General features: G+C 39.3%; 1 protein-coding gene across 4 annotated transcripts; it reads right to left on the bottom strand.

Moving 5' to 3' along the window:
* Window positions 1–18753: 18753 nt before the first annotated feature.
* Mc2r (melanocortin 2 receptor) lies at window positions 18754–37980 on the bottom strand. Of its 4 annotated transcripts, none has more exons than XM_076912512.1 (3): window positions 37914–37980; window positions 33745–33890; window positions 18754–22627 (listed from the first exon to the last, which is right to left on the bottom strand). In XM_076912512.1, the coding sequence occupies exon 3, from the start codon at window positions 22528–22530 to the stop codon at window positions 21640–21642; it is 891 nt and encodes a 296-aa protein (XP_076768627.1). In that variant the 5' UTR covers window positions 22531–22627; window positions 33745–33890; window positions 37914–37980; the 3' UTR covers window positions 18754–21639. The 4 variants fall into 4 exon arrangements, with proteins under 4 accessions (XP_076768627.1, XP_076768628.1, XP_076768630.1 ...); XM_076912513.1 differs by having other exon boundaries at window positions 33816–33890; window positions 37914–37970; XM_076912515.1 differs by lacking the exon at window positions 37914–37980 and adding an exon at window positions 36887–37041.
* Between the last annotated feature and the right edge of the window lie 34109 nt (window positions 37981–72089).

Here is a 72089-nt window from a genome sequence, read left to right as displayed (position 1 = left end):
ATAATCAATTGACTATTCCACAAGTGTGTTCTTTTCTGGACAGTAATTTGTCTGTAGATGAAAAGAGGCAATTCTTGCCTAGTGGCTGACTTACCACAATTGGAGTAACTCCAAAGATGCTCAATTTCTTCTTAGAATCCAAGACAGGAAACTGTCAGGAGCAGACAGGTCTTTAATCAAAATGGACATTAATACAGAAATGTTTGTAACGTCAATTCTGTGGACTTCCGATGTTTTGAAAACCAACTATCCATGTAAGGCAATCTGGACTATTGTTTGTTAACTCCTCTCAGATAAATAAAATACAGAAAACACCCTAATAATAAACTCAGAGCTATGAATTTGCTATAGGCCCTTAACTCACAGGCTAACCATCTCATATCAGTTTAAAAAGTTAAAAAAGGACTGGGTCTAAGCCTTGTATTCCTAAATGTGTTATATAGGCACAATGCCTATGAGAGTAACGATATTAATCTCACTTTTATATCAATAAGAAGCTCATACCATCTCCCCTCCTCCAATTACTAAGAGTGTGTGCTCCCACCATCCTCTCATTCCCACCTCCCTGCTCTTGAAATTCCCCAACCCTAGGGAATCCAAATTTTCAGGTACCAAGGCTGTCCACTTCCATTGATGCCTGGCAAGGCTACCCTCAATGACCTATACAGGTGGAGCCATGAGTCCCTCCCTTTGTGTTCTCAGGCTGGAGATTTTAGAATAGCTACTCCAGCTTGTTTCTTAGGGCCATTTGCTTGAAAAATTGTTTTCCAGCCTTTTACTCTAAGGTAGAGTCTGTCTTTGTCACTGAGGTGGGTTTCCTGTATGCAGCAAAATGCTAGGCCCTGTTTATGTATCCAGTCCATTAGCCTATGTCTTTTAATTGGGGGATTGAGTCCATTGATGTTAGGAGATGTTAAGGAACAGTGATTATTGCTTCTTGTTATTTTTGTTATTAGAGGTGAAATTATCTTTGTGTGGCTATCTTCTTTTAGATTTGTTGGAAGAGGATTACTTTCTTGCTCTTTCTATGGTATAATTTCCCTCCTTTTATTGAAGCTTTCCTGCTATTATCCTTTGTAATGCTGGGTTTGTAGAATAATATTGTGTAAATTTGGTTTTGCCGTGGAATATCTTGGTTTCTCCATCTATGGTAATTGAGAGTTTTGCTGGGTATAGTAGCCTGGGCTGGCATTTGTGTTCTCTTAGGGTCTGTATGACATCTCTCCAGCATCTTCTAGCTTTTATAGTATCTGGTGAGAAGTCTGGTGTAATTCTGATAGGTCTGCCTTTATATGTTACTTGGCCTTGTTCTCTTACTGCATTTAATATTCTTTCTTTGTTTTGTGCACTTGGTGTTTTGATTATTATGTGATGGGAGGTATTTCTTTTCTGGTATAGTCTATTTGGCGTTCTATAGGCTTCTTGTATGTTTATGGGCATCTCATTCTTTAGATTAGGGATGTTTTCTTCTATAATTTTGTTGAAGATATTTATTGGCCCTTTAAGTTGAGAATCTTCACTCTCTTCTATACCTATTGTCCTTAGGTTTGGTCTCCTTATTGTGTCCTGGATTTCCTGGATATTTTGTGTTAAGAACTTTTTGCATTTTGCACTTTCTTTGACAGTTGTGTCAATATTTTCTATGCTATCTTCTGCACCTGAGATTCTCTCTTCTATCTCTTGTATTCTGTTGGTGATGCTTGTGTCTGTGACTCCTGATTTCTTTACTAGGTTTTCTATCTCCAGGGTAGTCTCCCTTTGTGATTTCTTTATTGTTTCTACTTCCATTTTTATGTCCTGGATGGCTTTGTTCATTCCTTCACTTGTTTGGTTGTGTTTTCTTGTAATTCTTTAAGGGATTTTTGTGTTTCCACTTTAAGAGATTCTACCTGTCTACCTATGTTCTCCTCAAATTCTTTGAAAGTGTTATTTATGTCCTTCTTAAAGTCCTCTATCATCATCATTAGAAGTGATTTTAAATCTGAATCTTGCTTTGCTGGTGATATGGGGAATTCAGGACTTTCTAGTGTGGGAGAACTAGGTTCTAATGATGCCAAGTAACCTGGGTTGCTGATGCTTATATTCTTGCACTTGCCTTTTGCCATCTGGATCTCCTTAGTGCTACCTGCCCTGTCTCTGACTGGAACCTGGCTTTTCTATTGTCTTGGTTTTATAAGAACCATGTGGGGTGGGTGTTACTACTGGGGTAAGAGCTGGGGCCCAAAATCTGCTTAGTGCTCTAGGCCAGGAGTGACTGCCTGGGTCCTAGTGGGTCCCAGTTACTCCCTGTTTGGGGAGAGCATTTCTGTTTGCTTACCTAAGATACTGCCCAGGTTAGAATACCTGGGAGCCCTGCTTCCTCTGGCTTCTTAGAGATTGGGGGCAGAGCTGCTGCCCAGGATCTGCTCAGTGCTCAGGCCCAGAATGGAAGAAACCAGTGCCCTGGGCCAGGAGTGATCTAATAGTATTTCTTTTGTGAAAATATGGTGCCCTGTGAAATATCCTGTTGATAGATTTTTTTAAATGAGTATGAAATATTCTTCTTTATCTCTTATGACTAGTTTTTAAGTTCATTTTGTCAGATACTATAACAGCTATGCCTGCTTGTTTCTTTGTTCTGTTTTCTTAAAATACTTTTTTAAAAATCCCTTTGCCACATGATGGTCGGTATCAATCATTAATGATGAAGTATGTTTCTGGGAAGCAGCAAAAATATAAATCCTGTTTTCTGATCCTATCTGCTAGTTTTTATCTCTTTATTGGAGAATTGAGGCCATTAAAATTTAGAATTAATATTGAAAGACTTGTATTAATTCTTATCACTTTGTTGGTTTGTGGTGTTTTCTCGAACACCATTGTATACCTATCCTGACATTATTGGTTTCTTCCTTGTAACCTCTTGGGTGTGTTGATCATTCTCTTCAGGTTGAAGTATTCCTTCTAATATGCTTTGCAGTGTTGGCTTAGTACTAATGAATTCACTGAATCATTTTTTATGATGGAAAGCTTCTATTTCTCCTCCAATTTAAATAAATTTGCTGGGTACAATAGTCTAGGTTGATGGTTAAGTTCTTCCAGAACTTGGAGTACTTTCTGGGCATGCTTTCCTGGCTTTCAAGGAAGGGTTCTGTCACACAATCAGGTATTGTTCTAGAGTAACTGTCTCTATAAGTAATGATCTTTTTCTCTTGAAACTTTTAATACTTTTTTATTCTGTATTTTTAATGTTTTAATTATATATATTGTGGCTATTTGTTTGGTATTGTCCATTTGGTGTTCTAAAGGTTTTTGTAACTAGATGGGGATTTCTTTCTTTAGCTTTTGAAGATTTTCTTCTATGATTTTCTTGGTAATATTTTCTATGCCATTGCTAGGCAGTTTTTTTTTTTTTTTTTGTGCCCATAATACTATAGTTAGATCTTATTATGCCCTAAACCTGTCAGATGTTCCATTTTTCTTTTTGTAAGTTTCTCATTCTCTCTTTTTTTCTTTTTGTGTCTTCTATTTCTAACTCTCTGCTTTCAGCATGGTCTATTTTTTGTGAACCTTTTCATTGAGGTATTGAGGTTTTTAAATTGGCTTATTGAGATTTTCATGTATAGCAACATTTCAGTTTGGGATTTCTTTAGAAATTCAAACTGTTTTTTTTTATTGATTTCCTTAATTTATTCATTTTTGCCTTCTTCAAGATGTTTGACCAAAGTTAAAATCATTCTTCTGAGTTATTTTTTTCCTGGACATTCTTTTAGATCATTTCCTGAGGGGCCATTACTATGGGATCTGTGTTTTTTGGAATTATACTTGTTATTTTGGTTTTGTGTGTGTGTGTTGTTTTTTTATTTCTGCAACAGAATGTGCACATCTGAGATTAGTTCTTTTTGGTCCAAGTCACTTTTTTTTTCTTTCAGCAGGAATTTTTACAATGTTCAGTAGGAGACTAATTCATAGCAGGCTGAGGGTGTCAATTTCCTTTATTTAGTATTTAAGGCTAAATCCTTTGCTTGTCAGTTATTGTCTGGTGCATGCAGCTGTTTGCTCAAGGAGCTTGGAAAAGTTTTCTCCTGGCAGTGTGCCTTAGTTTTAAGGCCAAATGGGGAAGCTGGATAGCCCCAGTGAGGCAGCAAGGAGGCTTTGGTGAACTGAGAAGGGAGGGAGGGGCCTGGGTCTTCGGGCCATGTCAGAGGAGGTGGCAGTCCCTAGCAAGCAGCTGTGGAGTTCTTGGGGTACTTTAATGAAGGGATTCCAGGAAGGAGGATGCAGCTAGTAAATGTGGGTATCCATACAGTGTGGGATGCCTGGAGAGTTACTGGTGGAGAGTGGGCTGAAATATGGTACACTCCAAAGGAAGAAGATGGCTAAGAGAAGGTGATGGTTCCCTGGAAAGCACTTGAGGAACTTCGGGTTGAGGAATATGAAGGAGGCTCAGGGAGTCACTTGTGGTGGCTGTAAAGTCCCTGGTGGTGAATAAACTGGGATTTTTGTGAGCATCGGAGGAAATATGGGTTAGAAGAAATGGTGGAGCCTGGCAAGAAGCCATAGAGTTTTGAGGTAACCTTCACCTTAATCTCTTAATCACTTTTGGACTCAATGTGAAAAGGCAAAGAAATTCACTAGTTATTGTGGTTTACAAACTTCTAGCTGAGTAAGCCAGTTTTTGCTTTAGAGGATTCTTAGTTCTCAGAAGTCCCACCTAAATTGGTAGAAAATTTCTTATTGCTGAATTAAAAATTGTTCAGTTCTCTGTGAACTGTGAGCTAGCTGTACAGGAGAGAGGAAAGGAAAGGGGAAAGAGAGAGATACAGAGAGAGAGAGAGAAAGAAAGAGACAGAGAGAGAGAGAGAGAGAGAGAGAGAGAGAGAGAGAGAGAAGAGATTATTCATAGGTAACTTATAAAATTAGTTCAGTATTAGACTTTGCAAAACATGAAATAGAAAACATTGATTAAGATAAAAAAATCCTCAGGAATACTATGTTCAATTTTCTGAGGTACCGCCAGACTGATTTCCATAGTGGTTGTCCAGCTTACAATCCCACCAACAATGGAGGAGTGTTCCTCTTTCTTCACATCTTTGCCAGCATCTGCTGTCACCTGTATTTTCAATCTTAGCCGTTCTGACTGAGGTGGAATCTCAGTGTTGTTTTCATTTGCATTTCCCTGATGACTAGGGATGTTGAACACTTCTTTAGGTGCTTCTCAACCATTTGAGATTCCTCAATTGAGAATTTGTTTATATAGTGAATTACATTGATGGACTTCCGTATATTGAGCCAACCCTGCATTCCTGGGATAAAGCCTACTTGATCATGATGAATGATTGTTTTGATGTGTTCTTGGATTCTGTTTGCGAGAATTTTATTGAGTATTTTTGCATCAATATTCATTAGGGAGATTGGTCTGAAGTTCTCTTTCTTTGTTGGGTCTTTGTGTGGTTTAGGTATGAGCATGATTGTGGCTTCATAGAATGAATTGGGTAGTGTTCCTTCTATTTCTACTTTGTGGAATAGTTTGAAAAGAATTGGTGTTAGGTCTTCCTTAGAGGTCTGATAGAATTCTGCACTGAAACCATCTGGTCCCGGACTTTTTTTTGGTGGGTAGACTTTTAATGACTGCTTCTATTTCTTTCATGGTTATGGGACTATTTAGATGGTTTATCTGCTCCTGATTTAACATTGGGAACTTGTATTTGTCTAGAAAGTTGTCCATTTCATCAAGATTTTCCAATTTTGTTGAGTATAGGCTTTTGTAGTAGGATCTGATGATTTTTTTAAATTCCTCAGTTTCTGTTGTTATGTCCCCCTTTTCAGTTCTGATTTTATTAATTTGAATACTGTCGCTCTGCCCTCTGATTAGTCTGGCTAAGGGTTTATCTATCTTGTTGATTTTCTCAAAGAACCAGCTCCTGGTTTTATTGATTCTTAGTATAGTTCTTTTTGTTTCTATTTGGTTGATTTCAGCCCTGAGTTTGATTATTTCCTCCTGTCTACTCCTCTTGGGTGTATTTGCTTCTTTTGTTATAGAGCTTTCAGGTGTGTTGTCAAACTGCTAGTGTATGCCCTCTCCAGTTTCTTTTTGTAAGCACTTAGAGCTATGAGTTTTCCTCTTAGCACCACTTTCATTGTGTCCCACAGGTTTTGGTATGACGTGTGTTCATTTTCATTAAATTCTAAAAAGTCTTTCTTTCCTTATTTCTTCCCTGACCACATTATCATTGAGTAGAGTATTGTTCAATTTCCATGTGAGTGTGGGCTTTCCCTTGTCTTCCTGTTTGCCTATCCAGCCCGTTAGCCTATGTCTTTTTCAACGATTGATATGCCTGTTTGATACCACAGAAGGCACAGCTAAATGGCCACCAAAAAGATTAATGAATTAGATAGATACCCCCACAAAACCAGGCCCAATTATAAATAAGATGAATAACAATTGACATCTAGGAAAGATAAATTTCCCTGAGAATTCCCTTCTTTTTTCCTTTCCAGGTAAAAATTAATCACCCATGATGTCTGCTGTTAGGAGTTCTAATCCTGATGCTGGCCTCCGGACTTATACTACTCAGACATCCAATGGGCCTTTGACAAGGATATCAAACAGCTATAGACTGACATCACTAATCTGAAGAAATCCCTCGTTTCGTTGTCTGATGCGATCCCCCCAAATTGTAAAGGACTTTATTGAACTTGATTTTCTCTTTTACAATAGAAAAGACTGTGTACAGCTCTAGACTGTGTACAGCCCTTAAAAAAGAATGCTGCTTTTACATAGACAAAACAGGGATGATTAAAGAGAGCATGAAAAAGGCCAGAGAAGGTCTTGAGAAAAGACAGAGAGAGAAAGAGAAAAATGAGAGCTTGTACAAGAATTGGTCTTCAATGATTGTTAACCCTACTTCCTTCTATCTTGGGACCATAAATTGTGTCATTTTTGCTTATTTCCTTTGGTCCCTGAGTTTTAAATAGGCTGACTAACTTTGTGAAACAACAGATAGATAATCTGATAGCAAAATCTATTCAGATACATTATCATAAGTTAGCTATGGAGGACCACGAGACTCTAGATGAGGATGTTACTCTATCCAGGGTGCTCCCAAGTCCCATCTCCACCCAACCTAAAAGAGGGGACTTCCTCCCCTAGACCAAGCAGAGAGGGGCCACCCAGAACCCCCTCTGTCTGGCTATCTGAATTCTTGCTTAGGTTGTGAGGCTAAGCACTGCAAGGGAATATAAATAAAAGTTAAAAATATGCTTCTGGGTTCCCTGAGGGACAAGCCTGACTGCATAGGGGTTGATGTCAAAAGTATCCCCTCTCCAGGAAAAAGACATCGGGATGGGTATGGCCCTCATGCCTCACTGGACAACAACAGGAGGACTGGAACCATTACAAGGTCCCCTTTAATTACTGGAGGTCAGGCCCCTATCCCCGCCTAGGCAAGATTAGAATCGCCACAGCCCTTCTATACTTGGAGAAGGGAGGAGATGTCAGGAGCACCCCTGCTTATATACTGAAGGCCTAAAATCAGCCATAAGCCTAAAATCAGCAATAGGCCTGACATACATGCCTGCTAACACAAAGTCTTGGGTGTTGGAAAAACACTGAAACAGATGTCTATAAACTATTGTAAACAGGCAGCTTTTGTGGAAATTTACCAGCCTGAGTAGTCATAGACCTTGTAAATAGGCAGTCTTGGCAGATAGTACCAAATTAGATAAGGACAAGTGAATCATAGGCAGAGTCATAGTGACCTGACCCCTGAACCTTCACCCAGCTGATACCCTGTTCTGAAAGATATCTGTACTCCCCCTGAACACCTATGCTCCTGTGTCATTCCCTTCCCCACATCCTGCATTTTTGTGTTTATAACTCCTGTGTTAAAAAGTAAAAATTATAATTTGATAATAATAAAAAAAAGAAAAAAAGAAAAAGAAATAAAAAAGAAAATTAAAAAAATGCATCACCCATAGTTATTTAAATTGCACTCTTCTTAAAATGTTAAATATTGTAGGCAGTCTTTATTATATGATGTATGTGCAATTAAATGAGTAAGGCAGATTAAAGAGAAGGATTCTTGTTGAAGTAGAAAAGAACTTTGAGCTCCTACGCTTGGGTGAGCTCTCTCTCTCTCTCTCTCTCTCTCTCTCTCTCTCTCTCTCTCTCTCCACACACACACACACACACACACACACACACACACACACACACACACACACACACAAGCTTTCTGAGAGCTGGGAATCAAACCCTGGTCTTCTGGAAGGGCATCCAGTGCTCTTAATGTCGAACTATTTCTCCAGTCCCAAAGTTGTGATTTCTGGACCATCTGTTGTAGCAAAATTGAAACAAAAAAGTCCTCAGTAGAAGACTGAGAATAAAATATAGAAGATACAATTGTTACTGTTTCTATAAAGAATGTATCACCTAAACTCATCTGAAGTGGCAGCCACAGGATCTCTTAGAATAGTCTGTAGGTCCATTCACACTTTCCTGAATGTCTCCTAAAAGATGAACATGAAAATGCTACAGTTATAAAATAAGGCCAATGTTCCTCTATTTCACAATTAAGAATGTTGGTTTCATTACCAGAATCTTCTAAGATTTAGTTCTTTCCCACCTTTAGTGAGTATGGACTCTAGGCATTGCTTGCAAGCATTTATGTATATGCATCAAATGGTTGTCAGGAGTTTTAGGGATATATTGTTAATCTATTAACAGGCTAGCAGATTCTTTACAAGGTGTAGTTTCAAGGCAAGTGGTTTTGGTGGATCAGCCATATGGTAGGGTTTCTCAAGGAATCTATTAGTTACAGTGTGGCAAGGCATTGTGAAGAGGAATATAGCAGCTTACACAATCTGTTCCTTGAAGAGGTGCTGTGGATTTCCAGAATTGAGACTGACAGGCAATGGTACTACTCTTTGTTGTTAAAGAGCTTCTGGGTTATGGCTTCTTAATGTAATTTAATAATTTAACTAACAGTTTTATTTTTTTGGCTTTGGTCTTTTTAAACTTACTGTAAATGTGTAAAAGGGTATTTTGAAGATATGTTTAAAGTATACCATGTACTCTAACATTGGATAAAATTATACTATTGAATACTTATGAGGTTTTTACTGTTTTCAGGGAGATTCAAGATTTTGGTGGATATCTTTTCACAGAATGACAGACCTGCATTCATGACCAGTCTGTGCTTTGGTGTATAACTGAACTTCTCCTCAATGCTTTGCCTGTAAATAGGTAAATACGTCTAATGTGCCTGATCTCAATAAAATAATAGGAGTACTTAGCACATTGTTTGACAGATGGTCCTAATTAACAAATTATTTTACTGTGATACCTTCAAGTAAACATAAGAAGTGTTGATTTGCAGATCTGTATAGAAGCCCGATCTAGTTTTTCCCCAGCATATATTACAGAAATTACTTCTAACAAGCAGCATGAGATCACACTTTACATCAGAACCATTACAAGTTTCCATTAGCTATGACTTCTGAGGTTTTTCTAGACTGTAAAATGTCGATGGTAATTACAATGGTAGAGAAATATATTGTTCCCTTTCTATTTTTCAAACTGAAAATTATTTTACAGTATATTCTAATCACAGTTTTCCCCTCAACCAACTCCATGCTTTTTTTCTTTTTTTAATTAAAAAAATTTTATTGGATATTTAATTTACATTTCAGATGCCATCCCCTTTCCCCATTTCCCCTCCCTAGAAAACCCCTATTCCATCCCTCCTTCTCCTTTTTGCTTTTATACAATTTTTTAATGTTAATCAAAGGCTTTATAAGTTTGGTAATGCTCAATAACAAGATGCCCATACAATCAGAAGTGTAACCCAATACCCAACCTAGATATATAAACTATCTTTGACTGGTGGAGACATGTGAACATTCGTCTCCATGTTTCCCTCTCCCCCCATCACCTAGCTCCTCTTCTCCTTCTCCTCCTCCTCTCCCTCTCCTTATTCCTCCCACCTTAGTTCCTCCTACATATCACCCTTCCTGTTAAAATAAAACTTTTCTCTCAAAATATAATTAGAGCATAACTATATCAATTTGTGTCAGTAAGGTACAAGATAGACCCAATACCCAGTCCATCATTTTGTTGACTAACCAGAACCTCTGTCATCTCTCCTAACTAAAAGACTTAGTTCTGAACCTGGCTTTTTTTCTTGGCTTTAGAATGAATGTCAGCTGAAAACCGTCCTCTGAAATCTTTTCTCTCAAAGTAAATAGTCGTATTGGCTATGAGACTATAAGTCTTCAACCCCATCAGAAATCCAGAATGACTGAGTTAACTGAAATTATGGGAAGCACAAAGCATAGCTTCTAAAACTTAGCCAATTTATAGAGACCACTGAACACCTGGGCAGTCCCTATACTACAAAACGTTGGAGCATTCGATCTTCAGCCTTCTGGCCCAGGATCATCTGACAGACCTAGTAATGCAGAATTACTGAGGGCTGATTACTCTGTCTTGGCAGATATAATCGGTCAACTATTCTGCAAGTGTGTCCTTTTCTGGGCAGTAATTTGTCTGTAGATGAAAAGAGGCAATTCTTGCCTAGTGGCTGTCTCACCAACTCTGGAATAATTCCAAAGATGCTCAATTTCTTCTTAGAATCCAAGACAGGAAGTTGTCAGGAGCAGACAGGTCTCTAATCAAAATGGACGTTAATACAGAAATGTTTGTAACGTCAATTCTGTGGACTTCTGATGTTTTGAAAACCAACTATCCATGTAAAGCAATCTGGACTGTTGTCTGTTAACTCCTCTCAGCTATTTCTAAGTAAAATATAGAAAACACTCTAACAATAAACTCAGAGCCATGAATTTGCTATAGGCCCTTAACTCACAGGCTAACCAACTCAAATCAGTTAGAAAAGTTAAAGAAGGACTGGGTCTAAGCCTTGTATTCCTAAATGTGTTATATAGTCACAATGCCTATGAGAGTAACAATATTAATCTCACTTTTGTATCAATAAGAAGCTCATACCAATGAAAACCTTAAATTTGAAATCAAAGCAAATTTTGTACCATTTAAGAAATTATAACTTCTTGTGTTTATATATGGTGGATTACATTTATCAATTTATATAGGTTGAACTATTGTTACATTTCTGGAATGAAGCCTAGTTGATGCAGGTAGATGATCTTTTTGATGCAGTCTTTGATTTGGGTTCCAAGTATTATATAAAGAATTTGTACATCTATGTTCATAAGGTAGATATTGGTCTTTCTTTGTTGGATCTTTGTGTGGTTTAGGTGTTAGAATATTTATGGTCAAGAACAAAGAATTAGGCAATATTTTCTCTTTTGCAGAATAATTTTAGAATTATTGACATTAGTTCTTCTGTGAAGATCAGGTAGAATTCTATGATGACTCTATTTGGCCATGGACTGTCTTGTTTGGGAGACTTTTAATTATTGCTTTGATTTCACTAACAGTTATGGATCTTTTTAAATCACTTATCTGATCTTGATTTAACTTTTATAGGTTTTGTGTATCAAGAAATGTATCCATTTCTCTTAGATTTTCCAGTTTGGGGCATCAAGACTTATTTTCACAGTATATAGACAGGACTTCTGGGGGTGAGGTGTCTATTAAAAATCCACTGTTGGTCATAGCAGAAAGAGATAATTTGATGGCTCTTGGGGGAAAAGGGATAACCTCATCTAGGAGATAAGTTGGGACAAGTATGTGGCTTTCTTGATTAAATGGAGAGGTTTTACTTAGTATATTGTCAGCTATATTGCAAGCATGTGCCTCTGAAACCTCTGTGTTACCTTGGAATTAAGTTGCTTTTGTGTATGAAAGAGATTGTTTTTGTCCTACCTAGTATACTTTTTTTAGTCTAACACCAAATCCTTAATCCTCTAATTCTTAATCCCTCCTTGAAATACTCTTGGCTTCTAGCTACTTCATTCATGTTTCAATATCCTCTTAAAAATACTGACTTAAAAATTAGTTTTCAACCTAGCCATCACCACATGCCTTAACTGCTTGGTTGCATGATGAAAGGATGACCAAAAATCTGTGGGATTGGACCTTAATACAAATGGGAACCTTAGTGCAGAGGCTGATGTTTGCAAGATTGCATTAAATGGATGAGTGAGGAGATGTGAGAAGGCAAATTTGTGTTGATATTTTCACATGGTATGATGGTATGAATATGCTTGGCCCAGGGAGTGGCACTATAAGGAGGTGTGGCTTTGTTGGAGTAGGTGTGACCTTATTGGAGGAAGTGTGTCTCTGTGGGGGTGAGCTTTGGGACTCTCCTCCTAGCCATGCTCAAGACAGTCTGTTCCTGGTTTTCTCTGGATGAAGATGTAGAACTCTCAGCTCCTCCTGGGAGCTGTCATACTCCCTCGTTGATAATAATGGACTGAACCTCTAAACCTGTAAGCTAGCCCCCATTAAATGTTGTCCTTTATAAGAGTTACCTTGGTCATGATGTCTCTTCACAGCAATGGAAACCCTAACTAAGACAGATGAGATAGTAGTTCTATTGATTATTATCATACTGGTTAATGGAGTGAAAGCATCCTGGTGAGAGATGGCTGTCAGTACCAGAGTATGATAGATTAGAAACTGGAGGGCAGTTTTTCTGGAGGACAGAAAAAGTAAATCTTGTGTCAATAAGGAATACAATTCTGGTTTTTGCCACATCTAGGATTATTGATCTCTGCCATATCTAGGATTAACTTATCCATACAGATATAAATGTGGAAGCCTCAGGCCTCCACCAGTCCTTGGCTTAGTTAGGGCTTCTATTGTGGTGATAAAGACCACAGCCCAAAGCAACTTGGAGATGAAAGGGTCTATTTCATCTTATAATTTGAGGTTATAATTTATCACTGAGGGAAGTCAGGGTAGGAGCCCTCGTGGGTCAGAAGCCTCAAGGCAAGAACTGAAGCAGAGGCGGTAGAAGAGTGTAGTTTCTGATCTTGCTTTCTATGGCTTTCTCAGCTTGCTTTCGTATAGACTCCAGGACCACAAGCCCAGGTGTGGCACTACCTCAGCTATGCTAAGCCTTTCCACATCAATCATTAATCAAGAAAATGCCCCACAGGTTTGCTCACAGGCCAATCTTATGAAGGCATTTTATCTATCAAGGTTTCCTTTTTTCAAATAACTCTAGCCTGTGTCATGTTGACGAAATACCGACTAACACCTACTCAACAAGGCTGTATATCTTTCCTCAATGGACTCCTCAGAGTCCAGGAACAATGTTAAAGGCATTGGTTCTTCTTCAGGTTCGACCTAAGGATGAGGTCGTCTTTCCTCATTTGGGAGAGAGGGATATTTCTACTGCAGTTGGTCTCATCTTTGTAGATTGGACACAGCTCCTAGGGAAGGGTATACCTCACTGGCTTTGCTACTCTCAGTTAAAATATTCTGGCTGATAACAGTGATAATAGGAAGAGCTCTTTGACCAGGAGCTGGGTAAATTCTAGTGGAAGAAATGACATGGCTGCTAGACCAGGTCCTCAGGTTTTCTGCAGAACACAGGCAATTGATGTGGTCATATATTGTGTTTTTAATTTATCTTCTCCCTCCTCCAATTCTTCTTCTCTGGCCATTGAGGTTGCCACCTGGTTATTGAAGAACTTAAATCTTCTTATTAGATAGTGATAGGAGCTGTGTTCGTGTTAAGTTTTAAGTTTCCATCTAATACTTACAGAAACTTGGCTAATAAGGCAAGCCAGAATGGTTTGACCTTGCTGCCTCTTGGGGTTCAGGTTAATATACTTAGGCATGTTTTAGGTAGTCTACATGGAAAGATATGAGGGTTATCAGAAGCTCCCTATGTTAACCTTCATAACTTGTTGTGGTTCATGTACTTCATAAGAGCCCCTTTTGTGTTTTTCTTTTTTTAACAGACAGGTGGTCATGCAGTCTCTGTGAGTCTTCCTTCTACATTTCCTACATTTGTGTTCATGTTCAGATATGACCAGCAGGGCTCCATTTTACGTACAGCAGTGCTGTCTAACTGGCTGTAAATAGGCAGCAAGCCTGAGCCTCATCAACCTAGATACACACTAAGATCTAGACATGGAGCTCTTCCTCAGGCATGTAGCAGGCGGTTAGGATGTTAAAGACATCTTGCCAGGTTGGCTCAAAAGCCTCCTGAAGTCATTAAAGAAGATAGGTAGAGTCTGGGTAAATGACTCTAGCTTGAATTATACTGGGGACTGGTCAGACGTAGGGAAGGGGACAGATATCCTGATAAAGTCCCCAATAGCTACCCTGTGAAAGAGAAGGGTACTCTCTGAAGGAGAGAGGCTTTTGATTCCTGAGTTCCAGATATGAAGCTCCAAAGCGAGTGAGGGAGAACGTGGGGTGAAGCAGTGATCTGAGAGAACTCCGCAGGCGGAAAGGAAGGATTGGAGGAAGGGAAGGATACAGAGGTGGGTGGGATCAGAGTTGCCAGGTGAGGGATGGCTAGTGGCCGAGAAACTGGTGGTTGAGAATGGACTTGAGTATGCACAAAAGGAGAATCATCAAAGACCACATCAGTGCCTGAGTATGAGAAGGGCAGGCTAGAGTAGGAGAGCACAAGATGGCACACAGCATATCTTTCTCAGAGTTTAGGCTCCGTGACAAGGCTGTGAAGATTTGGATACAAGAGATCTCAGAGTCTGTCCCCACATGACAAGAAATGATACTTAGGGGATGCAGTTAAAGATCAGGGAGCCACATGGTGCAAGCATTGCTGACACGCTAGCGTGCATCAGGGCCAAGATTTATTGTAAAAAAATTTTTTTTCTGTTTTCTTTTTGAGAGTTTATGGATCAAAAAGACCAATTTTTGTAAATACATCTCTCAGGTCAGTTAGAGGAAACAGGGACATAAAACCTATTTTGTGGTTCTGGAAGAGCAATATTTACCCAGATGGCCTCCTTTGAAGTCAAAAGACCTCTCCTGTTATCAACCATGAGTCCCGGGCTCCATGTATTGACTCATCTGAGGTCTGCTATAAATTGTGACCACCCTGAAAGTAATTATTCTCCAAGCTCATGGAGGTGAAAACTAGTTTCACATGAGTATCAAATCCACTTGGTTGGTCAGGCCAGACACTCCTAAAATAGAAAATCTTGAGAATTGAAACTGGCAAGGAATCAGTCATGAGGGAAATGGAGAATCCATTGCTCTGAAGAAAGTGAAAGCCTGGCTATCGGTAGATTTCTTGGATCAGTCTGAGAGAGGAGACAGTGGGTACAAACGCCATTAGCCACAGGCTCTGTTCCCTCCTACTCTGGAGAGTATGAGCAAATGCCAAGAAAAAGAAAAGATCTAATAAGAGATTGAAGAAGGACCATGGAGAATGTGTGTGGATTCTACCCTAGATAAGCTACAATTGCTGACCATATTATCTATTAAAAGTTAGAGTCCTGTCAGAAAGAGGGTAAAGTGGAGTTTACCTCGAGGGACTATTGGGGACCATTCTTTTTATAATGCCATTGGGTTCTACCAATGATAGCCCTTCAGTTGCAAACAGAAAGCAAGGGGGTTCCACAGTAGGCAGAAAGGCATCCCTTAGCTTTCATTCTGAAGGATGGCATAGTCTGGCATCACAAGGCAGGGGGCCTTCAGCTCTCTTTGGAGAGCAGTTCCAGCCAGAGAGCTTCAGCTGTTTTTAGGCCAATCATTGAACTACCACAAGCATCAGAAGAAAGAAGAGCACAGCCAATGGAGGCAAGGTGAACAGTCTCCACAGGAACTATCAAAATGTCACCATGGCAGCAATGCTGACTAGCTAAATGCCTGGTGGTAAAAGTATTACCAGACTAGAACATCTAGAAAAATGTTTTCCCACCTGGGTATCCATCCCATGTACAGTCACCAAAAGTAGACACTGATGTGGATGGCAGGAAGTGCATGCTGACAAGAGTCTGATATAGCTGTCTCCTTAGAGGTCTGCCAGAGTCTGGCACATTCAGAGGCAGATGCTCACAGCTAACCATTAATCTGATTAAGGGTTTCCCAATGGAAAAGTTAGAGAGAAGACTGAAGGAGCTGAAAGGGTTTGTGGCCCCATGAGGAGAGCAACAATACCAACCAACCAGAGCTCCCCAGGGTCTAAACCATCAGCCTGGAAGCACATAGGGAGGGACCCATAACCCCATCTGTACATGTAGGGGAGGATGGCCTTGTTGGGCATAGGTGGGAGAGGAGATCCTTGGTCCCATGAAGGCTGAACACTGAGTGGGGGGGGGAATCTGAGGGTGGGGAGGTGGGAGTGGGGGGGGTAGGTGGGGGCACATCCTTATAGAAGCAGGAGGAGGGGGGGATGGGATAGGAGGTTCCTGGGTGGTGGGGGGAATGGGGTAAAGTGATAAAATTTGAAATGTAAATATAATATCCAATAATAAACAAACAAACAAACAAACAAATAAATAAAAGAAAATATGTTTTCATAAAGGAAATATTCTGGAGGTGGGACTTAATGAAGAATATACTCTGTGGCAAGGGTGGGTAAATTCTGAGGGAGAAGAGTAGAATGGGGACCTTTCATACAGCTAAAGGAAGTTACTAGGTCTTATGTGTCAACTGTGTGTAGTTGTATCTAGATGAGTAAGTGAGCATCATAACACCTTAAGTTACATAGCAAAATACATAGCCCTATTTGTCTTCTTTGGGATTGGCCACTGGGATAAGGATCCATGGGCCACTAGGAGTTAGGTTGTAGATGTTTGTAAGTGATGTCACAAGTCATAGGGGTCAGGTTCCAAGTGGGCAGGGCCATATTGTGAATGTATGGGAACTTCGACTTTTATTTTGTCTGTTTTTTTCTACATGAGTGTGGTTCTCAACCTTTCTAATGTTGGGCCCCTTTCATACAGTTCCTCATGTTGCAGTGACTCCCAACCATAAAACTACTTTGTTGCTACTTTATAACTGTAATTTTGTTACTGTTATAAATCACAATTTATATAACTGATACATAGGATATCTGATATGTGACCCCTGAAGTGGTTGCAATCCACAGGTTAAGAACCATTGCTGGACGCTAACTACTTAATCACCACATTAACCCTTATCACTGTTTTTTTCCCAAGTCTTGTTATCATCTGTAAGCTCTTGCTTTTTCTGCTAGACATAATCAAGTTATTTAGTCATCTTAGTCATGGGGATAATTTTTTTTTCATGGTTTCCTAACTCTCTCAGGGTTAGTTATCACCAAAGAGGCAGAAGACAGCAGCATTTGGGAAAAGCTACAACTTAAACCTTTATCTCTGCTTAAGAAATCCCACACTGCTAAATTGACTAGAATTGAAGGATAAATTAGGGGCAGATAAAATGAAGACCCTTAACAGGCTCTATACAAGTGTTTAGGATGCATTACTTCAAGATGTGGTACAGTTGCTGCCAAAATAAAGCTCTCTTAAATAACTAAATTATCCTTTTTCATAGTTCATGCCCATTTCCTGATAAAGTATATAAACTGGTTTTCTAGTTATAACTCGGTCATACATTTTTATTTCTGAATATATATATATATATATATATATATATATATATATATATATATATATTTATATTTATATAAAGTGTGGACTCCAGTGTGAAACTACAAAGTTTCTATTTCAAGTGTTTATTCTAAATGTATAGAAATTCCCTGAGATGTATAAACTTTGGGTTTTGTTAATTTTGGTGTGGGTTTTTTTTTTTTATTTTCAAGTAATTCATAATCAATTTTATAAAATTAAAACAGAACTAAATTAGGTAAGTTTCCCAATAGCTAAAAGAAAACAAAACAAAAGCAATACTATTCCTGAGGGTGCTTTTGATTTTTAAAAAGGTTGTCTGCACTCAATTTTCCTTGTTTCAACAGACTTTTGAGGAACGTGGTTAAAACTGAATCTGAGCTTTTAGAGAGTGTGGATAAAGATGTACTTCAAAGTGCCAGGGAGAACTGAATGTTCTGTGAATGTCCACTCTCAAATACAAGTTCAACTTTCTCCTGTCTCCCTTGACATAGTTTCAAATCTCACACTACACCTAAAGGACTCCAGCCTGAGGCCAGAGATAAGAACTTCTTAGATTCTAGAATTTAGAGACATGGCTTTGACCGCCTCACTGGGCTTCTGCCTTCCTGTTAAGCGGTCGCCCCTAACTTAAAGCGATACGCAGTTCACTCCCGTCGTCGATGTTAGCTGCCATGCTGCTCTGGATCCGCCTACCCTTCTAGAACCTCCCAACATTAAAGCTCTTTAACTTTCACATCAATATTGTGTCACATAATCCTTGCTGGCAGTCGGATGCCAGAGATCTAAGCGCCCGAGGAGACCTGCGCAGGTGAAGTCCCTACTGGAACTCTTTTGTGGCTGTTAGAAGTTATCTGCCAAACTGATACAGAAATTTGAATAGTTACATTCAGAACAAAAAAACGTGTGTAGGGGTTTTAGGCTTTAGAAGTTATGCCCAGCAAACTATGAATGTTTTAGTTATCATACAAACATATTTATATTAGTAAATGAAATTTTGCTGATTTTTCCCCTCATACGTTGGCAAAATAGTTGTTTGCTGCTCTTTAATGGCCAGAAGTCAGATATGCAGTGGTTGGCTCCTTCAGAGTAAAAGTCTCTCACGGATATGGGTCATTGCCAAATAGATGAAAACCCTTTCATCATCTCAGTTTTGAAGTTAGCCATATTAACATAACAAATAGCTTCTTTTTCTTTATAATGTACATGTTGAAAAACGCTTTGTGGAAAGAGTAGCTCTTGAATTTTATTCATGTTTTAATCTAAAATTTTATTTTTTCTGAGAATTTCATACATGAGTACAATTTCGCCCCTTGCACACTTCCCCCACAGCTACTCCCTTGTTCTTCACACTCACCTTCTAATGCGTGTCCTCTTTTTCTATAATTATTAGTTTTCTACTGTTTTCTCTTTCATACAACTCATTATCTTCCATTTAAAATATTTCCTAAGTCATATTAGTATAAAATCTTTTGAACATATCAAAGTATGGATTAGAATATGTCTTGTCAAATGACACATGTTAGCTTTATTCATAATTGCTGTAATATCACACTACTTATGGTTTGCTTTTGATCAATTTTTTAAAAAACCACTATTAATGTAATAATGTCACAAATGATCAGCTCTTGCTGAAAATGTATTCAAATTGATGTGCACTTACAATAAAGGCACTGTTAGGAAACTATGTAGGGAAATAATATCTTCAGTTTGAAACATAACTTTTGAAAAGATGAGCCCCATATTGGAGAAAGATTAAATGTATTTCTACTTAAAATTATGAAAAGCATGAAGAATTACTCAATCTTTGTTTCTTTTCATCACTATATTGCCCTGACTCAAACCAGGGCAAAGGACAAAAATAATAAGAGCCCTACTTGCAAATACCTATCAGTGTTCACCCTGGAGTCTCCAAGACAGACCAATGAAGCTCATGAACAAGATTTTAATGAAACACCAATAGTGCACACTATGACACTTTATTCAGTTTCATGAATAGTTGAAGATGGGCATCAGATATTTGTTGATCACCAAGACTTTGAGGGCATAATGAATTGGTGAAGACATAGGCACACTGGAATCTTGGCTCCCTAGGGGTGAGAATGATAATTGGCCTGACCATTTTGAAAAAACAGTTTTCAATTCTCTAGTTAAATTGAAGTGTGTCTATTGTATGCAAATATTCTGGAGAAATTCTTTTGCACGTTCACACACAGGAATGTTCATAGAAGCATCACTAGCATAATCAACAATTTGGGTAAACCTAAATAGCACACAATAACAAAACAACAAATTAAGCATTTATACAATGAGTTAACATATATCAGCAAAAAACAGACATTCTCAGTGCTAGTGGGATTGTTAAGTAGGTCAGCCATTGTGGAAATCAATCCCATATTTTTCTACTTAGGCATGTAAGTTTTTTTCCATCTCCTGAATATGAGTTTCTCTTATTTTGCTGACTTCTAGTACACCCCCAAGTCCCTAATAAATCATTTTATTTGTATCCCACATCTGGAGACAGAAGGCAAGATGTTGCCTCTCCCAGAAGATGCTCTGAATCCTGGGAGACTAGAGAAGCCATAGTGCTTGCTTGGCTCCTTTAATCACAGATACCTTTCTCCAGTTTGGCAAGGACTTGCCACTGCAGCCTACTCTGAAGCCTCTTCCTTAACTATGATGTTAATAGGTAAGCTTGAAAGTTTGTTTCTTTCACCACTATTTAGAATGCTACTTTTCAATATTGGACATCTTTCTATTACTATACATGGAACACAATTTTCAGTGATTTTTTAATGTACCTACCTTTTGGACTTGTTTTTTGAAGAAGAAAATTTTCCTCATATTCTTGGCTCGGGTCTCTAGAAACAGCATTTTTAAAAAAATACTTTGGTCTAGATTTTTTCATACTTCAAAACATTTCTGACTCTGATTTTCTCTCTCCTCTCCTCTCTTCCCCCACCCTCCTTTCCCCTCTCCTCTCTATTCCCCCCTCTCTCTCCTTTCCTCCCTTTTTACCTCTATATACTCTTCTCCCTTTCTCTTCTTTTGCTATGAAATACATTTTGGGGGCATTACTTATGCATTTGGACAGAGGAACCAAATTTGGCTGTCTAATACAGTAGATTGGCTGTGCCTTCTTCTAATACAGTAGGCACTATAAATTCCTGAATAGGACCCAATCAGGTTGAAATTGGATTTCATATTTTATTTATTTATTTTTTGGGCTTCTAAACCTTGAGAAAACTGTAGCAGGAAGATATTTTTAAGACTAAGCAAAGAAAACTCATAGTGAAGATTCATTTCTTCTTGGGCACTCAAAGCTGGCTACAGGAGAGATGGGCTATTTAGCTGTGGCAATTAATTAGCATCTTTGTTTTACAAGTACACTATAGTTTCTACTCTGAGTGGTTTGGGTAAGTGATCCCTGCATCTTAAAAACTTGGTCTTTAGTTTGCTGATATCAGAATGGGGTCTAGTGGGAAATCTTACTCCATTGAGGTTTTTACCATTAAAGAAGACTGTAGGACACTTGTCTTTTCTTTTTCTTTTTTTGTCTTTTCTTCTTCTTTTTTTTTAACCATGAGTTTCTGGCTACAAAGAGTCATTTTACTACATGGTCTCATCATGATGTACTTACTGTTTCACCATAGGCCCAAAGCAACAGCTAGGTACCATGGACCAAAACCTCAACAACCTATGCACCAAAATAAACATGTCTTCTTTCAAAGTTGATTGATTGCATTATTTGACACATACATAGAACTCTGACTAACACATATAGTTAGTTAGATGTTTTAAAAGTACCCTCAACTCTAGAGAATTGGTTACCATGGCTTCCTGCTTGGAAAGGCCCCCCATAACAGCTTTGCCAAGTATCCACAGAAGAACAAATTATTTGCTTAACCTAAGGTCCTCACATTTGTATGCATAAACTGTGCCTTTTAGCACATAATTTCATCTCTCTAGATATAATATAAAGTTTGCAGATACAGTAAGACTGTTAATAAAAAAAGGCAGTTATGGTAAACACTAGTCAGTGGGATCATCCCCATCTGTTAGAGAAGGAAAGGCTGGTCAGAAGAAGCATCCGTATGTGTCAGACTGTTGTGTTATTTGGTCCCTTTACAACACTCAAAACAGGGAACAAAAATTCTTCTAATACTTGTTGCAGAAGAACATCTTTTTGAATGCATCTCTGAGCTCTGGGCTCCGAAAGGCATATATAAAGGGGTCAATGACTGCATTGCACATCATCAACATGCCATTGACCTGGAAGAGAGACATGTAGCAAACACAGTAAGGGTTATTTGGGCAGAAGGTCATTAGGAGAACATGGAGCACAAAGGGGGTCCAACAGAAGATAAAGACTCCAAGAAGGATGGTTAGTGTCATGGCACCCTTCATGTTGGTTCTAGGAAGGGTAGAGATCTTCCTAGCATGGGAGCGTGCAAGTAAGAACATATGAATGTAGAGACACAGGATGAAAACCAGCATCAAAGGGAACAGTGATGTGAAGGTGAGCACTGTGAGGATGTGGTGGGAAAATATCACCATGGCAATGCCGCTCACTGTAGAGAACATCCAGATAACTGTTAGGGTGATGGCTGTGCGGCGCATGGTCACAATGCTGTGGTACTGCAGGGCATGGAAGATGGTGATGTAGCGGTCAGCGGCAATCACAGACCGGCTGAAGATAGAGCTCAGCAAAGAGAGGACAAACATGCAGTCCATGATGTCATCTGCCGTGCTTTCAAAACTGCCACGGGGCTTGAGATAACCCATGTTTCTGAAGATGATCAGGATGTTTTCCAAGATCTTATACAGACTGCCCAACATGTCAGAAATGGCCAAACTGCAGATGAAAAAGTACATGGGGGACTGGAGATTTTTATTTTTGATCACAGCCAGGGGGACAATCAAGTTCTCCAAAACTCCAATGATGGAGATTGTGAAAAATATCTCATCTGGCAATAGCACATCAGGACAATCAGAGTAATTTCTTGCTGTGTCATTGCTGTGTTCATAGGCATTGATAATATGCTTCATTTCTTTCCTGCTTGAGATTAAGATGGGGATGGTACTTGCAGCTGACCTACAGAAATCCTGATTGGTTCTTCAGAATGTTTTCTTTGTGTGGAAGGATCTGAGGTTAAACAGAACACATAAGAACACATATTGCAGAATGTCTAAAAGAATAAAAGCAAGCAGCATTATCTTTAAGAAAACTATATTTCTTCCAAAAACTATTATAGTGTGGTAATTTAAATAAAACATTTTAGTAAACCCTCATATTAACCAGCTTATGAGTGATGTGGAATTTTGAACCATGAGATGACAATGAAAGGATATCCTTCTCTCTCTCTCTCTCTCTCTCTCTCTCTCTCTCTCTCTCTCTCTCTCCATTCCCTCTCACCCTTATGAACGAGTTGTGGGTGATAGATTAGAATTCGTGCCAGTGAAGCCCTTGGATGAGAGACTAATAAAAAGAAGGAACGGAAAACACATAATCTTCTTTCACTTGAAGGTTGTGATGGGGTCTGGGAACTGACAAGACCTTTGGGTTCTTTCTTTTTTCCCACTTTACCTTTCTGAGCCACAATCTGACTGTATAGTTGGGGATAATGACATTAATGACAAGGGTTTTAACGAGCCATTCTAAAAAGTGACCAGAGAGTGTATGTTATTACTTCCATTTCTAAAGCTCTTAGGACCTGGGCTTAGTGATGTGCACTGTAGTCCCAATTACTCAGGATGCCAAAGTGGGAAGATCTCTTGAGCTTAGGATTTCAACAGCAGCCTGGGCAGCACAAAGAGAATATGTCTCAAAGTAAAAGCAAGACCCAAAGTTCTAGAACCAGGAAACAAGGAAGGAGCTCTCAGGGTGATTGAAATCTCTATAAATATCTAATAATTTTCACAATGCCTCTAGCTGTCCCATAAACTAGATTTGGTGCCTTTCAGAATTTGGTGCCATGAATCTTTCCAAAGACAAGTCAGCCAAGGTGTGTAACACTTCCTCTGTGACCTGGAGGTTTCTGTTATTGCTTTGCTGGAGACCAACTGGATTTCCTTGTACTGAGTGGCTGTGTGAGTTTTATCAGGCATTCGGATTCCAACTGCTGACAGTTGTCCCCCCACCCCCCACCCCCCATCTAAATGTGCCACTGTAGGCTCCCAGGAGCAGAACCGAAGAGGCTTGTGCAGGTTGGCAAATATGCCAGGCTAAGCTGAAAGAAGGAGTGTGTGTGACTATTAGGGATGGGATGGGGTTTTTTGAAATTTCCTTTGAGTGAACTAGGGATTCTCTTGGCATCTCAGATCGTCAACTAACTTCTTTTTTTCATTTTTGATTTTAGGTGGTTAGGAATGAAACCACTCTTTCAGGTCTGCACAGAGCACTGAGCAGATCTTGAGCTTCCAGAGGGGGTTGGAGTCCCAGGAGCTCTAATATGATCAGGAACATAGGATCATAGGATCACTGGATCTCAGGAGATTGGTCACATCAGGAATTCTGGATCCCAGAGGCAGCCTGACTCCCAGGAGCTATTACACTCAGGATCTCAGGATCACAGAGACAGTTGGACTCTGAGGATTTCTGACACAACCAACAGGAAAGAAAGGTACCAGTCAGAGACAGTGAGTGCAGGTAGCACTAAAGATAACCAGATGGCAAATGGCAAGCACAAGAACATACGTATAAGCAACCAAGGGTACTTGGCATCATCAGAACCTAGTTCTCCCACACTAGAAAGTCCTGAATTCCCCATATCACCAGGAAAGCAAGATTCAAATTTAAAATCAATTCTCATGATGATGATAGAGGACTTTAAGAAGGACATAAATAACACTCTCAAAGAATTTGAGGAGTACACAGGTAAACAGGTAGAAGCCCTTAAAGAATTATAAGAAAACACAACCAAACAGGTGAAGGAATTGAACAAAACCATCCAGTACATAAAAATGGAAGTAGAAACAATAAAGGCATCACAAAGGGAGACTACCCTGGAGATAGAAAACCTAGGAAAGACATCAAGAGTCATAGTTGCAAGCATCACCAACAGAATATAAGAGATAGAAGAGAGACTCTCAGTGCAGAAGATACCATAAAAAATATTGACACAACTGTCAAAGAAAATGCAAAGTGCAAAAAGGTCCTATCCCAAAACATCGAGGAAATCCAGGACACAATGAGAAGACCAAACCTAAGGATAATAGGTATAGAAGAGAGTGAAGATTCCCAATTTAAAGGGCCAGTAAATATTTTCAACAAAATTATAGAATAAAACTTCCCTTATCTAAAGAACAAGATGCCCATGAACATACAAGAAGCCTACAGAATGCCAAATAGACTAGACCAGAAAAGAAATACCTCCTGTAACATAATAACCAAAACACAAAATGCACAAAACAAATAAAGAATATTAAAAGCATTAAGGGAAAAAGGTCAAGTAACATATAAGGCAGACCTATCAGAATTACACCGGACTTCTCACCAGAGACTATAAAACCCAGAAGATCCTCGACATATGTCATACAGACCCTAAGAGAACACAAATGCCAGCCCAGACTACTATACCCAGCAAAACTCTCAATCACTATAGATGGAGAAACCAAGACAAAAAATGATGACAAAACCAAATTTGTACAATATCTTTCCACAAATCCAGCACTACAAAGGATAATAGAGGGAAAGCTCCAATAGGAGGGAAATTATGCCCTAGAAAGAGCAAGAAAGTAATCTTCTTCCAACAAATCCAAAAGAAGATAGACACACAAACATAATTCCACTGCTAATACAAAAATAATAGGAAGCAACAATCACCTTTCCTTAATATCTCTTAACATCCATGGACTCAATTCCTCAATAAAAATACATAGACTAATGGACTGGATATGTAAATAGGACCTAGAATTTGGCTGCATACAGGAAACACACCTCAGTGACAAAGACAGACACTATCTTAGAGTAAAAGACTGGAAAACAAATTTTCAAGCAAATGGTCCTAAGAAACAAGCTGGAGTAGCTATTCTAATATCGAATAAAATCTACTTCTAACAAAGCTATCAAAAAAGATAAGAAAGGACACTTGACACTCGTCAAAGGAAAAGTCAACCAAGATGAACTCTCAATTCTGAATATCTATGCTCCAAATGCAAGGGCACCCACTTTCATAAAATAAACCTTACAAAAGCTCAAAGAACACATATAATACACATACAGTATACAACATATATATAACATATAATAACAAAGCACACATATAATACACATATAATAACATAATACACATATAATAACATATAATGATACAATAATAGTAGGAGACTTGAACACCCCACTCTCAGCAATGGACAGATCATAGACACAGAAACTAAACAGAGACACAGTGAAACTAAGTTAAGAACCAAATGGATTTACCAGAAATCTATAGAACATATCCTCCTAAAATGAAAGAATATACCTTCTCGGCACCTCATGGTACCTTCTCCAAAATTGAGCATATAATTGGTCACAAAACAGGCCTCAACAGATAGGAGAAAATTAAAATCCTGTACATCCTATCAGATCACCATGGATTAAGACTGGTCTTTAATAATGACAAAAATAATAGAAAGCCCCCCCCCCACACATGGAAACTGAACAATGCTCTACTCAATGATAACTTGGTCAGAGAAGAAATTAAAAAATTAAAGACTTTTTAGAATTTAATGAAAATGAAAACACATCATACCAAAACTTATGGGACACAATGAAAGCAGTACTAAGAGGAAAACTCATAGCTCTAAGTGTCTACAAAAAGGAACTGGAGAGAACATATACTAGCACCCTGACAACACACCTGAAAGCTCTAGAACAAAAAGAAGCAAACACACCAAAGAGGAGTAGACAACAGGAAATAATCAAACTCAAGGCTGAAATCAACCAAGTAAAAACAAAAAGAACTATACAAAGAATCAACAAGACTAGGAGCTGGTTCTTTGAGAAAATCAACAAGATAGATTAACCCTTAGCCAGACTAAGCAGAGGGCACAGAGACAGTATCCAAATTAATAAAATCAGAACTGAAAAGGGAGACATAACAACAGAAACTGAAGAAATTAAAAAAACCATCAGATCCTACTACAAAAGCCTATACTCAACAAAATTGAAAAATCTGGATGAAATAGACAATTTTCTAGACAGATACCAGTTATCAAAGTTAAATCGGGGCTAGATAAACCATCTAAACAATCCCATAACCCCTTAAGAAATAGCAGCAGTCATTAAAAGCCAAAAATGCCCAGGACCGGATAGTTTTAGTGCAGAGTTCTATCAGACCTTCAAAGAAGACCTAATATCAATTCTCTTCAAGCTATTCCACAAAATAGAAACAGAAGGAACATTACCCAATTCATTCTATGAAGCCACAATTACACTCATAATTATACCACACAAAGACACAACAAAGAAAGAGAACTTCAGACCAATCTCCCTAATGAATATTGATGCAAAAATATTCAATAAATTTCTTGCAAACCAAATCTACTGAGAGCAACCAATAGATTTAATGCAATCCCCATCAAAATTCCAACTCAATTCTTCATAGAGATAGAAAAAGCAATTTTCAAATTTGTTTGGAATAACAAAAAACCCAGGATAGTGAAAACTGTTCTTGATAATAAAAGAACCATCCCTGACCACAAGCTGTACTACAGAGCAATAATGATAAAAACTGCATAGTATTGGTACAAAGACAGGAAGGAAGATCAGTGGAATAGAATTAAAGACCCAGAAATGAACCTTACGGTCACTTGATCTTTGACAAAGGAGCTAAAACCATCCAGTGGAAAAAAGTATTTTAAACCAATGCTGCTGGTTCAACTGGAGGTCAGCATGTTGATCCAAACTTATCTCCTTATATAAAGCGCAAGCCCAAGTGGAGTAAGGACCTCCACACAAAACCAGATACACTGAAACTAATAGAAGAGAAACTGGGGAAAACCCTCAAACACATGGGCACAGGGAAAAAGTTCCTGAACAGAACACTAATGGCTTATGCTCTAAGATCAAGAATTGATAAATGGGACCTCATAAAACTGCAAAGCTTCTGTAAAGCAAAGGACACTGTCAGCAGGACAAAGAGGCAACCAACAGATTGGGAAAAGATCTTTACTAATCCTACATCTGATAGAGGGCTAATATCTAATGTATACAAAGAACTGAAGAAATTAGGCTCTAGAAATTAAATAACCCTATTAAAAATAGGGTACAGAGCTAAACAAAGAATTCTCAACCAAGAAAACTGGAATGGTCAAAAAGCACCTAAAGACGTGTTTAACATCTTTAGTCATCAGGGAAATGCAAATCAAAACAACCCAGAGATTCCACCTTACACCAGTCAGAATGGCTAAGATAAAAAACACAGGTGATAGTAGATGCTGGCGAGGATGCGGAGAAAGAGGAACACTCCTCCATTGTTGATGGGAATGTAAACTGGTACAACCACTCTGGAAATCAGTCTGGTGGTTTTTCAGAAAATTGAACATAGTATTACCTGAGGACCCAGTGATACTACTCCTGGGCATATACCCAGAAGATGCTCCAACATACAACAGGGACACATGCTCCACTATGTTCATAGCAGATTTATTTATAATAGCCAGAAGCTAAAAAGAACCCAGATGTCTGCCAACAGAGAAATGGATATAGAAAATGTGGTACATTTACACAATGGAATACTACTCAGATATTAAAGTCAATGAACTCATGAAATTCTTAGGCAAATGGATGGAACTGGAAAATATCATCCCGAGTGAGGTAACCCAATCACAAAAGAATACACATGGTATGCACTCACTGATAAGTGGATATTAGCCCAAAAGATTGCAATACCCAAGATACAACTCACAGACCACATGAAGCTCATGAAGAAGAAAGACCAAAGTGTGGGTGCTTCAGTCCTTCTTAAAAGGAGTAACAAAATACTCACAGGAGCAAGTACAGAGACAAAGTGTGGATCAGAGACTGGAGGAGGGACTGTCTGGCTGTATTGGACATATGTTCCTGACCCACCTTTGCTTGCCTATATCCCAGATCAGACAAGCTGCCTTGCCTCAAGTTTTTAGATCTTGTGGGACAGATCATCAAAAAGAGAAATTATAATAACTCTTATATTTTTCTTAAAGGTTAACAGTTATTTGGTCTCAAACATTTACTGGTCTAGAAATCAATCCACTATTGGAAATAACAGTCTTCATTTGGAAGGTGGGATCTGGACATTTCCAGAGACATATTTGGAAGTTAGCTGCAGTTCTCTATGATGTTATGATAGCAAGAGATAAAGTTGTGACAGGATTTGGATTTCAAATAAGGATTATTGCATGTGTTAAGGCTCTTATGGTTGTCAAGCTAAAATTGGTTTAGTCTCTTCTACAGTATTTATTGTAAGTTGCATTGACTATATACTTTCTAATTGTGTTAGTGTGTTGAAACCTGGAATGTCTGTTATGGGGGTCTATCAACCAGCTTTTTTCTTACTGCCGTGAGTATTAGAAAACTTTGATTCTCTGAAAAAAGCTTGACAGTGCTGGAAGAAGTGAGTTAAGCTTTAAGCAGAAGCAAGTGGGTAGTGGGCTTGATCATTGTTGGTATAACAGTTTTAATTACATTAATTGCTAGCACCATTGATTCTGCAATAGCTTTGACACAAGAAGTTAAGATAGCTACTTTTGTTAATCATCTAGCAAAAAAATGTTACTAATATGTTGAGTATACAAGAGGATTTATATAGGCGTTTGGAACAATGGATTGTCGCTCTATATCCTATTCAAATTATCAGAAGAAGTTTCAGGGCTTAAGAGTTAGGAGCCATATTGAGTGTCATGACAAATACCATTAGACTGGTGTTACTTCTAAAATTTATAATGATAGTCATTAAAATCTGAAAAAAGTTTAAAGACACCGGTAGGGCACTATTCTAACACCTCTCTGAATATTTTAACTTTGCATAGTGATATTATAAATTTAAAGAAAGCTGCTCTGTTGAGCTTTGATGCTGCAGATAATGCTGATAAAATTATCCATGGCTTGAGGTCAGTATTTCCATTTTGGTCAAACCTCAGGAATGATGTATAGCTTGATCCAGCTAGCCCCTTTTGTCCTGGGAATACATTTATTCTTGCCCATCATGAAAAAGCTTGTCTCTAACTACATCAACAGGTTGGCAGCCAAAGAACATGACTTGAAACTGAAAATGGACCCCCAGACAGAGCTATTAATTTAACAAGCTGGCAAGCTGAGGATGGGTAATATTTTGTACAGAGCCTTACCAACCCAAGACAGAAGTACATTGCTTTTCATAATGCATATTCCATGACAGATAAGAAAGGCATTCTTGTTGGAACAACCTAAGACAGACTCAGTCTGGTTTATACAATAAAAAAGGGAGACATGTGGGGAGCTTTTGGGGCTGCCTGGCCAAGGACAAGGAAATGGGCTGCTTGGAAGGAATCTGACATAGGCCAAGGTTTAATACCATGGCCATTTAGCAAAGTAATAACAGTAGATTCTCCCCTAGGGCCTATGACTTCTTTAGCCATAGATTCTTGGCCTTCATAATGGTGCCAACATGAGTTTCAGCAAGCAGACTTTAAATATTATCAGAAAATGGTTGGTCACTGCCATGACATTCATACCATTATTGTACTAGTATGCATTTATTGTTGTTCTGGTCATTATTGTACCTTGGAAAATTCATATCTGGGTAGGCTTCATGATTGTTTTCTCCTCTAGTAGCATATAAAGCACCTTATAGCACCACAAAAGCTATGTGTTAGGGATGAAGCTTCCAGGTGAGCATCAGTTTGATTTCTCTATGTTCCAAAGACTTAAGTGTCTTCAGCAACAGAGTCTTATTGTCAAATTTAGAAGCTAGCCAATAGCAATGGCAATAGTCTTTAATGTTTGGGATTCTGTGGGACCTTATCATCTAATAACTCCAAAAAGAGGTAATACATTCCTGGCACTTTTTATTTCTTATCATGTGGCATCCAGAGGGGGTATTTTTACCTCTTTCTGGGGTAATTCCACTTAATTTTTAAGTATGTGTTTGTATATATTAGTATAAACAAAACCTAAACATTAAGAAAACAAACAACCCAGTTAAAAATTGGGGTATGGTACTAGACAGAAAGTTGTCAAAAAAGATGAAATACAAATGGCTGAGAAAGGTTTCTTTCTTTCTTTCTTTCTTTCTTTCTTTCTTTCTTTCTTTCTTTCTTTCTTTCTTTATCTCTTAATGTTCAGCATCTTTAGCCACTATGGAAATGCAAAAATACATTGAGATTTTATATTACCCAAGTCAGAATGTCTAAGGACAAACAAACAAACAAACAAACCCCAAATGAGGACAGATGCTGGTGTGAGTATGGGGAAAGGGGGACGGTTAAATACTCATAAAAATCAGTATAGAAACCTCTATAATCTAGAAATATATCTACCCCACAACTCACCTATCCCACTCCGAGGCATATTTTCTAATGACTCTAAAGCCTACCACAGACACACTTGCTCATCCAGGTATGCTGCTGCTCTACTCACCACAGCCAAGACATCCATCAACTGATAAATGGATTTTTAAAAAAACACAATTAGAGCATTTACACACTGAAACATTATTTAGCTATGAAGAAAAACAAAATTATAAGATGTATGGGTGAGTAGAGCTGGAAACCATTATTTCAAGGTAATTCAGAACCATAAACTTTGCAGATTTTCTCTTATTTGTGGATTTTAACTTTGAATCTTCAGATATTATATGTTCCATTTGTAATAGCACAGAGGCCAGGAAATTAGTAATAAACCATGGAGGGGATGTCAAGAGAAGAGAGATAGAATATAGTGGTATAAAGGGATACAGGAGAATAATGGAGCAAGAAAGGCAAATGAGTGGGGGAGGGGAGGGAGGAATAGAGGAAAGAATAGGGGGATGGGATGTGCAACACTAAAGACATTTGAAAAGGGTGTGTGGAAACCTAGGATTGTAGATGTTTTATAAAATACATACATAAACACATCTAGAAATTTAAAGTTTTATGCATAAATTTGATCTCACTCTTACACAGAATCGGAAAAGGTCGATCTCAGAGGAGTTGGTAGTAAAACTGTGGCTTAAGATAGGGAACAAAGAGAGTTTAGTCAAGAAATGAGTTACAGTTAGATACAGGGCTATGATCTGGCATTTTATTGTATGGTAAGGTACCTATGTATCAGTATTATTATTGTCAATAATATATTTCAAAAGAGCTAGAAGAAAAGATTTTGAATATTCTTGTCACAAAAAATTATAAATATTTAAATTGATATACGTGCTAGCTACCCAGGTTTGAGAAAGGCGCACAATGTAGTGCATGCATTATATCATCACACTGTTTCCCATAAACATGCACAACTGCTCTGTGTGGATGAAAATGATTAAGAGCAAGCTAACTTTAGAAACAACATAAAAATTAAATTTACAGCTTGCATAATTAACAAAATGTGCAAAATGATCCTCTTTGAAAGGCTATTATTCTTCACGGGTGCTTCCTGTTTCCAGAATTAAACCCATCCTTAGTAGGTAAGGATGTAGCCCACTTAGTAAAGTGTTTACCTAGCATGCTTAAAAGTTGTGATTTCCTTGCTCCCTAGCTCCACCTAGACTGAGCTTGGTAATACACAGCTATAATTATAAAGATATATTATGTCTAGCTTCTCAATTAGAAGATTTGTTATCACTAAAAGTTTAGAGCAATAAGTGCACAGAAAGTGACAGGTCTGAGTCTATCATGCATGATACTGCAAGACCATCATACTCTAAGACCTAATGTCCTGGCTGACTGTGACTCCAGGTTCCTAAACAATCAATGGTGTACACAAAAATACTTGTAGGTAATGTTCATTTAATTATCATTATGATAATGTAAAACTAAAACACGAATAATTTCTAATCAATGATAGAGTAAATAAACTCTACCAGATCTATCATATTGATGTGATTAAAATCCCAGTTCAGTGATACAGAGAATGTTTGTATGTGTCACACACACACACACACACACACACACACACACACACACACACACACATACTTTTAGCCCATGGTGTTTACAGATTTTATATCCACTAGGGATTGACCATATTAAAAACAATTTTAACTATGCTAAACACATCATGTGTTTCCTAGTTAATATTTCCTAAACAACATAGTATAAAAATTACTAACATAACTCTTTCATTGTATTAGATATTAGAATTAACCCAGGAGCATTGTAAAGTATATAGGTGGGTGTGTATAGATTCTTGAAAAATACTATGCCATCTACTTTAAGGCTTGACCATCTGGGGATTTTATCATTCATTAGAGAGCCTTGTTCCAGTACCCAATGATAGTGAGGAAGGGTGTGACTATCTATTTCATGCAAAAAATAATCACAGAAAAAAGTTTAGAAGGCATACATTAGATCTTAGTGGTGTGTGCTAGAATATAGCTCAGTTATAGAGCAATTGCCTGTCACGTATTTGAGCATTATTATTGAAAAAATTAGTGGTAGTGTTGATTGGCATAATTATTAGTTATTTTAAAACATTTTACTTTGGAAAATTTTTGAGTTTATGGAAAGTTATGAATGTCACTGAGTTCTCATATATTCTCATACCCAGTTTCTGGTTATTAACGCCTTTAATTACTATGACCCACTTTATCACAATTAATGGGCCAATAGAATAGCGTTATTATCAACTTAAAATCTAAATTTTACATTTGCTCAGTGGCTTACAAATTTCTGCCCTGGAATCTCTCATCTAGTATACTATTTTAACTTTACTCCAGGGTAAAGTCATTAGGCTGTGAAAATTTCTAAGACCTCTTCTTTTTAAAAATGATCTTGGTAATTTTAATGGGACATTGGTTAACTGTTTTGTAGAATTTGCCAAAGTTGGATTTTTTTTTTGTTTTTGTTTTTTTGCCTAATGTTTTTCCTGTGATTGGACTGAGGTTAAAAGTTTCAGAAGGAAGATCACAATAGGCAAACCATCGTTTTCATCATATTATATCAAGGGACATAGCATCAACATGACTCTTGAGTGTTGTGGTAGGTCATGTGACCTATACACAATAGTGTTTTTAGATCTCCTACTGTATATTTGTTCCCTCTAATTACTCTTCCCAGAATGCATGCTTTAGAAGAAAGTCCCTGGGCACAATTCATACTTAAGAGATGGACAATAAATGTTATACCTACTTGAGGGTAGAGGATTGTGGTGGTTAAGGTTGGCAATTTGACAGACTCTAGAAGAACTTGTAAACGATTACCTTGATCCGATTATTTCATATAGGAAGACTGATCTTGACTGTGGGGAGGGCTATGCCCCTGCAGAAGATCCTGTGCTGTATAAAATAGAGAAAGATAGCTGAGTACTTATTGCTTGCTTGCTATCCTCTCTCTCTCTTTTAATTTTTATTTCTAGATCTATTTCTTCTCCATTTAAAATATTGAGCTGTTCCGCAACAATTGTTGAAAAGTCCCTCCCCCCCCATCCCAATTGCTCTTGTACCTATGTTTAAATCATCTAATCTTTGTGGGTCTTTTTCTACTCTCTCTCTTCGGAACTACCCAGTCGGGTCTAGTGTAGCATTATCATGTCTTAATTAGTGTACTGTCAATCTTCTGACTGCATTATTCCTTATTAGTGTTACATTAGCTGTATGTTAGGTGCTGTGCTTTCTTTGCATAGATTCTAAAGTAAGCCAATGTTTACGACAGAGGTTCCCAACCTTCCTATTGTGAGACCCTTTATGACAGTTCTTCATGTTGTGGTGACCTCCTCCCATAAAATTATTTTCGTTGCTACTTCTTAACTGTAATTTTGATGTAGTGATGTTCTTAACAGAGAACTTTTGATGGGGTTTTGAATCATAATGAAAATATTGGAGTTTTCTGGCGATCTTAGGTGACCCCTATGAAAAGGTCATTCAGTCCCCAAATGGGTCGTGATCCACAGGTTGAGAACCACTGGTCTATAAAATAACCTAATTATAACTTCATTGACAATCTGGATCAGATTGCAAATATCAAAAAATAATGTCATTTATTAAGCTGAGTTTGTTATCCAAGACATATAGTTAGTTCTATATTTGGCGTTGTATCTGTAGATTTAGCCATGCTTTGTTGAAGATATTTGAAAACATTGACACCTGGTGAAATGGCTTAGTAGGAAAAGATGTTAGTGGCCAAGCCTAATGATTTGAATTTGATTCCTAGGGCCCAAATGGTGGAAAGAGGGAATTCCTGCAAGCTGTTCTCTGATCTCTACACGTATGCCATGGCATATGTTTCTCTCTCTCTCTCTCTCTCTCTCTCTCTCTCTCTCTCTCTCTCTCTTCTCCCCCTCTCTCACACACAAACACATACACACAGGCAGAATTTTAAACGTAACTTAAAAAAAAAGATTTCAAAAAAAAAAATTAGGTCTATTGAGCTTGTGCAGACTTTTTCTTGTCAACATTCCTCAAACATGAGTTTAGCAACCACTTAGATGACCTTTCCTTAAATACCTTAGCTATCACAAGTAACCTAGACAGGATTTAACGTGTATAAAATAAGATACATGTAGATTAAATGACACTATTTTCTATGAGAGACTATGAATTTCAGCATCCACAGCAGGTCTTGGAGCTAATCCTCAGGTACCAGACACTGAGGGAGAGAGAACCTGCTCAGTAACATGCAAGATAATCTGTGACAGCTGATCTTAAGCCTTAGCTGAAGGAGAGGAAGGTGTAACTAGTACAGTGCCTGCCGATCCTTTGTTTAGCCGTGCAGAAGATGTTCCCTTCAGCTCCCAGGGAACTGGTGTCTGCTGGACAGAAAGAGAAGCAGTTGGTAGTTTTTCAAGCCATCTTTCCTCAGACCATCAGTGTTCATCCTAAACTGAATCCACCAGAGTGTTTTGAGTTTGGCCTAAACAAACTATACCTTAAAACTGACACCAACCTGCCAGCTCCCATCACAGCCTTCTCTTTGGATCAAAGCATTGTCTGCAGAAAGACCTTTTCCTTTATCCTTGAGGAAACATGGTCTGGAGTTTACTTAATCTTATTATGTATGGTTTGTGGTACTAAATAGATAAAATAATATCATACTGTAACACTCTAATGGGGCTCTATTTGTTTTTGTTTTGAGACAGGGTCCCGATATGTGGCCCAATTTCATCTACAATTTGGATTACTACCTTGATCTTCTGAATGTCAGGGTCATAGGCATGTGCCACCAAGCCTAGCTAGATATGTAGGTATTATTAATCATGACTCTATTAAATGAAGGAGAAGCTCCAAGGAAGGAAGCCATTCTAACAGGCTTGTGGTTTCTTTTGTTAGGGGCAGGATTCCTGTGAGAAGCTCATATTTACTCTCCCTGGTTTTACAGAACCGCTCCTTATAACTCTAAGGGGTGGCTGTGTGCTCCAAAACCAGTACACACCCACTGAATTCTGTGGGGGAATCCCCCATGACAGGCTTTAGATGGAGCCTCTTTGTGCATAGTCCGAGGAATGAAAATGCAAGCATTCAATCTTACTGGGTAGAGCACAGCAACTTAGTGCTCAGAAAGACCAGGGAATCGAGACCCGTGTGAGCGATGAGAGTGTCTGGCCAGCCAAGCTTTCCCTGTCAGATGGACAAGAGCCCTGGTACTTCCGGGGTCTAGGGAACTTCTTCTGAGAGGAGAGCCACTGACGTACCCATTCTATCCCCTTTCTGCCTTGGCTGACCTTAACCTTGGCCAGCTACAATCTCCCCGACCCTGCAGATCATATTTTCCCGACCTCCTCGAAACCGGAACAAAAGATGCCACTGCAACTGCCCATCATTCTCCCTCACCATCAAACTGCCCAGTTCTTATGTCCCTCTGGCTCTCGGGGGTGGGGTGGGGGGGTGTTGCTTATGTGTCTCTCTGGACTTAGCACTATAGTGAGATATCTGAGCTCACAGCCCTTCAGCTATATTCAGGCACAGCCAGCTCAGTCTTCTGCAAATTGCCAGCCAGCACCATCAAATGTTCCCTGAGATAAGACCACCCCGCTAGTCTTAAGCCCAGACATCACAAAGCAGGAAAAACAAAACCAAAGACAAAACCAAAAAACAAAACTTAAAAGAAATGCTACGTAACATTGCTTAAAAAATGTCTTTAAAAGTCAGTTAAATTTCTAGATGTTAAACAGACCTAGAGCTATTAGTGAGATGTCTCAGTGGTTTGTTTTTATCTTTAAAAAATAAAAAACCAAAGCTGCCTTGAGTTGTTGCAAGTTTGCGGAAAGCAAATCTCTTCCTGTGATAGGAGGGACACAAACACAACTGAGAGTCGAGAGTCTTTTGAAGCTACTCACCCAATTTCTGCCCTCCCTTGTCCTGCTCCTGGCCTGAGGGGATCCCACCAAAAAAAAGGGTTTGTGGCTCTTTGCAACCTCACAGACTTGTTTCTTTGCAGGAGCTGCTGTGAGGCTTCATTTCAGCAACATAATGTTCTTGTTCTGGGGGCTCCCCCGGGCCCCACTCTGACTTCAACTTGAAACTAGGCCAGTGCATAGGAATCCAGTAAACAGTGTTGCTCAATGCATGAACGAGTGAGCAAGAGCCTTTCACTCCTCCTGGGAGTGCAGAGGAGGCCTCTTCTTCCCAGTCTTGCTCAAGGTCCTTCTCTCAGCCCCCTCTGAGTACCCTTCCCATTCCCATCTCCTTTGGACTCTGCATATTCCATGCAGCCAGTTAAGCAAAGTCATGAGTGTACTGACTCTTCACTGAATGCGTGTCCCAACTGTTGATCACTTTGGGAAGGATATGATCACGAATATGCCTAACTTAGTTATTCCATGCCCCAAGTTGCTGCAGTCATATACATGTGTGCTGGTGGCAGAGTTGCTCAGAGAAGCAGGGAGTCATCGTGTGGCAACTCCTCTGGTCTTTTGGCAGAAAGCGATCCCATTTTAAAAGGCAGAAAGGTTAACAGGGGGTGGGGGTGGGGGGTGAGGGGGGGATGACGATTCAGGAAGAGATTAAAGGGAATGATCTTAATTTCAACCCTGGTTCCATTAGCAAATTCTGCTGTAATTCTTGAGTAGAGTTTATAATAATTTAATAGACTTTATAATTTAATAGACTGTAATAAAGACAGAGAAATTAATAAATTCATTAGTAGGGAAGAAAGTTTCAGTTAGACAAAGAAGTAATAGATTTTATTGTCATATTTTAATTAAGAAATAAGATAGATATAGATACTTTCTTAAGAAGGATGAACCACAATTAAGAGGATCTGGAAGCTCTGAGATGTAACTTTTTCTTAGGTACGTTCCTAGCTTTTCTAGTCAGGGCCTCAAGCACTTGAGAAGCTGAGAAATTTGTACAAAATGTGCTTACCTTCAGCTCTGAAGTAGGATCTTTCTGGTCAAGATGACTGAGAAAAAATAAGTTTTGAAGAAAAACAAGCAAATGATCTTTGGAAAGGAAAGGCCGGAACATATACATCACTTAGAGACAGCCACTTGTTATCATAACCTTGAGTAAATGTCACTAGAAATGAACTGCATACTTCTGGTAACAGAGTTAGAGAGGCCAAAGGGAAGAATCTGATGAAGACAATAGCCCTGGGTCTACACAGATAAGATTATTTTTGAACATTTCTGACCACGTCCAGAGCAGACTGTGAAATTGTAAGCCTTTTCTTCTTAAATGTCATTTTTAGAACTGCACTTGAGTTTTCAAGAAAGGCATTAAAAAACTGGAATTTTGAGGAAATTATTCTGGAAGAAATTGTTTTAAAGTTACCAGTGGACCTCTCAAGACATCTTGTGAACATTTGACTCATTAACCTCATTAAGAATAAGGAAATAACCCTATTATTCATCTTTTATAAGACAAACAATAGAGCAGAGGGCTTTGGGTGCCTCAGGGCACATTGTGGGGCTTGGACCAAGATAAAAAAGAAAACCTAAATCTTCATGTTTTGCCTTTCTTCTTCATCTAAAGCTGTCATGAAAACCATTATTACTAGTTGCATCATTCAAAGCAAAAAAAAAACTATTCAGTTCTGGGGACTGCCATGTTAATTTCTGTTTGGCAAGCTCTTCAGACAAGGGCAGCTTTTGATATCAGTACATCAACTTGAAGCGTGGGCCCTGCAAATGCACGGCACAGACCGTGTCCTGAGACACCTACCCAGCCCAAACCTGAATTTTAAATATGAACTGTGTCAAGTTTTGGTTGGATCTGGAGTTTTAGGTGCTGCAGCCAGACAAGTGGCTATTTTTAAAACTACCAACAAAGGCTATTTTTAACCTCTAATTAAAAGATGTTCATCTATGAATGGTCTGGAAAGGATGTAAGGCTGAGTTTAGTTTGTTAGATGAGTAAACATACTTTCATACAGTGACTTTCTGAATTCTTGTAGAATTATGCTCTGCACAGTGGTCCATAAGCATCTTGTACACAGTGGTCCATAAGCATCTTATACACAGTGGTCCATAAGCATCTTGTACACAGTGGTCCATAAGCATCTTATACACAGTGGTCCATAAGCATCTTGTACACAGTGGTCCATAAGCATCTTATGTATCTTTTCCCTTAGCAGAGCCACAAAATAGTGACACTGTACAAATGGGAGACATTGTTGTCAGACTATTTGAGTCATTTGGCAGTGTAGGATGAAGTTCAACTTCCTTACTTGCAGTATCTGAAGGACTTCTGTCCATGGTTTATGGATACAATGAACTGGTTGGGGAAACAAGGTGGACCTGGGGAGACAGGCATCAAGCAGGACAGCAGATGGTGGACCTTGGAGAAGGCCAGCTCAAGAGTTCCTTCTGTGTGGAGCTATGAGTAGCCCTGTGCAGTGCTCTGACAGAGAGTGCTAAGCATGCTTAAGTGTTGACTAACAGGCTAACTTTTATTATTTTATCTTTCCTTTTCTTTCTTCCTTTTCCCCCTCCAATCTTTTAAGAAAAGGGATAAAATATATTTTGAAAGAAACAGAGCAGAAATAACATAAAGCAGAGCCAGGAGATGTGTGTCAGAGTAATAATTTGGGTGTGGGGTAGAGATGGGAAGGTCTCCGGGTCTCCATTGTTTCTGGTTGCTCTGAGTATGAGTAGGAATCGATTTGTGAAATCACTTAGATAACCGTGAAATGGTGTACCAAGACTCATGGTTCTTATAGCCTGGTCCCCAAGGTGTTGAAGGAGTGGTCACACAAAAAGAGATGCCTTAGCTGGGAGCATAGATGGGCAGGTTTATAGACTGAGATGTGGACAGGTAGGTTCCGTGACCATTGTACTTAAAATTCATCCCCTTTCCCTCTCAAGATGTGATGGAACAAGAGAAAGCCGGAAACACATAAGAAGTTCCTGCATGAGTTTTTCCACCACCCTATTCAAAGTTAATGTTTTCCCCATGGAAAAGGAAAAGAAAGGAGATGCAGAAAGGCTAGAACAGAGACCAGGGGACAAAGAAAGGGGAATGAGATGTGATGGAGAAAGAAAGAAAATGAAAACCTTGTCTCTGTTTTTTTTTTTTTTTTTTTTTTTTTTTTTTTTGCTTTGAAAAATCATGGAAAACACAAATCTGTGTCAGTGTTTGCTCCTATGTGCAATCCAGCCCTCTGTCCTTGAGGCAAAAAAAAGCCTAAAGATATTTGGGACCAGATCAAAGTAAATGGAAGGCATATGATGTGACCTGTCTTGTGAAGTTCTTCCTATTCAGGGTCCCAGATAGAGGCATTAATCGATCAAGGAAAAGATTCTTTCAAGTGGACAGTCATTTCCTGATAACCTGATAGCCACTTGCAGAGAAGAGCACATCCACGATGTTGTTAAGCTGCAGTGTTATGGTCGTAGCCACTACATTACCACAACTTTCACTATCGACTACATCAGGCATCCTGTGAAATAGCTGAATGTATGAGAAACTTCAAGACAAGAGAATCGCATCCTGACTGTAAAAACTGAAATGAATGGAATTTCTGGGGTCAGGGGGAGGGAGGGTCACTGTAAAAACCATGGAGTCTGATTTGTGTTGGGTAATTACTCTTAATCATAGGGGTCTGCGCTGGAGTGTGAGGACATATTCAATGTCACTCTGTTGAGGAAAACTTATTTTCCCTCTTGCAACAATGATCAATTGTGAGACTTTGTGCTGTGACTGGCTTGAGCTTCTCTAGGTCGTGTGGATGAGTCTCCATGAGTTCAGATGTGCGTCTTGCTGCGAATGGAAAAAATAGTTTCCTTAAACTAATTTACCACCTCTGGCTTTTATCTTTCAGCTCCTTCTTCCATATTGATCCCTGAGCCTTGAGGTGAGGAGTGTTGTAAAGATATCTTATTCAGGGCTGGGCTCTCCAAAGTCTCTCATCCTCTGCACACTGTTCAATTGTGGATCTCTGTGTTAAGTACCATCCACTACAAGAAGAAGCTTCTCTGATGAAGGTTGAGGGCTGCACTAATTTGTGAATGTAGCAATCTGTCATTAGAAGTTGTTCTATTGCTATGTTTATTTAGCAGAATAACAGAAGTTTGTTTTGCCTTAGGAAAATCTAGTGTCTAGTCTTGGGTTCTTAGCCTCATTCACAATATCAAGTATGCAGTCCAGTTCATGGAATGGGTCTTTTAAAAATATCCAATTAAAAAATGGTTGGTTGCCAGTTGGGAGAGGGAACTTGTAGAGTCCACCTCCAGTAGAAAGACAAGGCATCAAGAATGGTGTTGCCATCCCAGTCAAAAACTCTGGCCCAGTATTGTCCCTGTCTAAAAGAACTGCAGGGACAAAAATGGAGAAGAGACTGTGGAAAAGGAAGTCCAGTGACCAGCCCAAATTGGAACCCATCTCAAGAGATGGCCCCAAAGCTTGACACTATTTCTGATGTTATGGTGTGCTTACAGACAGGAGCCTAGCATGGCTGCCCTCCAAGAGGCCCAACAAGCAGCTGACTGATCAGATGCAGATACTTACGCCCAACCAATAGACAGAAGCTGAGGACCACTGTGGTTGAATTAGGGAAAGGCTGAGAGAAGCTGAGGATGAGGGTGATGACCCCATAGGAAGACCAGCAGTCTCAACTAACCTGAACATCTGAGATCTTTCAGACACTGAGCCACCAACCAGGCAGTATACATGAGCTGGTATGAGGCCCCCGACATATATACAGCAGAGGACTGCCTAGTCGGGCCTCAATGAGAGAAGATGCACCTAACCCTAGGGAGACTTGAGGCCCCAGAAAGTGGGGAGGCCTGGTGGGGTGGGGTGGGGACATCCTCTTGGAGATGGGGAGGGGGAAGGAGGAATGGGATGAGGTGCTGTGAGAGGGCAGACCTGGGAGGAGTATAATGACTACTGTAAAAAAAAAGATTAAAGATAATAATAATAATAATAATAATAATAATAATAATTGGTTGGTTGCTCTTTTAACACTTGTACTGTGAGTTGGCATTTGCTGATGTAGCTCAAAGGGTTCATAACTGGATGACCCTGACAATGACTTTTCTCCTCCAGCAGCATGTAGAGCATATTTCAGCATTAAGCACCTTAGCCAGGAGGGCCAAAGTTTCCAGTTGAGTACAGCTAAATTTCTCTATGTTCTAGGTCATATGCATGTAGTATCTCTAGCAATAGGGTCTTATTTTCAAGTTGTGGATGGTAGAAAATAAAATTGAGAATACCTTCAGCCAATGACTCAAAAAGCTATAACCCATTCCTTGTATTATTGGAAGGGAGAGGTGTTATATATAGCATAGGATGTCTAGTTGGGGTACTTTTATCTCTTTCATTATATCAACATGATGTTTTGATATATATATATATATATATATATATATATATATATATACCACAAACTGGTTATAATAGAAAGCAATCAAGTTATTCATCATCTTACACAGTCATGTTTTCTTCTCTGTGGTGGGAACTTTACTTTTACCTGTAGAGCTATTTTTAATTTTTATCACTTTATTTGATATCTATCTATTAATTTCTTCATATTTTCCTTTTATTAAAAATAGATTTTTACCTCAGTTAATGTATGCTGATTATAATTTCCCCTCCCTTTACTCCTCCCAGTTCCTGCCCACCTCCTCTCCATCCAGAGTCACCCTGTTTCTGTCTCTCATTAGAAAAGAACAGGCTTCTAAGGAACATAATAATAATAATAATAATAATAATAATAATATAAAACAAAACAAACACATTGGAATACGACAATCCCACACACACGCAGAGAAGAAAAGAAGTCTAGAAAAGACATAAGAAACAGATGTTGACAAAGAGACCCACTTCCTCACACACTCAGGAATCTAACTAAACTGGAAGCAATAATATATATGAGAAGGATCTGTAAGGTAAAAAGAGAGATAAAATAAAATATAAATATAAAAAAATATAAGCTAAATTTTTTAAATAGTGAGACAAATCTCTCCCCCCCCCACACACACACCAGCACACACACACTAAAATAAAATGAGACAACTTCCAAAGATCCAGTTGGGTTCATTTCCTGTTGACAATCTACTATCACACATGGGGCCTACACTTAAGAATTATTTGTCTCGCCAGTGAAAATGTAAATTGAAGAAAACTAGATTTTCATTTGCAAATTGTTATCAATTGGAGATAGCTTCTGAGTTAGAGATGGGGGCACGTGTCTACTTCTCCTTTCAGTTCTAGGATCCCTAAGAGTACCTGTGTGTGTCCTGTGCATTACTGCCTCAGTCTCTCTGCGCTCATGTGTGCCATTCCTGTTGTGTCTAGAAGGCCTTTATTCCTGGTGTTCTCCGTGCCCTCTGGCTCTCAAACCCTTTCCACAACCCCTGTTGCGTCTTAAAAGGAGAGTTTTGATAGAGGCATCCCATTTGGGCTGCATGTTACAAGGATTCCCAATCTCTCCATATTGTCTGGTCTGGGTTTCTGTATTTGTTCCCATCATCTGCAGGAGAAAGCTTCCTTGGTAATAGCTGAGCAAGGCACTGATCTGTCAGTATGGCAGAATGTTATTAGGAGTCATTTTATTGCTCCAATCTTCTTAGTAGAACAAGAATAATTTGAGGAGTATTGGTGTTAACTGTTCTTTGAAAGTCTGGTAGAGTTCTGTGCTAAAACCATCTGGCCTGGGCTCTTTTGGTCGGGAGACTTTAAATGCTTCTATTTCACTGGGAGTTACAGATTTACAGATCTATTTAAATTGCTTATTTGATCTTGATTTAACTTTGGTGAGTGGTGTCTATTGAGAGAATTATCCTTTTCTTTTGGATTTTCCAATTTTGTGGAGTACGTGTTTTTGAAGGATGACCGAATGATTCTTTGGATTTTCTCTGTGCTTGTTGTCATGTCCTCATTTCACTTCTGATTTTTGTTAACTTGGATATTCTCTCTCTACCTTTCAGTTAATCTGGATAAGGCTTTGCCTATCTCGTTGCTTTTCTCGGGGAACCTATTCTTTGCTTTGTTGGCTGTATTGTTCTATTTGTTTCTATTTTATTGATTTTAGCCTGAGTTTGATTATCTCTTGCCTTTTGCTCCTCTTGGGAATGATTTTTTCTTTTTGTTCTAGAGCTTTCAGGTGTGCTGTTAAGTTGCTAGTATGGGACTCTCCAGTTCTTTTATGTGGGTACTTAGCACTACAAACTTGCCTTCTAGGATTGCTTCCATTGTGTCCCATAATTTTGGGTATTCATTTTCATTCAATTTTAGGAAGTCTTTGATTTCTTTATTTCTGTCTTGACCTGTTTTTCATTCAGTAGACAGTTTGTTCAGTTTCCATGAGTTTGAAAGCTTTCTCTTGTTGTTGATATCCAGCTTTAATCTGTGGTAGTCTGATAGGATAAAGGGAATTATTCATTTTTTTTCTGGTATCTGTAGAGACTTGCTTTGTGCCTGAATATGTATTTAATTTTGGAGAAAGTTCCAGGAGGTGCTGAGAAGAAGGTATTTTTTTTTTTTGTATTTGGGTGAAATGTCCTGCAAATATCTGTTAGGTCCATTTGGTTCATAGTATCTATTAACCCCAGCATTTCTCTGTTTATTTTTTGCCTGGATGACCTGTCTATTGGTAAGAGTTGGGTACTAATGTCTCCCATTATCAGGATGTGAGGGTCAATATGTGATTTAAGCTATTGTCTTTCTTTTACAAACATGAGAGCTGTTGAGTTAGGCACAGATGTTAATAATTGAACTGTCATCTTAGTGGATTTTTTCTTTGATGAGTATTTGGTGTTCTTCCCTATCTCTTCTGATTAGTTTTGGTTTGAAGTCTATTTTGTCAGATATGAAAATGTGTACGCTAGCTTGCTTCTCAACCCACTCCCCCTTTTTTAAAAAAATCCTTTCTCAACCCTTTACCCTGAGGTAATGTATTTCTTTTATGCTGAGATATGTTTCTTAGATCCTGTAGAAGGATGGATCTGCATCAGGATCTGCATTCTGTTAATCTGTGTCTTTTTATTGAGAAATTGAGACCATAGATATTGAGAGGTATCAATGACTAATGATGACAATTCTTGTTATTTTTTGTTGTTATTGTTGTTGATGGTGGTGGTAATGGTGTGTGTTTCCTTTCCTTTGATTTTGCTTGTCTGAGATTATTTATTTTTAAACTCCTTAAGTTGGAGTTTTCCTTCTATTACTTTCTATAGGGCTGGATTTGTAGATATGTATTGTTTAAATTTGTTTTTTTTTTTAAATGTGGCTAATCTCTTGAGATTGAAATATCTTTTTAGTGACTTCTGTAGGGCTGGATTTGTAGAGATATCTGGTTTAAATTTGATTTTATCGTGGAATATCTTATTTTCTCCATCAATGGTGACTGAAAGTTTGGCTGGGTATAGTAGTCTGGGCTGGCATCTGTCATTTCAGAGTCTGCAAGACATCTGTCCAGGTCCTTCTAGCTTTTAGATTCTTCATTGAGAAGTCTGTGTAATTCTAATAAGTCTGCCTTTATATGTTACTTGGCTACTTTTCTTTTCAGCTTTTAATTTTCTTTGTTGTATGTTTAGTGTTTTGATTATTACGTGCTGAGGTGACTTTCTTTTTTTAATAAAGGACACTTTTCTGCTTTTATTTTGTTTGTTCAGATGTTCTGTTACAGTGGTAGAAAGACTGACTGCAAAAGAGACCCAACATCATAGTAACATGGGGGAAGCTTCAGACCCACATTGTCTTGTTCAAGTGATGAGGCTCCTACTAGAGAGCAGGCACCCAACAAAGACAGAGGAAGAGCTGTGTCTGTGGTGACAAGCCTATAGCTTATCATGAACCATAAGCTTATCATGCTTACAGTTATAAGCATATAACACTTAAATGTAAACACCAGCCTGACAAATGCTCTCAATCAACCTCCTAATACAACCTTATGATAAATGCGTACAATTTATTGATATCAATGGACATAGAGAATGAAGGCAAGAAAAACGATTTAGCCACAAGCAAGCACAAGCCACTACTAAATATAAAAACATAAAAATTAAAAAATGCTCATTACAAATTTCCTGAAATGACAGCAACCACACTAACTAGATTTTTAAAGGGAACAGCAAATTTTAAACTGATCATCTTCAACCTATACATAAGGAAACTGAGGCACAGGGTCATATCATCTGTTAGGCTCCCTGGAATGTGGTTGCTAAGATAAATGCATGTATTGTAGTCATTGTACAGGAGCCACGACAGAGGTATACTTAGCCAAGAAGAGCCTTCAGGCCATGGTCTGAGCATGGGAAATCTCTGCACACCAGTAGAGCACATAGGCAAGTCTGTCCATTTACACGCTGCCTGGATTGCGTAAATGCTTACAGAAGAACGAAATGGTATACATCATACTAATATACTGTCAGGCTGTTCCATGAGCAGCCTGACTTCCATCAGAAAGCTGAAGTACACACTGCTAGTAGCTGGGAGATGACAGCTGTCCACCTTCCTTTCAATTGATGAATGACTCTGGTTTTGTTTTTGTTCATTTGTTTTTGTTTTTCAATTATTATTAATATTTTATCTATTTACATCCCAATTGTTACCCCTGTCCCCCCTCCCAAAGTTCCTCATCCTATACCTCATTTTCTTTGCCCTTGAAAGGGTATTACCCAGCACCAAACCTCCCCCTTCCCTGGGGTCTCAAGTTTCTTGAGGATTAAGTTCATCTTCTTCTACTAAGGCAAGATCAGACACACCTCTACTATATTTGTGCCAGGGTCCTTGGACTGGCCCTTGTATGCTCCTGGTTGGTGGTTCAGTCTCTGGGAGCTCCCTGGGGTCTGGGTAAATAGAGACTGCTGGCCTTCCTATGAGGTCACGCTTCCCTTCAGCGTCTTCAATACTTCTCCTAATTCAACCATAGGGATCCCCAACTTCAGTTCAATGGCTGGATGTAAATATCTGCTTCTGTCTCAGTCAGCTGCTAGTGGGGACTTTCAGAGGACTGCCATGCCATGCACCTGTTTGTAAGCATATCACAGCATCAGTAATAGTGTCAGGCCTTGGTGTTCTCCCCTGCCCCCATGAAACGGATCCTCATCCATCCATTGGAGGTCCAGTCATTGGACCACCTTTTCTTCAGTCCCTTCTTTATTTTTGTCCCTGCATTCTTTTAGACAAGAACAGTTCTGGGTCAGAAATTTCAACTGTGGGTTAGGAATCCTGTCCCTCCCCTTGAGGAGTCTACCTACTGAAGGTGGACTCTTCTCCCCAGTGTTGGGCATTTTGGCTAAGGTCACCTCCATTGAGTCTATAGAATCTGTTACCTCCCAAGTCTTTGGTACTTTCTAGAGGAACCACCCCACCTCCTCCATATTGATGTTGCTTATCTCAATTCATTATCATTGCCCTCTGGGCTTCTGTCTGGTCCCCCACCATCCCTGATCTTGTCCCCTTTTCCCTTCCCCCTGCCCTCTCCCACCCAGGTACCCACTCGCTCTGCCACCCATGATCATTTCTCTTCCCTCCATTTTTTTGAAATTATTTTTTATTGGATATTTTATTTACACTTCAAATGTTATCCCCTTTCTTCATTTCCTCCCACCCATAAATCCCCATCCCATCCCCCCTCCTCTTGCTTCTTTGAGGATGTGCCCCCACCCCCACCACTCCAACCTCCCCACCCTCGAATTCCCCCACACTAGGGCATCCAGATTTCACAGGACCAAGGACTTCCTCTCCCACCTATGCCTGACAAGGCCATTCTCCCCTACATATAGAGCTGGAGCCATGGGTCCCTCCCTATGTGCTCCCAGGCTGGTGGTTTAGACACTGGGAGGTCTGGTTGGTTGGTATTGTTGCTCTCCCCATGGGGTCCTCAACTCCTTCAGCTCCTTCAGTCTTCTCTCTAACTCTTCCATTTGGGAACCTCATGATCAGTTCAATGGTTAGCTGTGAGCATCTGCCTCTGTATATGTCATGCTCTGGTAGATCCTCTAGGAAGACAGCTATATCAGGTTTCTGTCAGCATGCACTTCCTGGCATTCACATCAGTGTCTGCCTTTCGTGGGATGGACACCCAGGTGGGGCAGTCTCCGGACAGCCCATTCTTCAGTTTCTGTAACACAATTTGTCTCCATATTTGCTCCAATGAGTATTTTGTTACTCCTTCTAAGAAGGACTGAAGTTCCCACACTTTTGTCTTTCTTCTTCATGAGCTTCATGTGGTCTGTGAGTTGTATCTTGGGTATTGCAATCTTTTGGGCTAATATCCACTTATCAGTGAATACATACCATGTGTGTTCTTTTGTGATTGGGTTACCTCACTCAGGATGATATTTTCTTGTTCCATCCATTTGCCTAAGAATTTCAAGAGTTCATTGTTTTTAATAGCTGAATAATACTCCATTGTGTAAATGTACCACACTTTCTGTATCCATTCCTCTGTTGAAGGGCATCTGGGTTCTTTTCAGCTTCTGGCTATTATAAATAAGGCTGCTATGAACATAGTGGAGCATGTGTCCTTGTTATATGTTAGAGCATCTTTTGGGTATATGCCCAGAAGTGGCATAGCTGTGTCCTCAGGTAATGCTATGTCCAATTTTCTGAGGAACCACTAGACTGATTTCCAGAGTGGGTGTATCAGCTTACATTCCCACCAACAATGGAGGAGTGCTCCTCTTTCTCCACATCCTCTCCAGTATCTGCTATCACCTGTGTTTTTGATCTTAGCCATTCTGACTGGAATGAAGTGGAATCTCAGGGGTTGTTTTGATTTGCATTTTTTGATTACTAAGGACGTTGAACATTTCTTTAGGTGCTTCTCAGCCATTCAAGTTTCCTCAGCTAAGAATTCTTTAACTCTGTACCCCATTTTTAATAGGGTTATTAGGTTGTCTGGAGTCTAATTTCTTGAGTTCTTTGTATATATTTGATATTAGCCCTCTATCAGATGTAGGATTGGTAAAGATCTTTTCCCAAACTGTTGGTTGCTATTTTGTCCTATTGACAGTGTCATTTGCCTTACAGAAGCTTTGCAATTTTATGAGGTCCCATTTGTCAATTCTTGATCTTAGAGCATAAGCCATTGGTGTTCTGTTCAGGAACTTTTCCACCATGTCCAAGTATTCCAGGCTCTTCCCCACTTTCTCTTCTATTAGTTTCAATGTATCTGGCTCTATGTATGTCTTTGATCCACTTAGACTTGAAATTTGTACAAGGAGATAAGAATAGATCCATTTGCATTCTTCTACATGCTAACCTTCAGTTGAACCAGCACCATTTGTTAAAAATATCTTTTTTTCCACTGGATGGTTTTAGCTCTTTTGTCAAAAATCAAGTGACCATAGGTGTGTGGGTTCATTTCTGGATCTTCAATTCTATTCCATTTATCTTCCTTCCTGCCTCTACCAATACCATGCAGTTTTTATCACTATTGTTCTGTAGTACAGCTTGAGGTCAGAGAAGGCAATTTCCCCCAAAGTTCTTTTATTGTTGAGAATAGTTTTTGATATTCTGGGTTCTTTGTTATTCCAACTGAATTTGAAAATTTCTCTTTCTATCTCTATGAAGAATTGAGTTGGAATTTTGATGGGGATTGCATTAAATCTGTAGATTGCTCTCAGTAGGGTGGCCATTTTGACTATATTAATCTTGCCAATACATGAACATGGAAGATCTTTCTATCTTCTGAGATCTTCTTTAATTTCTTCAGAGACTTGAAGTTCTTGTCATAAGATCTTTCACTTGCTTGCTTAGATTCACACCAAGGTATTTTATATTATTTGTGACTATTGTGAAGGGTGTAATTTCCCTAATTTCTTTCTCAGCCTGTTTATCCTTTGAGGAAAGACTACTGATTTGTTTTTGTTAATTTTATATCCAGCCACTTTGCAGAAGTTGTTTATCAGGTTTAAGAGTTCTCTGGTGGAAGTTTTGGGGTTACTTAAGTATACTATCATATCAATAGCAAATACTGATATTTTGACTTCTTCCTTTCCAATCTGTATCCCTTTGACTTCCTTTTGTTGTCTAATTGCTCTGGCTAGGACTTCAAGCACTATATTGAATATGTAGAGAGAGAGTGGGCAGCCTTGTCTAGACCCTGATTTTAGTGGGATTGCTTCAAGTTTCTCTCCATTAATTTGATGTTGGCTACTGGTTTGCTGTATATTGCTTTTATTATGTTTAGGTATGGGCCTTGAATTTCTGATCTTTCCAAACTTTTACCATGAAGGGATGTTGAATGTTGTCAAATGCTTTCCCAGCATCTAGTGAGGTGATCATGTGGTTTTTTCTTTAAGTTTGCTTATGTAGTGGATTACGTTGATGGATTTCCGAATATTGAACCATCCCTGCATTCCTGGGATAAAGCCTACTTGATCGTGATGGATGATTGTTTTGATGTGTTCTTGGATTCTGTTTGCGAGAATTTTATTGAGTATTTTTGCATCAATATTCATAAGGGAGATTGGTCTGAAGTTCTTTTTCTTTGTTGTGTCTGTGTGGTTTAGGTATGAGTGTAATTGTGGTTTCATAGAACAAATTGGGTAGTGTTCCTTCTGTTTCTATTTTGTGGAATCGTTTGAAGAGGATTGGTATTAGTTCTTCCTTGAAGGTCTGATAGAATTCTGCATTAAAACCATCTGGTCCTGGGCTTTTTTTGGTGGGGAGACTTTTAATGACTGTTGCTATATCTTTATGGGTTATTGGACTGTTTAGATGGTTTATCTGCTCCTGATTTAACTTTGGTACCTGGTATCTGTCTAGAAAATTGTCCATTTCATCCCAGTTTTCTAGTTTTGTTGAGTATAGGCTTTTGTAGTAGGATCTGATGATTTTATTTAATTTCTTCAGTTTCTGTTGTTATGTCTCCCTTTTCAGTTCTGATTTTATTAATTTGGATACTGTCTCTGTGCCCTCTGCTTAGTCTGGCTAAGGGTTAATCTATCTTGTTGATTTTCTCAAAGAACCAGCTTCTGGTTTGTTGATATTTTGTGTAGTTCTTTTTGTTTTTACTTGGTTGATTTCAGCCCTGAGTTTGATTACTTCTTTCCATCTACTTCTCTTGGGTGTATTTGCTTCTTTTTGTTTTAGAGCTTTCAGGTGTGCTGTCAAGTTGCTAGTGTAATGCTCTCTCCAGTTTCTTTTTGTAGGTGCTTAGGGCTATGAGTTTTCCTCTTAGCGATGCTTTCATTGTAACCCATAAATTTTGGTATGACAAGCCTTCATTTTCATTAAATTCTAAAAAGTCTTTAATTTCTTTCTTTATTTCTTCCTTAACCAAGTTATTGAGTAGGTTGTTGTTCAGTTTCCATGTGAATATGGGCTTTCCATTGTTTTTGTTGTAATTGAAGACCAGCCTTATTCCTTGGTGATGTGATAGGATGCACAGGATTATTTCAATCTTTTTGTATCTGTTGAGGCCTGTTTTGTGACCAATTATATGGTTGACTTTGGAGAAGGTACCATGAGGTGCTGAGAAGAAGGTATATTTTTTGTTTTAAGATAAAATTTTCTATAAAAATCCATTGAATCCATTAGTTTCATTGTGATTGATAAGAGTGGGGTGTTAAAGTCCCCAATTATTATTGTGTGAGGAGCAATGTGTGCTTTGAGCTTTAGTAAGGTTTCTTTTATGAATGTGGAGGTCCTTGCATTTGGAGCATAAATATTCAGAATTAAGAGTTTATCTTGCTAGATTTTTCCTTTGATGAGTATGAAATGTCCTTCTTTATCTTTTTTGATAACTTTTGCTTGAAAGTCTATTTTATTTGATATTAGAATGGCTACTCCAGCTTGTTTCTTAGGACCATTTGCTTGAAAATTTGTTTTCCAGCCTTTTATTCTGAGGTAGTGTCTGTCTTTGTCACTGAGGTGCATTTCCTGTGTGCAGCAAAAATTCTGGGTACTGTTTATGTATCCAGTCTGTTAGTTTATGTCTTTTTTATTAGAGAATTGAGTCCATTGATATTAAAAGCTATTAAGGAAAAATGATTGTTGCTTCCTGTTATTTTTGTTATCAGTAGTGTAATTATGTTTGTGTAGCTATCTTCTTTTGGGTTTGTTGGAAGATTACTTTCTTGCTTTTTCTAGGTTGTAGTTTCCTTCCTTGTGTTGGAGTTTTCTATCTATTATCTTTTGAGGGCTGGATTTGTGGAAAGATATCCTGTAAATTTGGTTTTGTCATGGAATATCTTGGTTTCTCCATCTATAGTGATTGAGAGTTTTGCTGGGTATAGTAGTCTGGGCTGGCATTTGTGTTCTCTTAGGGTCTGTATGTATCAGTTCAGAATCTTCTGGCTTTTTTAGTCTCTGGTGAGAAGTCTGGTGTAATTCTTATGGGTCTGCCTTTATATGTTACTTGACCTTTTTCCCTTACTGCTTTTAATATTCTTTATTTGTTTTGTGCATTTGATGTTTTGATTATTATGTGATAGGAGGAATTTCTTTTCTAGTCTAGTCTATTTGGAGTTCTATAGGCTTCTTGTATATTCATGGACATCTCTTTCTTTAGGTTCTGGAAGTTTCCTTGTATAATTTTTTTGAAGATATCTACTGGACCTTTAAGTTGGGAGTCTTCACTCTCTTCTATACCTATTTTCTTTTGGTTTGGTCTTCTCATTGTGTCCTGGATTTCCTGGATATTTTGGGTTAGAAGCTTTTTGCATTTTGCATTTTCTTTGACAGTTATGTCAATATTTACCATGGTATCTTCTGCACATGAGATTTTCTCTTCTATCTCTTATATTCTGTTGGTGATGCCTGCATCTATGACTCCTGATATCTTTCCTAGGTTTTCTATCTCCAGGGTAGTCTTCCTTTGGGATTTCTTTATTGTTACTACTTCCATTTTTAGATCCTAGATGGCTTTTTTAAAATTCCTTCACCTGTTTGGTTGTGTTTTCTTGCAATTCTTTAAGGGAGTTTTGTGTTTCCTTTTTAAGGGCTTCTACCTGTTTACCTGTGTTCTCCTCTATTTCTTTAAGGAAGTCATTTATGTCCTTCTTAAAGTCCTATATCATCATCATAAGAAGTGATTTTAAATCTGAATCCTGCTTTTCAGATGTGATGGGGTATCCAGGACTTGCTATGGTGGGAGAACTAGTTTCTGATGATGCCAGGTAACGTTTGTTTCTGTTGCTTATGTTCTTGTGCTTGCCTTTTGGCATCTGGTTATCTCTAGTGCTATCTGTACTCACTGTCTATTTTTGGAGCCTCTCTCTCCTGTTATCTTGTTTGTGTCAGAACTCTTCAGGATCCAGCTGTCTCTGTGATCCTGTGGTCCTGAGATCCTGGGTGGAAGAGCTCCTGGGACCCAGGCTGCCTCTGGGATTCAGAAATCCTGTGATCCTGAGTGTGTTAGAGCTCCTGGGAGTCCAGCTTTCTCTGGGTGTTGGGGTATCAGGTGCAGAGCTATGATCCTGGGTGTGTTAGAGCTCCTGGGTGTCCAGCTTTCTCTGGGTGTTGGGGTATCAGGTGCAGAGCTATGATCCTGGGTGTGTTAGAGCTCCTGGGAGTCCAGCTTTCTCAACTACTCTGAGTACAGTGGTTCCTCTAGGATGGGTCAGGATATGGTGTCTTCACAGGAGCAGACCACCTAGGAGTCACCTCAGCAACAAGGACCAAGTGAGGGGAGTGGTATTTGGGAAGGTGGGGTTTTGGTGGTTGATAGGTCCTGCGTGCCCCAGGCTCCCAGCTGCAGCTCTGCGGTGTACGATTGTGAGGGAGGGTTCTTACCCTTTGCTCTGAGTACAGTGGTTCCTCTAGGAAGGGTCAGGATGTGGTGTCTTCACGAGAGCAGCAGTGACTTTCTTTCTGGTCCTATTTATTTGATGTTCAATATGCTTCTTATATTTTATATGCATATTATTATATAGGTTATGAAAATTTCTTCTATGATTTTATTGAAATGATTTTTGGGCCTTTGAGCTGTTTTTCCCCCTCTTTTTTCTATTCTAATGATTCTTAGATTTTTTTTTTTTTTTTTTTTGTCCAGATTTCTTGGATGTTTTATGTCTGGACTTTTTTAGATTTTCTTTGACCTTGACTAGCACATCAATTTCTTCTATGTTATCTTCTATGCTCGTGAGTCTCTCTTCTATATTTTGTATTCTGTTGGTCAAGGTTGCCTTTTTAGTTTCTGTTAGCATCTCTAAATTTTTCATTGTCAAAATTTTCTCAGTTTGATATTTTTATTCATTCTGTTTCCTTTTTAAGCCTTAAACAGTTATTTATTTCCTTCCACTGTTTGCATTTTCCTGGATTTCTGTAATAGATTTATTAATTTTTCTCTTTAAGGGTCTGTATCTCTTCACACAGATGGTGTTAAGGTCTTTTCCTTGTGCTTCGGGTATGTTGGAAACTTGGGACCTGCTGTGATAGGGTTGCTGGGCTCTAGTAAAAATGTTCTCTTGGTTGTTATTGATAGTGTGTGAATGTTGTTTTTCCTGCTGCTGTTTTGCTTTGTGTTTTAATGCTGGCCTCTTGGGATCTGGGTTTGGGCTGATTGTAATTCTAGATGCTAATATCTGGTCTTGTCTTGGTTGAGTGAGTGTTTTTTTTTTTCCTTTGGTTTCTGTTTCCTCTGTTTCCCTGGTCTGCTCAACTGCTGTTTGCTGCAGCAATGCCTGCTAGTGTCAGAGGCTTGAATAATGAGATAAGTTGGGGGAAAAGAAGATTTTAAATCTTTGTGATCCCTTGGGGATGAGGTCAGAGAGAAGAGACTGTGGCACGTGTCTTGCTACAGGGCTGGGGATGAGATTGGGAGGGATTGAGACCTATGGACAGGTGAAGATCTGCAATCAGCCTATGTGATTTTTTACAGGAGTGGTCTTTGCTTTAGCTGAGAGTTTCTGTTGAAGGTAGGGGGTAGGATAAAGCAACAGGTTGTGGAGGGAAGTTAGGAAGGGAAGATCTGTGTGATATGCAGTGGATGGGGACAGGCAGGTAGGAAAGGCTGTAGCAAGTGTTCTGTTGCTGAGGTGGGGGTGAGACTGAGGTACTGGGTCTGGAGGAGCATAGGAAGAGATGAAGCCCTGCAGTCAGCTGACCTGGTTCCCTGGAAGGACTCAGAGTTCTCGAGATTTTGTGCCCACATTTCTTTAGATTTAACATTTTCTTTGACCAAAGTATCTATTTCTTCTATCTTGTCATCAATGTCTGAGATTCTCTCTTCCATCTCTTGTATTCTGTTGGTAAGGCTTGGCTCTGAGGATGCTATTTGAGTTCTTAATTTTTCATTTCCAGATTTCCCTCAGTTTGGGTTTTCTTTGTGGATCCTATTTTCACTTTCAGGCACTGAGATGTTTCATTCCTTGCCTTTCAGTATTTGCTTGTGTTTTCAAAGCTTTTTTTAGAAAGGAATTTATTCATTTCCTCTTTAAGGACCTCTAATATATCCATAACACCTATTTTAAGGTCTTTGTCTTGTGCTTCAGCTACATGACATTTCTCAGGGCCTATTATGGTAAGACTGTTGGGCTCTAGTGGAGATATGTTTTCCAAGCTGTTATTGGTTGTGTTTTTACGTTGGTATCTAGGCATCTGTGTGTGGGTTAAATGTGATTCTAGGTGCTGATTTGGCAGTAATCATTTAAAAACTGCCACGAGTCAAGCCAACTATCTATGCTGTTTCAGCTCTGCTTAGCTCAGCTGCCATGTTCTGCAGCCAGAGGCCATGTGCACACTACAGCTAGAAACGGCCAGCCAGAAACACAAGCCCTGCCACCCAGAGATGCCAGCATGGGAGATGGCTCTGCCAATCTACCACACTGTCTCCACAATGCTTGGCTGAGCCCAGACCATCTCACTATCCATGTGGTCTTGGTACAAATGAGACTCTAATGCTTAGATTATCCAAAGGCTTTATATGTTTGGTGATGCTCAATAACAAGATGCCCATACAATCAGAGGTGTAACCTGATACCTAACCTAGATATACCAACTACCTTTGACTGCTAGAGACACTTGAACATCTGCTTCCATGTTGCCCTCTCTCTCTCGTCCCTCTCCCCCAACTTCTCCTCTTCCTTCTCCTCTTCTTCTCCTTATTTCGCCTCTTCCTCCACTTACTCCTCCTAGCTTAGCTCCTCCTACATGCTGATCCCTGGTCTTGTCTTTGTTGAATGAGTGCTTCTCTGGCAGACCTGGATGGCTGGTTCCCTGGGAATGCTATTGGGGTTGGAGGCTGGGATAACAGGATGAGTGGGGAGAAAGGTTGGAGGAGATGATAGGGACCAAGAGGAGAAGCAGGTAGTCTGCTACAAAGTTGAGGTTGAGACAGGAGGATTTGACTTAGTGAAGAGGAGAGATCTGCAACTGAATTCCCATCTCTCCTGACCAGAGTATCTGCAGGCTTCCAGGGAATGCCTGTAGGAGTTGCAGGCTAGGATAATCTGCATCTGGGGGTTAGGGATGTGGGGTGTGGGAAGGGGAAATTTGGAGGAGAAGCTCTCTGTGATCCACTGGGGGTAGGGACAGGAAGGTAGGGAAGCCCTAGCAGGTAGTGAGCTACAGAAATGGGAATGAGACATGGGGTGAGGTTGGGGGATTAGATTTGGAGGAGAGAAGGGAATGTACCTACCAACTTTCCTGACTGAGGTGGCCTGAGGCTTCCTAGAAAATACCTGCTGGGGTTGGGGGGTTGGGATATTGTGGTGAGGATTTTTTTGAAGAGAGGTCAGGAAGTTTCAAATGTATATTACAACAGTATGAATTAGTATAAAGTCTTGTGCTGTATATTATGTTCCCAGAGTTTATTCATGAATAACTAAAAGCTTTTGTATTTAGTCTTTTGCAACAAACCTCGTACTATCTCTAGCCTCTGAATTAGATTTTAAAGATATTCTATAGAAAAAAACCCACAGAGGATTTCTCATTTTTCATGTATGGAGTCTTGAAACTTTGTAGAGGGCAGTATTCTTGTCAAAAGAATTTTGTTGGTAAATTGGCATATTAGAATAGTCTACAGAGAGGAGATCTTTCAAGCCAGTGATCTGAGCACTGTGGAAAAGGAACGAGATGATTCTGTAGGTCGTTGTGTTAAAGCATATCTCTCTCTCTCTCTCTCTCTCTCTCTCTCTCTCTCTCTCTGATCTATAAACCCTTGCACTACTCAACTGTATTAGATCAATGTGTTAAAAGTCATGCCATCCAGATTGAAAATTAGCTTCTGCTTACAAAACCAGAAGAACTGTTAGATTTATTTTGACCTTACCTCCAGAATTAAAGAAAATAAGAAAATAAACTTCTGGACATTCATGCTTTCACAAATAGCCCAGCAGCAATGACTGGCACAGAGTGGGGATCAATCAAACCCTTGATCTACTCCCCACTTCCTATCAGCTGTACTGTTGATAAACATTTTCATGTTACATTAGAGTCTTTGATATTTTATTTAATTCTTATTTAATGTATATAAACCACATCATGACACTGTGCCAGGTTCTGAGAACTGAGGTTTGCAGAACACAATTTCCAACCTAGTGTCAGTTCAGTATGAACTCGAGAAGGACCATCTATGACTAAATGCACAGTCGATAAATGCCTGGGCTTGCGAGTTTTTGTCAAGTTGACACCAGCTACAGTTACTTGGGAAGAAGGAGCCTCAATTGAGGAAATACTTCCATTAGTTTGGCCTATGGCATGACTGTGAGGCATTTTCATGACTGATGTCTGGTGTGGGTCGGTCCTGCCCACTGTGGATGATGCCAACCCTGGGCGGATAGTTGTGGGTTGTTTAAGAAAGCATACCAAGCAAGCCACAGGGAGTGAGCCAGTAAGCAGCATTGCTCTGCAGTTTCTGCTTTTCATTTCTGACTCCAGATTTCTATCTTGAGTTCCTACTTTGACTTCCAGCAATGATAGACTGTAATCTGTAAACTGACGTCAGCCCTTACCTCCAGAAGTTGCTTTGGGTCAGTGTTTTATCAAAGCAACATGGAAGCAAACTAAGATGGTACTACATCTGAAGTATATATACTTGGGAAATTTAGATGCCAAAGTACCTATTTTTCCATCCTGTTCGTGTAAGGATGTTTTTCTATATTGCTTAAGTTATGAAAGGTATAGGATTCTGTTTAAGAGGTGAAATTGACAAAAGAAGGTAATCCATGAAAAGAAGAAAAGAAGTGATGCAAGCACACACTCGGGGTAGAGAGTGAACAGAGAGGATGAAGGGAACAGGGTAGTCTGTCACAGAGACCAACCAAACATTCTATGGAGGCAGATTATGTGGATGTGAGTCACAGATAGGAACAGGGGTAATTGTGTCATCTCGATCCACTTACTTAACCTTACTAGCCCTTTGTTTTGTCTTCCCTTTTCTCTAAAAGCACACACACTCTGCCTGTCTGTTGCAGAGACACTATGTTCATCAACTACCAGACTCCTTTTCTAAGCACTCTATTTTCATGTTATACATAGAACAGTGTATTTGATCATAGCAACCCTTCATTACACCTCCATCTCTGCTCAGACTGCCCGCATCCCATCCCCTCCAAATGTTATGTTCTTTTTTGTTTCATTCATATCCCACTGAGTATAATCAATGCTTTTGATTTTTCTTGTTAAATACTATTGATATAACTAGTTCAGGCTAGCGTATTGTATACAGGGACAGGCGTCAGTTCTGAGCTGAACTTGTTAAGTGTGACTCTCCTCTCCTTTCATTTTTTTCTTTTTCCTTTCTTGTACTGGGCCCTGATAACTGTATGTTTTGTATGATAAGCAACAAAAGCCTCTGAAATCCTGGGTTCCTGAGTGACAAGGTGGAGCAGCTCCCTCTCAGATCCATATTGTATTTATTAGGAGCACAACCTGCAGTATTGAGACACTGATATTTTGTTAATGTGCTGCTGCATCCTGGTTTCTCATTTCAAATGAATTCACAATCAGTTAGTGTTACAATAAGGATCCTTTGGCTTGACAGTATGTGGTAGAGCCGTATAACACCTGGTACATAGCGAGTGCTGTTTGAGAGTTTGGGAAACTAAATACAACAATACAGGGTGGGTAGTGGTCATAGTGATAACTTAACCAGCATGGTTTAGTTTAGAAAGAGACTTACTCGACTTGAGAAAATTCAGTTTCTTAAATTATGTGTATGAGTGTTTTTCTTGCAGGTATCTGTGCCATGCATGTGTGCCTGGTACCCATAAAGACCAGAAGAGGGCATGGAGATAGATCCTCTAGTACTGAAGTCATCCCTAAGAATAGCCAGTACTCTTAACCATTGAGTCCCCTTTCCAGCACAGAAACTCAGTTCTTAAAACTGAAATGTAAAAGCCTTTACTTTTATTCTCCTTTATTATCTATAATATTAAAATACTTAGAATATATTAAACTATAACTTACAGCTAATAAAATGCACAAATAAATGGTAAAATTATAATGATACAATTTATGAATTTGAGCATCCATGTGTATGAGTGTTTTTCTTGCAGGTATCTGTGCCATGCATGTGTGCCTGGTACCCATAAAGACCAGAAGAGGGCATGGAGATAGATCCTCTAGTACTGAAGTCATCCCTAAGAATAACCAGTACTCTTAACCATTGAGTCCCCTTTCCAGCACAGAAACTCAGTTCTTAAAACTGAAATGTAAAAGCCTTTACTTTTATTCTCCTTTATTATCTATAATATTAAAATACTTAGAATATATTAAACTATAACTTACAGCTAATAAAATGCACAAATAAATGGTAAAATTATAATGATACAATTTATGAATTTGAGCATCCATAGACAGCTATACAGTTACAATCCTGATCACAATATTGGATGTTGATATACTCTAGATAGAACAATTATCTTTAAATTTTTTTCTTTTTCATTTTAAAATACTTCTTTGGAAACTTCATACACTGAAGTTTTGATTATAGTCACCTTTCTTTCCCAACTCCTCTTAGATATAACACAACTACCCCAACCCCAGGAAAGTTTATGTTGTTTTTAACTCATCAGGTCCAGTTTGTGCTGCCCTGATACTCTTGGATGTGTGGTTTTATATTATAGCACGATTGACATGCCCTCAGTCATGGGAAAACCTACCCTTCCTCTCTCATAGTCATCAGCTCCTTAGTTATTAGCTTCTTAGCTAAAAGTGAGATCTCATGCCAACTTTCTGTGTTCAACACTGCAATTTTGAATGGTTTGAGCTTGTGCAGGTCTTGTGAATCCTGTAACACATACTGTGGATTCATATGGACCACTGCCATGCTGTTTGTAGGCCACTATCAATGGCTCTTACAATTTCTCTGGCCCCTTTTCTGCAATGATCCCTGAGTCTTAGGAGGACAGGTTGTGATATAGATGACCCATTTAGGGTTGAGTGTTCCTTCTGCACCTTAACCAGTTGTGGTCTTTGTGTTCAATGCTAAGTCCTGCAAAACACAACTTCTCTGATGAGAGTAGAGGAATCCGTGACTTTATGGGTATAATGGAAGTCATTAAAAATCTGTTTAATACTATGCTCATTTAGTAGAATAATTGTGGCTCGTTCTCTCCTAGAGTCTGGAACTTGTCTTGTTCCTGATACTAATGCCAGGTATGAATTCCATCCTGAACAGTGGACCTTAAATCTAATCAGCAGATAGTTGGTGATTCCTGTCATACTTGGCTCATCATTGCACCAGGGGACATGTCTTGCTAAACTAGCCATTATTGTGCTCACAGGATTCACAGCTAGTCATATTGATATTTTATCCCTCAGTAGCATGCATAGTCCCTTATAGCACCGTGACAGTCAATAGGCCTGAAGCTTCACATGAGTACCAGCTTGATTTCTCCATGTTCTGTGATTCAAGTATGTGATTCCTTCAGCTATAGGGTCTTATTGTCAAGTTCTATAAGGTACTCGGGAGTATTGGCAATAGTCTGTAATGTCTGTGGGTCTATGGGAGCCTACTGGCCAACAGTTTTTCTGAACAGGACCCTGATAGTGCAGGCACTATGACAAGCAATTTGTGAATGTCCACACAAAGTTAGAAAGTTTCTGTATAGTAAAGGGCACCAAAATTTGAGTGAGGAGACAATTTAAAGACTGGAAAAATGTTTACTAGATATACATGGGGTAGAGGGTTAGTATCTGTAATATACAAAGAACTGAAGAAATTAAAAAAGGAAACAACTTATTTAAAAATTAGGCATGGATCTGCTACACTCTTCTGGCCTCTGCATATGCCAGTCACATACATTGTGCATAGATGTACACACAGGCAAATCATACAAACACATGCAGTAGTAACATTTTTTTTAAAAATGGGGCCATGGAGCTACACAGAGAGTTCTAAAATTAGGAAATATGAATGGCTGAGAAATATGTATTTTTAAATGTTCAGTAGTTTTAAATGTCTTTAGCCACCAAGGAAGTGCAAATTAAGCTATTTTGAAATTTCATTTTACCTTGGTCAGGATGGGTAAGATAAAAATATGAAAAATGCTGGCAGGGTTATGGGGGAGGGGAATGTGTATTCATTGCTGGTGGGAGTGCAAACTGGTGTAGCCACTGTGGAAATCAATATGGAGGTTTCTCAAAATAGGCCTAACACATGACTTAGCGTGGTACCCTTAGGCATACACCCAGAGGACTCTATATCCTGCTGTAGAGATAACTGCTAAGCCATGTTCATTGCCATTCTCGTCACCATACCAGATATACATCCACTGATGAGTGGATGACGAAACTGTTGTACATTTACACAAAGGAATATTATTCACGTGTTAAGAATAATGAAATTATGAAAAACTGCAGGCAACTGGATAGAGTGGGAAGCAATCATTCTCAGAGAGGTAACTGAGGCCTGGAAAGACAAATGTCACATGGTTTCTGTTATTTGTGGATGCTAGCTTTGAACCTTCTGATATATGTATTTTATTTGTGACAGGCGTAGAAGTCAGGAGATTGTTAAGGAACCATAGGGCAAAATTTCAAGGGAAGGCAGGTAGAACATTGTGGTATAAAGGGTTAGAAAGGGAAAATAGAACAACTTGCATTAAATAGGGCGAGGGGTTGGGGAGCAGGGTAGAAGAAGGGATACAAAAAAGCATTCCTAGCATCAAAGATCTTTCAAAAGGTCCTATAAAATACATACCTATACATATACAAATATAGTTTAAATGGAATAACCCTAAACAGGGCAACAGTGACTATAGGTACAGGACAGGCTAACAAATAAAACGTCCAGTGCCAGGACCAGGATAAAGCTTTTGGAAATCCAATTTTTAAATAGAGGGATGCATTGAAAGTAGGTACAGTTGTCACTGTGGGAGGAAGGAGTAGAGGAAGTGCTTAGGGCACCGTGGAAGTCCAGTGACTGCTGCTTTTGTTGTTTATTGTTGTATTGTAACCACAGAAGCTCTGGACTAGTGGGCAGAGAAGAATGTGAATGACCCCAAGGGCCTTTCGTGGGAGTGAGGATGCCAGTCACTCTCTCAAGTAGAAAGACTTCTATAAACATCAGGCACACACATGGATCTCTGAAATAATAGTTTGTATCTTAGCCCCACTGTGTAGAATGCTGTCATCGGGGCCAGGGGGAGCTAAAGACAGAGAGAGAGAGCATGGTTAGGAGCTGGCTGAGGTTGGAGGTGGACTAGTGCTTTTCCATCTGTGAGCTTTTCCTATTTAGTGGCAAAGAAGCCACTTAAGACTAATCACTAAGGCCAAAGATTCTTCTGTAAGGGAAGTTCTCTGTAACTGCTCTTTAAAACAATGCTTCTCGAGAAGCACCTAAAGAAATGTTCAGCATCCTTAGTCATCAGGGAAATGCAAATCAAAACAACCCAGAGATTCCACCTCACACCAGCCAGAATGGCTAAGAACAAAAACTCAGGTGACAGCAGATGCTGGAGAGGATGTGGAGAAAGAGGATCACTCCTCCATTGTTGGTGGGATTGCAAGCTGATACAACCATTCTGGAAATCAATCTGGTAGTTTCTCAGAAAATTGGACGTAGTATTACCTGAGGACCTGAGCATATATCCAAAAGATTCTTCAACATATAACAAGGACACATGCTTCACTATGTTCATAGCAGCCTTATTTATAATAGCCAGAAGCTGCAAAGAACCCAGACGTCCTTCAACATAGGAATGGATACAGAAAATGTGGTACATTTACACAATGGAGTACTATTAAGCTATTAAAAACAATGGCTTCATGAAATTCTTAGGCAAATAGATGGAACTAGAAAATATCATCCTGAGTGAGGTAATCCAATCACAAAAGAACACACATGGTATGCATTCACTGATAAGTGGATGTTAGCCCAAAAGCTCAGAATACCCAAGATACAATTCACAGACTACATGAAATGCAAGAAGAAGAAAGATCAAAGTGTGGGTGCTTTGGTCCTTTTTAGAAGGGGGAATAAAATACTCATGGGAGCAAGTATGGAGGAGACAAAGTATGGAGCAGAGACTAAAGGGAAGGCCATCCAGAGACTGCCTTACCTGAGGATCCATCCCATATACAGTCACCAAACACAGACACTATTGTGGATGCCAAGAAGTGCTTGCTGACAGGAGCCTGATATAACTGTCTCCTGAGAGGCTCTGCCAAAGCCTGACAAATACAGAGGTGGATGCTCACAGCCAACCATTGAACTGAGCATGGGGGCCCCAATAGAGGAGTTAGAGAAAAGACTGAAGGAGCTGAAGGGGTTTGCAACCCCATAAGAAGAACAACAATATCAACCAACCACATCCCCAAGAGCTCCCAGGGACTAAACCACCAACCAAAGAGGGAGGAACCCCTGGCTCCAGCCACATATGTAACCTCGCAGGCATCAATGGGAGAAGAGGCCTTTAGTCCTATGAAGGCTCAATACTTCAGTATAGGGGAATTTGGGTGAGGGCAGGGAGGCAGGAGTGGTTGGGTGGGGGAACACCCTCATAGAAGCAGGGGAGGGGAAAACTGGGAAAGGGGATAACATTTGAAATGTAAATAAAGAAAATATCCAATAAAACAAAACAAAAAACAATGCTTCTTAGTAGACCTCAAAGTGTGCTTGTCTAAGTTCTTTCTTTTTCTTTCTTTTCAACCATTTCTGCTGAGTGAAGTCCTCTTTACTCTTCGTATGTAACTTAGGAAGGCAGCATGTCTCCTGGAGGAGTCGGTATTTTTGATATCCGAATTTCTCCCCTATTTCCCCATCTCTTCTCCACCAACCAGCCATCCATTTCACACCATCAGCTGTTTATTCCTACTTCCCTGAGATTTTATAGTATTCTCACGTGTCTCACAAATGGAGGCTTCTGTAAATATAGTAATAGCCGGAATCCTGGAATAGAAGGCTCATTCAGTCTGGATGATTTGAGAGGAGTTAAAACAAAGGGACTCTTTATGGGGACTCGGGCAGAGCCTGGGGCAGCTGTGCCTGCTAGCTGTCCTGGATCTAAGGGAAGATTAGCAGGGAGTGAGATAATACACTCTACTCTCTTCAGCCAGAGACCTGAAAACAGGGTAGTTGCTGACATATCCAAGTTACCCAGCCTCCTGGACCACAGAGCTGAAGGAAACAGTTTACAGGAGACCTGGAGACCTGGAGTGGGGGCTGGGGACCTGGAGTGGAGTCTGGGGGCATAGATGAGATGTTGCTGAACTGCTTGGTGAACTTCTCAGAAATTCACTGCTTTGTCTAAGTCCCTGCATTGGGACCCAACAGACTGGATCAGATCGGGATGCAGTTTTTTGGTTGGTCAATGTGCCATTTAAATACATTGAGCTTGAAAAGGAACCAGTTTTCCAAACTCCAGGAGATCTGTGGCCATTGGGCCTACTTTCACAACACAAGTCCCTTCTTTGTTAATCCCACAAGGATACTATCTTTGGCTGTGTACCTAACCAGTGTGAAGTGTGCTGTGTTGGTGGCTGTCTTTTTTTGGGGGGGAGGGGGTTCGAGACAGGGTTTCTCCGTGTAGCCCTGGCTATCCTGGAACTCATTCTGTAGACCAGGCTGGCCTCAAACTCAGAAATTCGCCTGCCTCTGCCTCCCAAGTGCTGGGATTAAAGGCGTGTGCCACCACCGCCCGGCGGTGGCTGTCTTATTACACAGTGACACAACAGCTTTGTGACAAAAGCATGCTGTGCAGACCTTAAGGCTTACTCTTGTGGATGGTGCTTGAATGGATTTCATGGAGAGAGGGTGTTCTACGCTCCTGGGAGATAGGTGTGGAGTGGTGCTTTCATACCTCAGATAGCATCTTTGAGTATTCCTCCTGCACCTGGCACCTCATCTTTGTTTTGGACCAAATGCCTCAACAACATCTCTTGGCACTAACTGTCTTTACTAAGGAAAGGTTTTATTGGTCATAAAACAGCTGAATTCTGTTAATCCAAATGGAAAAAGAAAAAGAACTAGGTTCCAGGAACTTTAGAAGCTGAAGGAGCTATTAATAATTCTCTGGGTTGGGATCAGTTTGCCATCAATTTTATTTGGCTTTCGAAATTTTCTTCACGATTGGAAATAATGCATTTGATGGTGTCTTAGGCAGTTTGTAGGCACAGGGCCGATCTCTGGCAAATCGTAGGCTCCTGGGGTTAGGAGGACAGTTGAGGTCCATAGTCTTAGAAAGTTTGACTTACAGATAGAGACATAGAGCTAAGGGACTGAAATGACCCCCACAGAGTCTACTGGTTGGGGTGCGGCTCTCATATCCCACAGATATTTCATCCAAATTCAAATTTCTCTTCTCTTTGCTATAAAAATGAACTTGCTTGAGTCCTGCTTCTGCGATGGTCTGGAAGCCTACTCAACTGCTGAAGATTTTGTAACAGGTTTGTCTTGGCTGCTCCAGCCTCTGACTGCTGGAACCCTGTCCCTGGCACCTCACCTTTGTCCTGGAACACTGGTCTTGCCTGGAGGCTGAGTGACCTTTCCCACACTGCTTTGCCCCACTCATGTTTGAAGTTGTTCCTTCAGTTCCTGGCAATGCAAGGGAGCATGTGGTACCAAGCAAGGGTTTGTGAAAGAGAAAACACCCTAGCAGCACAGAAGCCCAGCTTGCTACCAGACAGCAGTTTATTCATTTGGCCTCTCTGCTGGGAGTTTACTGTGGCTCTGGTGTATTAGCACTTCAGGAAGCACACTGTTCTTAGGCAGTTTGGGCTTTGTTTTTGTTGTTGTTGCTGTTGTTTTGCTTTTGTTTTTTGGATCCCCACCCCCTTTAAGGCACTTTATTCTCCGTTTTCCTATTGGCTGACACCAATCTGACTGGGTGAGACTAGACAGATTCCTTTCTGTTTTATCTTCTGCACCTTGAGTCATTCATTCATCTTATTTTCAGTGGGATAGGGAAGACGGAAGGTCCCTTTAAATCGGGAAGAAAATTGAGACATCTCCACTTGATCTTGTTGAGCGCTGTTTTTCAAAAGACTGGTTTTCTATATTACCCAGAAATCTGTTCAGAGAGTGGCGTGCACAAGATGAGGCAGGGTGGTGCACTAGCCACCTGTATGCTTTTTTTTTTTATTTAAATTTTGTTTTGCTTTGAAAATTCTATTAAAAGTACTATATTGACATAAATTGTAACCCTTCCTCTCCCCAACTCCTCTCATGTCTCTCCTTTACCCCCTCAAATTCATGGCCTCTTCTTTAATATGGATATGCATGTATATCCTACTAAGCCCACTTCAGGTTGTTCCTGTGCACATGTGTAAAAGGGAGCTTGTCTCTGGATAATACAAACTGGTTCTCCTTCTCTCAGCAGTCATTAATTATCTATAGCTCTTCATCTAGGAATAGAACCTTGTGAAATAACCCTTACCTATGTTGGCATGTCAACTGATAGTGTCATTATGCAGGTCTTGTGTAGGCAACCTTATTGTTGAGATTTCACTGGTACAACTTTTCTGTCATGTCTAGAAGACATATCAGTGTAACAGCAAGCATCTTGGTCCTCTGGCCTTTACGGTCTTTCAGCATCTCTTCTACAGTGGTCCATAAGTCTTCAGTGTAGGGCTTGCACTCATTTAGATGAATGAGTTGGGGCTGAACAACCTATAGTCACCCCGCATTTTGATCATCTGTGAATCTTGTAATAGTCTACTTTTTTTTTTTTTTTTTTTTGTAAAAAGGAAGCTTCTTTGATGAGGGGTGAGAGCTAGGCTTATTTGTGAGTATAAGGATAAGTACTTAATATACAGCTTAAAATTATACTAGTTTAGGAAAATGACAGCAATATGTTCTCTGCTAGGGTTCATGACTTATGCAGCCATGGGTAGTTGCACACAAATCCCTTCTTACTGAGCAGGACTTGAGTCTGATTAGACAGCTGTTGGTTCACCTCAAGATAAAAGTGTTGCTGTTATGACGTTGGATATATCTTGCCTGGCTGAAAAAAAAAATGTTAAACACTAGTCGCTATTAGGGAAAGGCAAATCAAAACTACTTTGTGATTTCATCTTACCCCAGTTAGAATGCCTAAGATCACTAAAAAACTGGCAACAAGTTCTGATGAGGTTGTATGGGAAAGGGAACCCTCTATTGGTGGGGTTGCAAACTGATACAGCCATTATGGAAATCAGTGTGGATAATCATATATATATATACCATATATATATATATCATATATATATATATACCATGACCTGGCCACACCAATCCTTGGGTCATACCCAAAGGACTCAATGTCGGGATACTTGTTCAGCCATACTTATTACTGCTCTATTCACTGTAGCTAGGGAATTAAAACAACCTAAACGTTTTTTCAAATGATTGAGAATGAAATTTTGGTACATTGACACAATGGAACTCTATTCTGATGTAAAGGAAATTAAATCATGAAATTTGCAATTGAATGGATTGAACTAGAAAATGTTATACTGAGATAACCTGGACCCAGAAAGATGAACACAGTGTTCTTTCCTATTTGTGGATCCTAACGCCAAATCCTTAGACTTGAGTTTAGAATCTAAAGTAACCATAGAAGCCAGGAAAGAAGAAAGGGGCCATGGATTGGGAGTTCTCTAGAGAAAGGGACAGTAAGACAGAAATGAAGGGGAATGGGAAGACACGAAGAGACTTTAGCCAGGCAGTGGGGAAGGTGGGTAATATAGAGGGAGGCAGGAGAGGAGAGATGAATCATATTAAAATGTTTGAAAAAGCTCCAGGGAAGCATTTTTAATATAACATATATGAAACACACATATAATATGTAAATAACATATATGTATATATCTATATCTAAATAGATATATGTATATGTATGAAGAACCAAGCCAGGAAAACTATTCTTTTGGTTTCTGCTGCAAGGCCTTGAGCAGCAAAAAGGAGTCTTAGCTTCCTTTGATGATGGACTGTGAGCTATAAGATTAAATAAACCCTTTCCCCCCCCACCCCCCATGTTCTTCTGGTTGGTGCTTTATCACTGCAACAGAGAAGCAAACAAGAACACTTATCTTTTGTATTAAATCACAAAAACCTAAGAAATGGAATTGATGTTTCCCTGAGGTAGAGACTTCTGGGGTCTGAGGAAGGGTGAGCGCAGATTGTACGTACTTGGGAAGGACTTGGTTTGTTCAGGCTAGGAGACAAATCACAGGAGCTGGCGTCTAAAAAAGAATCTGGAAAAAAAAAATCCTTTTTGTTCACAAAGGTTTTGCAAGCAGGAACTTTTGTCTCTTGTTCTTACTTCTAGGATGACTAATTTAGGCAATAAAAATATAGAAGTGAGTTAGAGATCAAGAGTGGTTACAGCTGGTTTCTCTCTTAAAGAAGTATATCAGATATTTACATTATGATTCATAACAGTAGCCCAGTTACAGTTAGGAGGTAGTGACAGATGTAACTTTATGGTTGGTGGTCACCACAACATGAAGAACTGTATTAAAAGGTCACAGCAGTAGGAAGGTTGAGGACCACTGTTCTAGAGCAACATACTATCCCCTGCTGCACAAAGCTGCCAGCAATGTCAGCGAGCCATCTTAGAAGTGGCCTTCAAGAACTGTGGTTGAGACACCCTAACTAGTGCCAGGAGAACAGAAAACAAAGGCAGGCCTGCAGGCAACTCTCCATACTGTAACATGGCAGACCATCTGCTCCACCAGGTGCGACCATGCAGTGTCATCAAACTAACTCAGCATCCTCTCAAGTGACAGGATTTTATTCTTTTATAGAAACATCACATAGACTAACTCTATAGATGTACATTGTGTATATATGTATATATGTACAATTGTGTTAATTAAAAATAAAAGTCTGCTGGGTGGTTGTGGTAAATATTTTTAATCCCAGTACTCAGGAGTTAGAAGTAGGTAGATTTCTGTAAGTTTGAGGCTAGCCTGGTCTACAGAGTGAGTTCCAAGACAGCTAGAAATATACAGAGAAACTCTGTCAGAAAAAAAAAGATAAAATAAAAGTCAAGCAGCACATGGAAGATTATAGAAGTTTTGAGCATATTTTAGGAACAGAATAATTTTGATGATCTTAAAATTTAAAAACATAATTATAGAACTTGATTTTTGATTAACTTGAAACTTGTGTTCTACTTCAAAGGAGAATCCTTTGAAACAAATGAAAAATATTGTTCCTTGAAAGAAAAAGATGAAAACATATGGAATGTGTCATAGGGGCAACAAACCTACAGAGTAAGGGACCATCTGGGTTAGATTTCAATAGTGAAAATAAGCACCTTGTACCATTTGCATGTGACATGGCTCTTTAATGGTGGAAAAATGAATCTGAGCAAACAGAAGCTGTTGTTCACTTGACTGTAAATACTGATTCGTACCAGAGTGCCTCGTTGAAGTATTAAACCATGTGGTGTGAGTTTGTCTATAATGTTATATGTTAAGTGCCTACCAGTGTCCCAGTGAAAAATGACTAAACATACAGAGATTCATGCTTTCCGGCGATTAACCCACGGCCAAAAATATAGAATTGTTTTGTCAGAAAACTAATGTGCTGAGCTGGCAAGATGGCCCAGAAGATAAAAGCCACTTGCCTGGCAAGTCTAGTGACCTTAATTTGATCCCTAGAACTCAAACAAAGGTGGAAGGAGAGAACCCACTACACAAAGTCATCTTCTGAGCCCCACTCTTGTGCATCCCTCCCACATGAATTTGAAAGAGAAAGCTAGTGATCCAAAGTAGGTATGTCCAAAGTAAAAGGGGGTAGGAGAGGTGGAGTAGGGGTGTATGATGTGTTCATCACTGGCATGGAGCTTGATTTACTTCATTGCTGGTGCCCCTCCCACTCCCTTCCATGTCTTCATTACCAATGCCTTTCCTTGCTTTGTGGAAATGAAACTCTTGAGAAGAAGATGAAATAATAGAAAGCCCTGTTTCTTCCTTGTCCTTTTCTCCTCAACATCTCTAACGATGGAAAGTCATTTGAATTTTCCAATTCCATGTAATTCAGAACAACTAAGAACCATTGCTTTCTTTGAATGCAGGCCAGGGAACAGGTGGCTGGCATCTGTTGTGAAGTGGCCAACTATCTGTCCCCACTAGTGGTGACAACCTCTCCAGGTGTTCCTATTGGAACTTTCTGCCCCTTTGTAGGATGTTTATTTTGCCAGGAACTGTGCTTAATTCCATATTGTTTACCTCAAGGTCTTGCAGTTATGAAATACTAATTGATTTTTATGAAAATGAAGGAAGGGTTTACAAATGAGTTGAGGATCTCTGTAAATGCTAAATACTAATCCAATCAACTAACAGGATGATCAGTCAAGACTGGGGAGAATTATCTTTCAAAACAGATCTAGGGGTTAGTAATTATGACAACAGTTTGTGAAATTTCTTTTGAAAGTGACACATATCCAGATTAGCTGAAAACCTGGACACTCTGAATCTTGAGAATGAAAAAGTTGCTATGAAATTTTACTTACACACAAGAGCCATTATGTCACATGAACAATACTGTTAAAGGAATAGTCATCTATTCAACGCACAGTAGATATCTATTTACCAGGTAATATGTTTGGTGTATAATTGAGACTTCTTGTCATTATCTGATGAATTTGATGTCTTCCCATATGTATCAAAAGTGATATTTAAAAGTGTATACTTGGGGTGGAGGTAATGGCTCAGCGATCAAGTGTCTACTGTTTCTGAGGATGGAATTCAATCCAACACTTTTATGGTGCTTCATAACCATCTGCAACTCTTCCAGGGAATCTGATATCATCTTCTAACTCTAGAGGGCATGTTTATGTGTGGTGCATAGACAGACATGCATACAGGTAAAACACACACACACACACACACACACACACACACACACACACACACACACATACACATACACACACAAAGTAATAAAATAATTTTAAAAATTAAAAGTATAGGTATATTTGGTAAGGCATAAATAAATAATCTCAGTCATTATCTGGGTATTATTTTAGAGCTTGGAAAGTATAATATCCAATTGTTCACAAATTACCTTTTTCTTTTTTATTGGATATTTTATTTATTTACATTTCAAATGTTATCCCCTTTCCCCATCCCCCCAAAACTCTTATCTCATCCCCCTCTTTATAGACATAGAAAAGGCAATTTGTAAATTAATTTGGAATAACAAAAATCCCAAAATAGTGAAAACTATTCTCAAAAATAAAAGAACTTCTGGGGGGAATCACCATCCTTGACTTCAAGCTGTACTACAGAGCAATAGTGATAAAAACTGCATGCTATTGGTACAGAGACAGGAAGGAAGATCAATGGAATAGAATTGAAGACCCAGAAATGAACCCACACACCTATGGTCACTTGATCTTTGACAAAGGAGCTAAAACCATCCAGTGGAAAAAGGACAGACAGCATTTTCAACAAATGGTGCTGGTTCAACTGGAGGTCAGCATGTAGAAGAATGCAAATTGATCCATTCATATCTCCTTGTACAAAGTTCAAGTCCAAGTGGATCAAGGACCTTTACATAAAACCAGATACACTGAAACTAATAAAAGAGAAAATGGGGAAGACCCTCAAATAAACTGGGCACAGGAGAAAAGTTCCTAAACAGAACATCAATGGCTTATGCGCTAAGATCAAGAATTAACAAATGGGACCTCATAAAATTGCACAGCTTCTGTAAAGCAAAGGACACTGTCAATAGGACAAAACAGCAAACAACAGTTTGGGAAAAGATCTTTCCAATCCCACATCTGATAGAGGGCTAATATCCAATATATGCAAAGAACTCAAGAA

This window comes from Arvicanthis niloticus, chromosome 14 (assembly GCF_011762505.2).
Source record: "Arvicanthis niloticus isolate mArvNil1 chromosome 14, mArvNil1.pat.X, whole genome shotgun sequence".
Lineage (NCBI taxonomy): Eukaryota > Metazoa > Chordata > Mammalia > Rodentia > Muridae > Arvicanthis > Arvicanthis niloticus.
Note: the sequence above shows the minus strand (reverse complement) of the source record. Positions and strands in the feature narration are given on the sequence as shown.

Coding starts and splice junctions, on each gene's coding strand:
- Mc2r (XM_076912512.1), bottom strand. CDS start 22,530: ATGAAGCATATTATCAATGCCTATGAACACAGCAATGACACAGCAAGA.